Source organism: Tachypleus tridentatus, chromosome 9 (assembly GCF_004210375.1).
Source record: "Tachypleus tridentatus isolate NWPU-2018 chromosome 9, ASM421037v1, whole genome shotgun sequence".
Lineage (NCBI taxonomy): Eukaryota > Metazoa > Arthropoda > Merostomata > Xiphosura > Limulidae > Tachypleus > Tachypleus tridentatus.
Window position 1 is genome coordinate 116610405 of NC_134833.1, and position 72089 is coordinate 116682493.

General features: G+C 34.6%; 2 protein-coding genes and 1 long non-coding RNA gene across 7 annotated transcripts; 2 read left to right on the top strand and 1 right to left on the bottom strand.

Annotated features, from left to right (window-relative positions):
• The first annotated feature begins 1740 nt into the window (after positions 1 to 1740).
• On the top strand, positions 1741 to 9623 carry LOC143227461 (uncharacterized). The gene is made up of 2 exons (XM_076458906.1): positions 1741 to 2095; positions 8643 to 9623. Exons 1-2 carry the CDS (start codon positions 1741 to 1743, stop codon positions 9461 to 9463), a joined length of 1176 nt encoding a protein of 391 aa, XP_076315021.1. The 3' UTR covers positions 9464 to 9623.
• Positions 9624 to 21329: 11706 nt separating this feature from the next.
• On the top strand, positions 21330 to 54742 carry LOC143226144 (bone morphogenetic protein 2-like). 5 transcript variants are annotated; one of them, XM_076456722.1, is made up of 4 exons: positions 21903 to 22795; positions 37194 to 37386; positions 48708 to 49060; positions 50680 to 54742. In XM_076456722.1, exons 3-4 carry the CDS (start codon positions 48718 to 48720, stop codon positions 51519 to 51521), a joined length of 1185 nt encoding a protein of 394 aa, XP_076312837.1. In that variant the 5' UTR covers positions 21903 to 22795; positions 37194 to 37386; positions 48708 to 48717; the 3' UTR covers positions 51522 to 54742. The 5 variants fall into 5 exon arrangements, with proteins under 5 accessions (XP_076312838.1, XP_076312842.1, XP_076312837.1 ...); XM_076456725.1 differs by lacking the exon at positions 37194 to 37386 and adding an exon at positions 48186 to 48453; XM_076456723.1 differs by lacking the exons at positions 21903 to 22795; positions 37194 to 37386 and adding an exon at positions 21330 to 21466.
• A 13658-nt stretch (positions 54743 to 68400) lies between these two features.
• LOC143226143 (uncharacterized) lies at positions 68401 to 71176 on the bottom strand. The gene is made up of 2 exons (XR_013014359.1): positions 70984 to 71176; positions 68401 to 69163 (listed from the first exon to the last, which is right to left on the bottom strand). It is a non-coding gene; the product is annotated as an uncharacterized LOC143226143 (long non-coding RNA).
• Between the last annotated feature and the right edge of the window lie 913 nt (positions 71177 to 72089).

A 72089-nucleotide genomic window follows, 5' to 3' on the forward strand; every position in this document is an offset into this window, starting at 1 on the left:
GGGTTTCATTTGATCAAAAGCTCAAAATTAGGGACGGCTTCGCTTCTTCTTTGTGGGTATTTTGGTATGTTGGATTTTAGGCAGCCAGGAGGGTCAGGTGCAAAAGACTGACGGCTGCAGATAGAATCAGGTTTGGTTTGAATTTCGCGCAAAGTTACACGAGGACTATCTGCGCTAGCCGTCCTTAATCTAGCAGTGTAAGACTACAGAGAAGGCAGCTAGTCATCGCCAACTCTTGGGCTACTCTTTTACCAATGAATAGTGGGATTGACCGTTACATTATAACGTCCCCACGGCTGAAAGGGCAAGCATGGCTGGTGTGATAGGTATTCGAACCCGCGACCCTCAGACTACGAGTCGGGTGCCTTAACCACCTGGCCATGCCAGGCCGATAGAATCAGAAGCTTGGCCATAAATATAAAAATAAAAATACTTCTTTTAATAACAAATTAATTTGAAACATCGTAACAGCCACTGCGGTTCCATAATAATGTGTAGAGTTCAGAAACGTAGTTAACTTCAGACTTATCTTTACTCTGTAAAAAGTTTGAAACTGTGTTCATCATATATAATACATATATAAATGTGTATATCTACACTGCATCGGTTGATGTGAAAGAAACTGTCACACATACGGTTTAGCATGTGGTTATTTAGCAAGTTGATATTAAGTTAAAACCTGAACTTTCTGTTGTTGAAGGCTTAAATAGCTACTTGGCCTAACAAGTAGTTTCATATTGAAGTTAGTTTTAGCATGTGGGCTGAATAGTGAAGAATAATTAAACGTATCTTTGCTTGTTTGTTGTTAATAAGCACAAAGCTATACAATGAACTATTTGTGCTCTGCTCGTCGAGGGTATTGAAACCCTATTTTTAGTGTTATAAGACCTCGGACTTACCGCTGAGCCACCAAGATGAAACTTAAATACGGCATACACCACATTCAGCACTTTTATCGAAGTCTTAATTTACATTTTTGAAATATTTACTTAATAACAACATATTAAGGTTAGAATGAAACGGTCTGAAAAAATAAAACAGAAATAAAATAATGATAATGATGGTTTGAGCTAAAACTGTTACCATTTATATAGAAATATTTTTCTATGTTTCATTTTCACTTAAGTTTTACACTTTACTTTCATTTTTACACTTAGTAGCACGTTTACAGGCATTGATAACGTCGCATTTATGCCTTCCACATTTTCTATAATAGCATGTAATAAATTAAAACTGTTTTTCTTGTAGCATAGTGTACATTATACTACGCCGTAAGATAACTTGTATACAAAACTTAAATTAATTAAGGTATTAACCGTATCTTGAGAATCTCGGTGACGTATACAGATCAATCTTTTTCTTTTGCGATCTTTACGCTTCATTAATAATGCGCGAACAAAATACCTGGAATATTTCTTTGATTGAAATGAATAAAGTGAAACCAAGTTTTTTTTTCGGCATTTAGAATTTAAAACATAAAAATGAAACAAGACTAGAGGTTAATGTTGAAGCAAAATGTGCTGAAGGCAACTTTAGGGTCTGAATAGAAGGAAACGCGATCTGAAACTTTTTGAGTCAAAAGATTTCCGTCGATTCTGACAACGGTATTACCAATATCCTCACTGACCAAACCAGGAATTGGGAGTCATTGAAAGTTCACATGCATGACGTCATTACTGTTAGTATTCCAGTAGTTAGAGGATATAACACGTAACCTGTATCCAATATATAATACCGCACATGGAAACGAATCCACGCATTGTCCATCTTAAGTTTGTAGAGAGAGAGAGAGAGACAGAGGAGATGTTGTCAATGGACATGCTTCTTGTTTCAACTTCGAGTTGTGTGTTTTCCTCTCAAGGAATATCTTTCTTCACACTAGATCTCCTCGTGTTGAACGTAATATTCGCTTCTCTTAGCTTGCCAGCGGTCCAAGGGGGAAATCTAATTTCTGAGGAGCAGATGACAGTTATACGTGCTCAGGATCAACAGATGAGCAAGAACATATCAATACCTCACTTTGTGTACGAGCTGTATGAGGATATGTTGGTGTCTGATTGCAACAAGACAGTTATTAGAACCGTACCTGCTACTGGTAAGATCCTCATCTTCCTTTGTTGTTGTTTTATATTTAGGGGATACACCAGAAAATCCATATACTTAGGCCAACATCTTCATTATAAACCCTTCGAATAAGTTCGATTTGTCTTGACATTCGGGCAAAGCTACACGAGGGATATCCGCGCTAGCCGTCCATAATTTACCAGTGTAAGACTAGAGGGAAGGCAGCTAGTCATCATCACCAACCGCCAACTCTTGGGCTACTCTTTTAGCAACGAACAGTGGGATTGACCGTAACATTTTCACGCTTCCACGGGTGAAAGGGTAAGCATGTTTGGTGGGAGGGGGATTGCGAGTGAAGCACTCTAACCAGCTGGTCATGTCGGGGCCCCTTCGTATAAGAAACTATAAGTTATTACTCATGTAAATGATATTTTGTTTTAAAAATAAAAGGTTATTCGGTTTAAATTGTTTATTTAATGCATCTGCCTGAGGAGTAGAAGAGAGAAATGTCGTCTGAAATTATAACTGAGGAAGACACATCCAAAAAAATCTTAAAACTTCGTTAAAAAACTCTACTAATATACAACATTTTCCTGAAACATTGCTTATTTTGTGAATAATAATTGTCGTTTTTTTCCACGAACCCATTTTTTTTATCTGCCATGTTGGTACTTAAAAAACACGTTTGATGTAAATAGCAAAAGTAAAAGCAATAAAAAAGAGCCTTCTCTGTCAATATTTGCATTCATTATCCACACAATAAATACCTTTTGTTCGTTCCAAGCAAAATATTTTAATGAGATTATATTATGTAAGAAATATTTCTCACATTGATACATATGAATAGGTAATATAATTGGACCTTTTATAGCCTCTTTTGATATTTATATATTAACACGTGAGTTTAAACGCCACCTATGTTTCAGTTGATTTAAGGTACTTTCTTAGAAAAGTAAAAATAGTTTTAAATTGTCACATATATATATTTACTTTTGTACATTTCAAATATTATAGTATTATTTTCCTTTACAGTTGCAATACTCTAAAGTATATTACTTATCATTTATCACCCAAATTGGGACATACATACTGGAAAAGCAGATTCCCCATGAAACTGCTTTAACTGGCTTAGTCTTACAAAAAACGTGGCAAGCTTATTGGTGGAGAAACAGTTTACTCATGGGTCTGCTTCAAACCAGCTCAGTCCTCACTCATGAGAAATATACGTGTGATTTAAACCTCAATACTTTTGTGTCCAGACGTCCATTTGATGATTCTCTGTCCCAAGTCATACAGGTCATCTTATCAACTACATTATATTAAAACTTTTGGGGTCCAGAGGCTCGGCTGGTGCACAATTACAACGCAGCAATCTTTGAGTCCTTTAAAATTCAACAGTTAGCCACCACTCCAATACCCACACACGCCCACTTTATAATAATACACTATTAAAACAATATGGTTTTACTACATTTAATATAAGATTTACAGCTTAATGTTAGTTGTGCAACAATAATAGGTTTAGGCTGTAAAGGGTGGACAAAACAGACCACTATACACAAAAGCACTATAAAGCTTTTAAATGATAAAAAAACATTTAGTTTTTCGTTTTTCTAAATTTATATTTTTTCAGCTATTGATCAAAATGTTCATAAAAAATATATAAATTTGACTGTTTTGAAAAATAGTAATCAATATTATAAACAATTAAAATTAAATACGCCAATAAGAACTTCATGTCCCATAATCTGCTTCAGATCTACCCATCTTTTTTCTCTGTTATTATATGAATTATATAACCTGGTGGTTAAGCACTCGAAATCTGAGGATTGTGGGTTCGAATCCCAGTCACCGAACATGCTTGCCCTATAAGCTGTGGAGGTTTTAAAATGTGATAGTCAATCCAACTATGGTGGTGTCGATTAGCTACCTTCCCTCTAGTCTATCATTGTTAAATTAGGAACGACTAGCGCAGACAAACCTTGTGTAGCTTTGCACGAAATTTAAAAACAAACAAATAAGCTAAACTGTTTGATATATTCATTCTAATATATTTATTATTTCTTGGATTTATTACATGACAAAACAGGAATTGTTCGAAATGATTATCTACAGCCCCAAGGGAAGGTTCTTTCTGGTTTATTAGCCTGCATGTCAGTTTATAAATTTGGCAGGTTCTTGGAACTATTAAACAACAAAATCAGTAACTGCCCGAAATAATTATTTAAAACCCCAATTTAGGGTTCTTGGATGAGTTAACTAGACCTCAGCTAATTTTACAGATGTCATCTTCACGAGTTAAGTCTAGTAACGGAGACAGATTACCAGGAAAAAAAATAATAACCAGGGGGAATGAGTAAGTCTCTTGTGTCGCTGTCTATCTGCATATTTTCTAGTGGTGGTTCTTGGAGAGTTTCGTTGAAATATATTCAGCAAATGTTAACAGTCTGTTTAGATTCAGCACAAGCAGAATAAAACACGATCACGAACAGTTATTTACATTGTCAATAGATGGGGCTGTAGAAGAATTCTTGAATCACGATAATCAACTTGGTCATAAATCATATGCATATATATATAATTTTAGGGAATATTGTAAAGAAATATTTCCTATAAAGATTTTCGAAGTAAAATGGAAATTAAGATAATACAGTTTTAGCAATAAGGCCATCGATTTTTTTATTCTATACTTTGTAGGTAAACGGTTTTAATTAATACCCAATGCAAATTTCTGCTTCACTTACAACTTAGTTCTCTATAGTATTTTGAAGACTTTATTTATAAATAAAGAGTACGAAATAAGAAAACAGTAAACAATTCTGAAAAATTAATTGTCTTATGATATTCCATTAAAAGTTATACCACTTATGATTTCATTTTAATAACTGTGGATTGTGTAATTTAATAGCAGATAGTTAAGTTTGTTTTGTTTTTGAATTTCGCGCAAAGCTACACGAGGGCTATCTGCACTAGCCGTCCCTACTTTAGTAGCGTAAGACAGCTATTCGTCACCACCCACCGCCAACTCTTGGGCTACTCTTTTACCAACGAATAGTGAGATTGACCATACTTTATAATGCCTCCACTGCTGAAAGGGCGAACATGTTTGGTGCGACGGGGATTCGAACCCGCTACGCTCAGATTACGAGTCGAACGCCTTAACCCACCTGGCCATGCCGGGCCACGTATATGTGACCAGAGTCAATTGGAAGAAAGGCTACAGAATGTTCGATCTTACATGTGGCTATACATAATAACGTGTGTTTACAAATTTGATTTCTTGCTTTTATTGAATATGTTACACAGTATGGTCCACCCATGGCTGGTTAGCGCTAATTCTATGGAATTATAACACTAAAATCCGAGATTCGATTCTGCGTGCTGGACAGACCAGAAATACATGGGAAGCTTTCCGCTAAAACAACATCAATCTAGATCGTGTCTCGTAATTAGTATCTTATACATTTAAATCTCTAGATAGTTTATTAAACAGTCGTTTAATAAACAACACTGTATGATATTCACACAACATTTAACATACAGTGGCCCATACTACTTCTGTAATAAAGTGAAACTTTTATAGCACTGGTTCCTAGCTTAGTTCCGTTAAAGTTTAACAACCAGAAAGTCACGTAACTACCACCAGCACTACGGACCTCTTTTTAATCTGTTACATGGTCCTCCCGGCTGTTCCGAGTGTCACTTGCACATACTATCTATCTCTGTCTCTTACACAACCTTATTGTCCTGTGAAGTTAATGATGGAAAATAATTTGTTTCATAAAAGAGTAGTAAAAAATAAAAAAGAATGTTGTGGGCCATGAATCATGGTTTCCGGGTGCCGATCGTGTGGATCAGAATTTATAACTTCAATTATACCACAAGACCTCCTCGTCTTCCTCTGTCGCACCACACACAATATTTGTGTATTTATCATACAACATGGTGCTTTAAAAAGTATTTCATACAGCTCTCCTATAGTACTACCCCCAAAACATGTACTATATAATGAAACTCCATCTATAATACTGTGGTGCTTCCAAAACATATACAATATAATGAAACTACACTGTTCCTATAATATGGTGGGGCTTCCAAAACATGCGCTATATAATGAAACCCCACCGTTTATATTATGTAGTAGTGCTACAACGTGTACTATATAATGAAACACCACAGTGTCCTTCATACAGTGATACCTCCGATTTTGTACCATACAGCCAGACCACACAGTGGCTCCCCCTCGTGCGTTAATCACTTTTATATCCTATTTATATACTGGTAGCATGTTTGTTTCTTCGTAAAGCTACAAGAACCATCTGTACATATTCATTCCTAGTCAAACAAAGGTAGGTAACTAATCAACAGCACCTACCACCAACTCTTGAGTTAAACTCCTTTGGTCGAATAATGGATTTTGACTGTCAGGCCTACAACGCAACCTTACCCCCAAAGTACGGAATGTAGTTTTGTAACAACGGGATGTGTACCACGAACCCTCGGATTCACAATCTTGAAATTGTAACCCTCTCGCTGTGATCAATTTTGTCTGTTTGTGCGTGTGAACGGATTTTAATTATGTGTCAATTTGATAATTTCGGGCTTTTCTCGGGCACAAGTTCTCAAGATAGGAATTAATATGTTACATAAATATGAAAAAGCGCCCATATGTTATACCAGTTTCAGCAGAGAGAATCCAGATACAGCTGTTGACAATAACTCGATACGTAGTAGTCTAAAAATGAAATACAAAGACTCTATTTCATTACTTGGTCTGCTTAAACTTCAGGTTTCAGTACAAAAAAGAAACTCATTCAAGAGAAGTTCCACTTCAATCTCTTTCTATTACCTGAAACCAGATAGCTTTTAAACAGTGATTGTTACAACGTTTATGATACCAGACAAATGAGGTTTAGAACACAGACAGAGAATTCTTAGAAATACGAATTGTTCCAGCTCAAAGAAACAACTGTTCGTTATTTGGAAAGGAAAGAATTATGTCTTTGAACTAACTCTCATTATATATAAACACATAAAATCGAAAACACAATTGTGCAAAGAAGATCTATACGATATCATTTAGATCATAATCTATATAGAAATCCACAGATTGACATGAAGAAAAAGTAGTATGTCTAAAGTTAACAATTTGCGTGATAAGTTTATATTACGTGAAATGTGAAACTGAGTACTTGTAATCTTATGCATTTAACATAAAACTACAAATATTAAGTTCGCTATATAAAATGATTTGGGAATCTCACCACGTTGTTACACTCCAAGTTGCAATGTCCCATCGTACTCTATTTGATGACTGTGAATCTTGACGATAGCAATGCAACGTCGTTTCTGTTGCAAAATGCTATGTTGTAAGACTGTCCTAAACCTAACCTTTCCTCCCTGATGCTTTCTACAATCTACCTAGTGTAGAAGAATGATGACACAAAACCCACAGCCAACTTCACCGAAATGTTATTGTGTGGAATAGCGTGGACGTTCTATTGATTCTTCTTGTGCTTGAAGTATGTAACGGTTGAATGATATATTGTAGAAGCACCTTTTGCATATGTGACTTGTGTCGCTTTTCCAGATGGAAATCCTTCTTAATTATGTTGTGTGTTGTGCCTGGAACATGTGGACATCTTTGACTATTTACCTTTGAATTTATGGATTCTCATCTGTTATAAAACGCCATATTTTAGCTTACCAGGACGTGGGCGGAGGGGTATGGGGTGAGACATTGCAGGTTTTTGTCTGTATGGCCCATATTATCTCAAGTTGTTTCTTTGCTTTTCAGTGTCATTAAATATAAGAGGTAATCCCCGTCTTGGAATTTGAAATCCCTGATGTGAACACACCTTAATGATATTAGTGTACGAGTATATTACTTCGAATAGAGCGGCTACAAAACCTCAACAATTTTAGGTAGCATCATACTACCTGCAAAATACTAAACATTGTCAAAATGTAGTTCTTGTATATCCCGTTTCATTGCGACTTTGTATCAACACTAGCTGTTAAGAGACTTGCACATTTACATATTCAGAATTGTTTTATTGTAAAATATCCAGTTCTCCTTATAAATACACTAAAACGTGTCAACTAGTAGAAACAACATGTTTAATAACATACCTTTAAATATGAAGCATGGCGGTCTGATTTGAATTACATTATTTAATAGTATGAGAAAACATGAAGATAACACAGGATTATAATAAAAAATTGAACACTTTGTTCAATTTCAGTGAAGATCCAAGTTAAAACTACACACACGAATTGTATTAAGTGTGTGGCGCCCTCCTTCGAAATGTTTCTAAATGTGATCACCTTAGAAAACCTTTCATAGACAATATGTTTTAATAGGTCGTCCAAGAAGTAGCCCACCATGTAAGAGAAATGTAATCATTCCACACGGTAAAGTCCGTCAATAGCACTAAAAGACACGTATAACGGAAGTGTACAAAACATATTTTTCGAAAAATTGGCTAAATCTCGATAGTGAGGGTTAAGAACGAAGCTTTAGTTTGAGAAACGCTGGTACAAATTTCCTTTCATTGTATTCAATTTTTATTCTTTAGGTGCTGAGAAAACGGAAGCTGTATTTCACTTCATTATTCCACCTGCTAATCAGGAAGATAAATTTTACAAAGCTGAAATTAGGGTTATTTTTCCTGATGCTTATTGTCAACGACCTCTCACTCTTGATCTTTACTGGACATCTCAAAGGGTCGAAGTTTCAAATAGTGGAGCCAATTCTGAGAAATCCTTTTTTGGGAGGAAACAACTCAACGGATCGCAGTCAATGTGTGAAATATCGGTCGATTGCACACAACTACTGGAAGCGGATAGTTTTAACCTTGATCAGAAATATTCAGTATCTTTTGAACTATTTCTTCAACAAGAAATCACGTCATCCACTATAATGCGTTTTGCCAATGTGTCAGAAATTGAAGTTTTTGCTGTTTTATGTTATAAGAGCTCCCTCTTGTGTTCGGAATCCAGCGCCATCTTCCGCCATAAGCGTCAAGTTCTTAAAGCTGCAAGAAAACAGTCTTTTGTAACCAGGAAAAACATGAAATTGGAAGCCAAGCACTGCTCAAGAAAGCCTCTTTATGTCGATATGCATAATATTGGCTGGGATAACTGGGTTATTTCCCCGAAAGGTTTCTTAGCTAATCAATGTGAGGGGCAATGCCCTTTTCCAATCAGTGAACATTTAAACGGAACCAACCACGCCCTTATTCGAAGCCTACTCCATACATTTAGTCCTGACGTTGAACCAGCTTGCTGCGTACCTATCAGATTGAAGCCCGTGACGCTTCTTTACGTTGACGACCACAACAACGTTGTTCTACGTCAATACGAAAATATGGCAGTGGAAGAATGTGGATGTCGCTGAATTAGAATATCTCACCCTAAACTAAATATAAATTGTGGTGTTAGAATTGAATAATCTTGCATGATGAATTAAAATAGTCTGTAGAGACAAGGTTTTTAGTAATTTGAAGAATGGTTGTAAAGTTTAAGGTTGTTTTCCAAATGCGTCGAGCATTTGATAGTTACTGATTAATCATGTACAATAACCTTTAATTAATAAAGAAACTAATTTAGATAATCTAGGCTCTCATACATCTTCAGCACTCTCAACCACCACCATTGACACGTGATCCCACTACATTATGAGCTCAATTACTATTGAGAACTAAAAAAAACTAACAAAAAACAAACTTAAGGAACTTTGCGAAGAAGAATAGGTTATTTGAAACTTTCAAATAAGATCTGTGTAGGCTAACGACACTTTAACCTTTCTAGTGGAGACTGCTCCATTTTTCACAAATTTAGGAGTGAAATTGATAAGCTCACAAGTCATGTGGAAAATGAAGAAAGTTCAGAAGTACCACACACACTGTATGAGGTGTGGGAGTTGCTTAATATTCCATACTCGTATTAAAACTCTTGAAATGCATTGTAAGTTATAAAAACAACAACACGATAATGCTATATCATATTTCACCTAATGCTGTTACACTACTTTATAAACACTCTCATGCCACTTCTACTTATAATTAGTAAAACTGTAAATATTTATCTTTCAAAGTCAATAAAAAAATTCAGCGACTTTCCCCTGCTGTAGTCTTATGAAGACGTGTTCCTTATTACTCAAGCGACACAGGAAGTATTTCATAAAACCAGATAATTACTCGTTTGCTGAATTTAATGCGGAAAGGGTGTGTTAATGTGGACTGACATTTTGAAATTGTGCAGAACTGAGAGTAACACTTTAGCTCTGGTGCATTAGAAAGGAAAGCATCAACGTAAAATATGCAAGATGTTCAGGTGGTGTATTTACTGCATAAAAATCAATCTGTCTAATTAAAGACAAAAAAATAATCCTACTACTTAAAACTTTGGCTCTGATCTCTGTAACTGTCACTATTTTACTATAGGATTAAGTAATCACTGAAATAAACCTGGAGAATGCAAAGAATAAGGGCAATCAGATTATAACTTAGTACAGTCTGGCCAAACAGTAACTTTACTAGACACTGTTTAATGTCCCTTGTACAACGTCGGACAAACATTTAGACATAACTTACGTATATTATATTGCAGATACATTGAAACATTTCTAAGCAAATACTCTAAAGTTTAAGTACAATACAGTGAACCTTATGGAATTTCATTCGTGATTGAATCTTTTAGCATTGATCATTGGATGACTTTCAGAATATTTACTGTCTATGGTTAAATCTTGTAGTATTTATTTATTGTCATGTTTGAGTATTTGTTGTTATGCTAGCATCTCGGTGTGTTTGAAGTCGTGGTTGAATTTTACATTGTGAATTGATATGATTGAGTTTCATGGTATTACTATGATAATTGAACCTCGGAATATTCACTATCGTGTTTGAACCTTACAGTACTGGTAGGGTATTTACTATCATGGTCTAGCCAGTAAGTATTCATGGTCCTAATCTGTTACTGAAGAAGAAAGGTCCAACTTTCGAGTGCTCTTTATAGGGTTTTGATTTATTTCTATTGTCGCAACTGTCACGGTTGAACTTTACAGCGTCAGCTGATTTGATTGATTAATACGGTATTTGTGTCATGGTTGAACCTCAAAGTAATGACTTATTTGACTGAACTTTAGGGTATTTTCTATCGTGGTTGTGCCTCATAATATTTATTGTCATAAATAAACTGTATATATTTTCTCTCAAAGGAATGTCTTAAAGCGTTTACTGTCACTGTTGAATGCTGGATTATTCACTGTTATGTGATTTGTCATTATATACTTTTAAAATCGTAGGTGTGTGTATATAATGTGCTATCATATTTACATTTTCCGATTTTAAAATTAAACAGAGAAAAGGTAAATCTTTGAATTCCACTACTTCAAATAACTTATTATTTTCACATTTTATCCAAACACATTTATTTATTTAAAAACCATGAAGATTTTAATGTTAATGGTCTCATGTATCAGACATTTGATTGAAAAATGTTTAAAGGAAACATTATTTGTCGAAAGTTGGAGAACGTAGGGCAAGAATGAAATGAAACTGAGAAACTAATGAATTAAAAAAAAATGTGATTAGTTCGTTAATTCATGTTAGACTACTTTAAGTTATTTCCTGTAAATTCTAAACTATGTTATCGGGAAGGTTACTTCACGAGAATGTGATCTTCTTCTTGAATGTGACGTAGGTGGCTCTACTTCGTTGATTTCGCCTGATTGGATGTTTTATTTTGTCTTCATCTTTAATGTCCTCTAGTATAATTACGGGAGTGATGGAATCTCAAGAAAGAACAGTATCAAATTAAATTAAAATGTATTATTGGTGTAAGTTATAGTATTGTTCAATTGTTCTTTGAAGTTTCCTTGGTAATTGGTCCTCTTTCATCCAAGTACTTTTACGTCGTTGATAATAGTTGAGGGTAAGGTATAAACCATCTAGTATAATAAGTATAAAACCAACGTCAGCAACTCAAAGAGATTTTTATTGTTTTAAATCTGGGCATGCGTATGAGTAGTTTTCAAAGAATGTTGTTGCGTGTAATTATAAAGTACAGCATTCTTCGAAAAAGGCACTTTTATCTATCTAGTGAGAAGTTTAAAAGGAATTTGATAAATGCCAGATGTTCTGAGCATGCACAAAATCGGCTTCTGATTTGGATGGTATTGTGTGACGTCATTTTTATTTCTTCTAATGATTCTCTGTCGCCCCCTCCCTTCTAATGTAGGAAAAACACCTTACTGTAGCACAGAGATGTTATCATTATTAAATATGTATCGCAGAAGTATTGATCAAGTCAAGAAATACAATACAGTACACCATACGCAAATAACAAAAACGCACGTGACTAACAGATCATGTAAAATAGAACAAAAAAGTCGCTTTTCTCTGCAGGCTATTTAGAACAGGAATCTGACGTCACCATAAGACTCGTAAAAATAGGAATCGTGACGTCACCGACGTGTGAGTGTTCTTTGATGCAAGAATAGCACATGAAGAGTTATCACATTGATCTGACAGCTGAATTTCACTCATGCATTTGAGTCGATATGTAGTTATAAAAACGTTCGTGACTCACTTTCCTCTGATTGTTATTTTTAAATATACTACGTTTAAATAGCCAACGTAATTAGCTGGACACATTTTTCTAAAATCGTACGATCACGCATAAAGAATGTTAATATTTGGCAAAAAGAGGGTCTATATATACACAAATAACAATATTTTAAATTTCCACGCACGTTGAAATAAAAAGACCTAATAGAACATTTTTATTTATTTCAAATAATGTGAAACTTGCGATATATGTATATATATACGTACACACACATACATACATATGTTAGTTTGAGAAAGCTGACCGTTCTTCCCCGGAGACTCAGTGATAAGTTTGATGGCTTGTAACGCTACAAATAGGGGTTTCATGTATGTTGTTCGTATATTCATTCAGACGTGATATGTGTCGTATTATAACGTTGGTCTATAGCTCGTAAATACTGATCGTAACACATTATGACGTCTATTGGCTTATTAGTTAGAATACAAGAACTATGAATCCGAGAGTTTACAGTTCGCGGACAGTTTCCGTAAAAATGTGCTCATTTTGAGACCATGGTTGCGTTATAGGAGTGACGTTCAAATCTTATTGGTGAGTCAAACAAAAGTAATTAATGCAAAGGTTTATTTAGTTGTCTGTCCTACCGTCATTTAAAACTGGAGACGTCGATGTAGGTAGCTATTTGCACCTGAAACAAACTATAGCAAATCAAAACGTTAGTAGCAAGTTGATAACTTGAACACGTGTGTTAGCCTGCACCAAACTGACACTCTCAACGTGTTACTTTACAATGCATATAGCATGCTGATACTCTAATCGTGTCATATTACAACGTTTACAGCGGTTTAAGTATATCGGCGCTCCTAATGCGCGATATTACAACACTATATGCTGCTTAGTCAAAGAATAAAAAAAAAAAAGAAGCAGGAAACTTATTCGAGATTAACATATATAATAAAATGATAACGCCAAAAATTATGAACGACTGTAAAAAGTAGTAACTAGAGAACTTTAGGAAGGGTAAATGTGAGAGGTTATAGTTACTATGGTTATAAACAATATAACACTTATTTCGGTTTACTGATGACTGTCTACAGAGGACGCCAGAGTATAAGGTATAAATTACAGCTAAATGTACTTACGCAGGGTTCCCGAAAATGTTTTGTTTCAAGAGTAAATTAAAGCAAAATTAAGAGTAACAAACACCCTTATTTCATATGTCATACTGTATTATGGCTCACAGAGCGTGTAATTCTTTTCGTGATTCATGACATGCACACACTCTACTGACGTCACGACAGTACAAATTAGAACGTTAAACATTCTTTATGTGACGTCATTTTAGGGTCTACTCACTAACTGACAGAGAATACACTACTGTACAGTGGTGCGAATGGTTAGAAAGTGTGACCCATCCAGATAATACTAGTAACACGCCGAACAATAAGAAACAGTGGGACGCTTGTCATGCTCACCCAAATATTAACGCCTTTAAAGAATTATCTGCACATATCTGTCACTATCTTTGAACTGATAGGCCATAGTGACAGCTTGTAGTCAATAACACCTACCACCAACTCTTGGGGTTATTCTTGTCTCATTAAATAGGAAGAGTAATTTGGCTATCCTTCTTAGAGTACGCTCACAGTACTGTTCGGTTATCTTTAAGTCACGAAATAGAATTTGGGAACTGTCGAAATCCGCTTTATTTGTAGATTCTAAAATGAATTTTTCTATTTACCATCTTCAGTTATATATGATTTTAAATGTAATTAGTTAACTGTCCATTACGACACATTTATGCATAATTATTTATCAGTAATATCAAATAAGGTTTCCTATTGTTTGTCCTTTTTTTTGTGCAAAACAACACAAAAGTTATCTGCGCTCTGTCCACCACGGGTAATCGAACCACGCCTTTTAGTACTGTAGATCTGTAAACTTATCGCTGACCAATTGGAAAACTCTTGTTTCTTGGGTTTTCTATCCTAACTGGTAAATTTAGATATAATTATTCATCAATATTATCAACTAAGATTTCCTGTTGTTTGGCTTGTTTTAGTGTAAAACTGCATAAAAGCTATCTGCGCTCTGCCCACTAAGGGAAATCCAACCCCGGATTTTAGCCTTGTAAGTCTGTAAACTTACTGCTGACCCACTGTTGAACTACAGTGTTTGAATTTTCTATTATAGTCTGTTCTATTATGGATGTTACAATACCGTGCTTACGTTTCAGTTGTCTAGTTTCATACAAAGGACTAATTTCAAAGAAAGCTTTCGAATTTTTCTCATAAGGAATGCTAATAAAATATTGAATATAGAATATCTTTTAGTTAATAATCCAAATCATTATAATGTTCAATTTAAATAAAACAACTAGTTATCGGAAGTTTGGTATTTTATTGTGGAAATGTCAAATTAAAATAAAAGCGTGTAATGATGCTAAACAAAGAACACATAATTTATTTGTTATTATTTCCTTTATATCCACGTATATTTTGAATGACTCATTATAAATCGTTTGTCCTAAGGCTGCAACTTTCAGGAAATTCCTATATTATGCGATGCTACGGATATTTACATGAGAACACATGCGAATTCTAGATAAGACGTCTGCCAGTCCACAGAAAAATGGCCACTCTCATTAGTTTCAGACAATGCCCAATTCCCCAGGCGCGTCTAATTCCACTATCTTATCACTGGTCATAAACTTTCATTCGAATGGCATGTCCGCAACGAGTAAATGTCAGTCAAAAGTTATTCTCGGGAATCTAAAGTGCAAGTTTCTAGAGAATCAATAATTTCAGGTTATATTATTTGATAATCAAACTCTCAGAAAAAAAGGAACATAGATATCATTGTTTGTACGCTTTGATACATTGGATTATCATTTTCTGAGTGTAGTACTTCTAAACGAAATGAGGAATTGTGTTTGTAGTTATATCGCTAAGGGTGAGATCAGCCGAATACTTCTCTCCTGTTAGAATGAAAAACAAATTTTCTGGTATTTGTATTAGACCTAGTGCTTCGATTATTGTTAAGCGTAAGACTATGTCTGTGCTCTGCCCAATACGGGTATCGAAAAATGTTTTAGCGTTGTTAGCATACTGACATGTCGCTGAGCCATTGAATAACAATGGTTTGTTTGTTTGTTTTTGAATTTCGCGCAAAGCTACACGAGGGCTATCTGCGCTAGCCGTCCCTAATTTAGCAGTTTAAGACCAGAGGGAAGGCAGTTAGTCATTATCACCCACCGCCAACTCTTGGGTTACTCTTTTACCAAGAAATAGTGGAATTGAGTGTCACATTATAACGCCTCTACGGCTGAAAGGGCGAGCATGTTTGGCCCGACGGGGATTCGAAGCCACGACCCGCAGATTTGCGAGCTGAGCTCCCTAACCACATAGTCATGTCGGGTCTGGGAGAGAGGGAGTGCGGAAGATAAATGTTGTGAATCAGAAACTCCAAGTGAGAACGAAAAGCTAGAATCGCGGTAGTTAAATTATTGTTTTCGACCTGAACAGCACTTTATAAGACACAGACTAAAATGTTAAATCAGAAACTCCAAAGTGTAGCCCCTAATTTAGAACTGTTGACCAGAAGCAATGTACCAAGCCTGCAGTACCTGCCACCTGTGCAGCAACTATTAACCAAATAGTGAAATCAGCGATTAAATCGACATCACCAAAGCCGAAAGTACAGCAGTGTTCAGCGTCAATATCGTAGCTCAAACCTTTGACCTTATGTATAATCTGCAGCCCAGCACCATTAAACCACGCTCGAAGTGGTGGTATCTAAACCTAAACCAACAAAAGCTGATTGTTTTTCCACAAAATGTATTTAATGAGACGCGAAACGATAATGTTATTACGTCGCATTATTTGCATAAATTATTACTCTTATGGATGGTTTTCATCTATTTATCTCTTTTTCTACATCCTCTTCCCGTCCGTCTGTCCGTCAGTATATCCAAATTTACAGTTTGATAGTAAAAAACATCTATTGGCAGAAATAAGAATTATATTTCACTTTACCATTAGCTATAACTAAGCCGTATCAATGCAAAATAATAGTTGATGTACACAAATAAAGTGAGATTTATAAACTGAACTAAAATATATTTAATTCTGGACTTCTTGAAGCAATAATTAAGAAACAAACAGTTCGAAAATACCTCTCGAGAGAATGTTTTTTCTTTACGTTCCTTTTTTATAATCAGATATATACCAGTGAATCTCTCAACACTGGCCTAGTAAAGTTGATGTATATATATATATATAAATATACACACAAACTTGGTATATATATATAAATATACACACAAACTTGGTATATATATATATATATACACACAAACTTGGTGCATATATATATATAAATATACACACAAACTTGGTATATATATATATATATAAATATACACACAAACTTTTACATTCCTTCTTAGTTAATTCCTGAACGGCGCCTAAGGTTCTATTTGAGTCCTTCCTTTATGTGATTAAATAACATTCTGAAGAATATAGGATTAAGAATAACACGTGCACTGGAAATAATGGTATAAAGATTTCCAACAAAAGCATAAAATTTAAACACTTGACAGATAAAAGTATTTAATAACGTTTCAGCAGAGATGAGAAAAGCATACTAATATTTTGAAACTAGGAAAATGAACAAAATCTTTTAACCACGTTATATATGCAGGTTTAAGTTATTACGACAGATATATTGTTATTTCTTTGAATTGAAATATTTTATTAAGCTTTCTGCGTTATAAGAATTAACCAGTTGTCAAATAAAATGACCAGATAGAGAGTAATGTAGATAGACAAATACTAAGAGAAAAACAGATTGAAAGAACAGCACTGGACGGACACAGAGATCTGCTTGTATGTTGTCAAGCACAAATAAGCTGCCTATACTGTGGCCACAGGATGGATCGAATCCCTATTTTTCGTGTTATAAAGCCTCAATCTAAGCTTGTAGCTGAGCACAGGGGGGAGTGGGGGATAGATAGATAGATTCAAACATTCAAGAGGACCAAACGTTTCAACAACAGGGAGATCTATTCCATAGCAGTTTCCCATGACACCACGTTACGAAACACGACTTAAGTGGAACACCTGCTTCGTGCAAACGCCCCATCATGAAAACTAAAACCAAAACAACAAATCTCTTTTCTCATCGTGGCTCTTATTGAATCTTTTGGAAGAGCCTGAGAAGAAAGCTGAGTTTTTCTGCGGCACTGCTCAGCTGGGGTCAATTACAAGAGCTTTCTGCTGCTGTTAGCCAATTAACGAACAGTAAACAGCAATTCACTGTGTCCTTGATGGGCAGCTATGGTTTCTTAGAAGTAATACTTGATGTGGTAATACTCAGAAAAATCTGCCTAACCTACTGAAGAGTATTCATATCCATAACATATGCGTGACGATCTTCGACTAAAGCATAAGTAACTCGACAAGTTGAATCTCACAGAATGCTAGGACCTGACTGTAATCATTTATTGATCTACAACAATTGTTAGTTCTTTTTAAGATTTGAAACGTAAGTATATATATATGACCTTCAGTTCCCGTATTAACATAAGTACTGTTGTCATCTGAACATGCTTCTCTGTATTCTCTCTCATCAGAACACATGATACTATTGTTGTTCTTCTTTTTGAATAAAGGTCTTACCCTGGTTTGCTATATATGATCCCAGTTCTGTTTCTGTATTGAATCCTTTTATAGTACAGCCTCGAATCGTGATACTTTGGATAAAAACAAAGAAAGCAAAAAGAACATAATTATGAACAACAAATACACTAGTATGATACTTTTGAGCAGCAAATTGAAGCCATCTTCATTGCTACTTGATTTTCAACGAATATTTTGCAAAATTCATTAAGAAGAAAACTTTCAATCTTCAGATTCAATAGGAACCTTTTACTTATGTAGGTTTGTCATTGGTAAGGTCTTGTTGGTTCTGAATAATTATGCGACAGTCCTTTGCAGGGTTATAATACTTGATAATTCTGCATTAGTTACAAAAAGAACGTTTGTAATTCATTGATTTGGTTTGTGAGTGAAAGAGGAATGAAAACGAGTTGGATTTATTATGAAGTTCAAATGTTTAGAACATCTATACAAGCATGTTTTTTTATATCAAGCATATTGTTTTGTTTTCTTTTGTGAATACTAACTTTGATTTAGCTATGTAGATATAGTCTAAACCGGACTTTAATTTTTACCTGTTGCTCAGTTAAATATTAAAATTGGCTTGCAGCTCCATCTAGAGGCAAGCAACTGTAGTTGAAACGTAATATTATTATGAGTTTCTTGCAGATGTAACTGGGACATAATTTCATCAGAAGTTGTGTATGATAGTAAATAAGTAATATTGGATCGTAATCTCATTGGAAGTTGTATCTAAATGTTCGAAGATATAACTGAAAAACAATTTCATTACAAGTTGTGTCTAAATAATAATATAAATAATAACGTCCATTCAGGATGAGATATGTACTTAGAGAAAAAAACTTAAAATCATCTTGGACATCAGTATAGTTAATTAAGTATACTTTTCTGACATTTCTTTTAATAAAGATCAAATTTCATAGTTTTTCAATTGGACAACCTCGCAGTGACCAATTAAAACTGGAACGTAATCTCGTTAGGAATTGTATCTTGAATACAGCGATGTCAGTTGAAAGCTATAATCTCTTTAGGAGCTAATTGGTTCAAAACGGCCTATAAGATAAATTACTTGGTATAAAAGAAAAAACGTTAGTGGACAAACCGATAGGCAGAAAAAGCCAAAACAATAAAGATCTTTTGCTGAACTTTTCACTATGTATTTTTTTCTCCGTAATGACTTTAATATCAAATATTTTAGGATCAGTCGGTAATCTTATAAGCCAAAAATATTCACACTAGGGAGACAGGCCCAGAAGCTAACCCTGCAGGACGAGCATTACTGACAACGAGGATTCGAACATGCGATTCTCAAAATGTTAGTCAAACGCCATAAACACCAGGCCATATTAGGCCTAGCTTTTCATTGTCTATAGTTAGAAAAAACTTATAGAGAAACTAGCGGAAAATGTAGTGATTTAATCATAGTCATGTATACTAAAAAAACTCAGTCGTTTACTTTATGAATGAGCAAAAGAATCGATGAACAAGCTTGACATTTATAATTAAAAACCTAAATCTATAAATTTATGACTTCCTAACCAATCTCTAATATTGGCAGACTTTTGGCTATATTGGGGTGCTCTTGACTGTTTCTGGCTTCTACTGTTTCTACTGAGGCCTCCTTCAGAGATAGGCAGGATCGATCCATTGTTGACAGAACTTTACAATGCCTACACTGCCTAAAATACAACTAGAAACACAACCTGTAAAATTCATTTCTCTAATTGATTAAATTGACCACGAAATTGTGTATTCTTATCATTATTTCTTAAATAGTTTATTGGAAAGAAACAAGATAGATTAAAAACCGCGAAACTGTAAAAAAAAACAAAAACAAAACAAAACTGAAAATAGACTTCCTGACCACAAAGAAGAGAAAATGAGAAGGTTGTAATCAATTACTCCTTGAATTATCACCATTACTCGATAGATGGGGCTATTGTAGATCTGGAAACTGAATTAGTGAAACTGAATCATGAGTAGGAACCGATCCCTGCTTGAAGTTCCGCAAATGCTATATCAAACATTCAGACATTCGCTTTCCAAAGAACCAATATCGCATGAATAAATAGGCCTAGTTTATGCCATAATCGGATTAATAGTTAAATGCACAGATACCTACCCAAGTAGTTAACAAATACTACATTAAATAATCAGACATTCACTATAGGAACAGCCAATGTGTAAACTGAAAAAAAAAAAGTCTTAATGAGATATACGCATAAAAATAACGATAATATTTTTTATTCAATATACTAGATCGCTTATAGTTATTAAGTAGAAGTCCACCTTACTTATAAACCTAGAACTATTTATCACGAACCAGATGAAGCAATGAAATGGACATTTGAGATGCCAAAAACTGTGTAATTTGTAGTTGGTTTGAAAACAAAACAAAAAAAAAAAAACAACAAAGCGGCGTTATGCCATTTTCTTTCCGCACTTTTAACAGTTTTGTCTACTCATAGCTAAAATACTTAAAGGGTGCCAAGATATTATGTTAACAGGGCGTTCGCATGCTCTTCAGAGAAATTTAAAAACAAATATAAATCGTGTTTTACTGACACAATCCTCAACTTCCCTGTATTCGCTGGAATTTCGCACCAGAGCTGTAAAACAATTTTGGGTAGAATCTCAGTTTCGATTTCTCACGAAATATCTGTAATTTTGTACTGGCTAATGCTACTTAAAATCTCTTTTAACATTTCCATAAACGTAACATTCAAAGAGAAACAAATTGTTTTTATTTTTTTTTTCCTGCTCATGTGGCAAGCAAAGAAAAACGGGGGAAAAAAGAGAAAACGAACACGTGTATCAAAAATCTATATGGAATAGATTACATACATAAGTTAATGTCTCATGAATTGCCCTGCTTCGTCAATTACCACGCCACAGCTTACCACGTGTGAGTTCTCGTGTTTACTTAGTGATATACATTCACACTGACATCACAAGTACCGATGGAAGGAGTGTGAAAGGCACAGCTGCATCAAAAATGGACTTGAAGTACTTGTGTCATCCCATCCTACTGGTCGACCCGTGACGCCAGGCTGTCTCGCTCCGACGACTGAAATCTCTCTGAAAACTGTTCTGGGAGCTCGGGGTTTCTCTTTTGTTCAGCGGTGATTTCTACAAAGGAACACAAACAGGTTAGGTTTTCATGACTTTCTTACTGTTTATTTGTGGGAAGTAACAAATGTTTTGTGTTTTGTTTGTTTCCCCACTAACGCTTTGTTCGTTTAATACCTTCTATTCTTCTAAAAACTATCTTCACATGTTTACTAAGTCTTTCTCTTCCTCACTTCAGACATTTACAATTGGAAAGATTAAAGACTTTAAAAACTAATACTTTCTGAATGATGTAAAAGTTGTACAGAAGTTAGGAAGTCCAAGAACAAGTACATGGAAAACCAGAGTATGGACAGTTATTATGTATTTCTAGTTAACTAACCAATCATGCGCACTACGATATTTCCTAACAACGTAGGTGCATGCGCAGTACGTCAAGAAAGTGATTGGCTAGAATCAACTGAAAAGTAGCTTGCCTGTTCTAGAGAAAAGACGGTGATATACAATACTTCAATCCACGCGTCTGACACACTCCAAAGTTCGTATATTCCGAGAACAGTTCGACGCTGGTTTTCCTGCTGTTACTATTAGTTAATGCTGGTTCGTTGTTGAAACGGTCTTTTGAGTGGCAACTTCCAGGCAAGAAACTAGTGGTGGTCGACATCCCGCTGATCTGTCCCCTGTAAACGAGGACACTCACATTCCGCAAGTTCGGTTTGCCCAGTGTTCGTGATCTCGCAGAGACACCTCACGGGACATACTTGTCATATTCATAAAATAAAGTTTTGGGAATTGTTATAGACCAGAAACGACTTCCACTCATATGCCATAATGGATACATCCTCAAAATATTTCAAATTCTGAGAACAAGCTAGAGTTTTCTGAAAACCAAGTGGAATCGCGTACGCGAGTTTGCTGTAAATCGTTTGCTCGCGACCCTCAAGCAACCTACTAGCTTGAGTACTAAAATACCTGGCTGAAGAAGATGTCTGTTAGCCTCAAGTAACCGTGGAATTCTCTGTTTCGCCTGACCAGGTGTGAAGGGGAGGTATCCGAAGAGAAACAAAAGGTAATTTCAACGCTCTAACTTCGAGTTGCTAGCGCACCTGCGTTTCGGAGTGGCCGTACGCATGTCTTAAATTTAAAGAAACGAGTGTTCTCTGGTTGATGTGCGCACCACAAGTGCGTGGACGGTTCTAATGTTTAGGTTGCTTGTTACAGTGATTTATGAAGTTGAAAAACGTTTGTGTACCTTACTTATGTGCCGGTGACATAAGCTTTTGTGTGATATTAACTGTTAGTCGAAGTTCACTTGGATAGTACACTTACCCCTCATGAGGCCACTTGAGGGCCAAGCTCAATTGTCGTACCACTGACCGAAGCGCCGGACCTGGAAGGACGTTGATCACGTGAGTAACAGGTTATTTTAGGTGTTTTTTTTTTAAAGCAGTTGGCTACTTTTTACTAATAACATTAAAGGCAATACTTTTAAACTACTATAATCCAATATGAAGTCTGCCAATTAACACTTTGTTTTATATCCTTATTAATTTCTTAAACTAGTCAAACAGTTTCTATCCAGAGGGTTATCAGTGTTAAGTTAAACGAATGCTACCTTACCAATTGAAATATACATTTATTCTTTGTAACGTAAGAGTGGTTAAGATTAAGTGAACAATGAAACTAATGTGTCACGTAATTTCATACGTAAATTGAACTATTCGGAAAGGTCTTGTAAGTGTTGTGTATTGAAAGGCCTTGAAAGTGTCTTGTATTGAAAGGTCTTGTAAGTGTCTTGTATTACATTTAAAAGAAATAAATTCGCCTCGTAAACTAATAAGCACAGAATAACAATTGAACTATCAAAAGCAGCAAACGTAGATCGTTTCATTTCTAAATTTGAAAACTACAGGGTGGAGCAGAAGTTAAGGCCATCAAATAAATGAATTTACCAACTTTGTATCTGCTTATTACTTCATATCCCTTGGTGGACTCAGCAGATAGCCTGACGTGGCTTTGTTACAAGAAAAACATACATTACTTCATACTAGAAATCACATATATATATATATTCATGATGTGCTAAAAACACGTAGGTCCAAGAAGTCTTGATAAAACTGAAATAGAAACCCTTATAACTTGAGCGCTTTCGAAAGGTGGACCTTTCTTCTTCATATTGCCCCTGAAGAAAAAAGGTCCACCTTTCGAAAGCGCTCAAGTTATAAGGGTTTCTATTTCAATATATATATATATATATATATATGTGTACCCACAAACTCGCCGCTGCTAGTAATAGGCCCAAATTTTATTAACCAGACGATATGCAGGCAAAACGTGGTGAGTTTTGGTCGATGTACAGTATTTTACCCTTTTGTTTAATGTTGACACAGAAGCAGATGACAAGTTACTCCTTCAGTTTATGTAGTTGTTCGTGAGCACATGTCAGATAAGAGGCCTCCATGGAAGACCGTAGATTTCTTTTTCAACTCACTATGTTGGAATGAAAATCAATAAGAACTGTGAAAAACTGTCACTAGGTAGAATCGAACGAATATTCATTGTGATACGAGCTTGTTTGTTTCATAGAGACAACCAAACTGTGAACTGTTCGCTTTTAAAGGTTAAAGCACTTTTTCATCGACCTACTTTAATAACGGGCCAATGGATAGAAAGGACACACGTGTTTAATGTGTTATAAATGTACTTGCTACAGCAAGCTTGACGATTTTATGATCAGCCCTAAGGGAAGCACGAGTTTTATCGCGATTATAGTGAGGCTTGTTTCGATAGGGCAGTTTTTATGCGGGCGTAACAAAACTGAAGCTAAGCTGACGTTATAATAGCCCAAAAATACGTTTACAATTATATTTGTCGGAGCAGATATTTGTTCGTAATTTGTACTTATTGATTCATATCGAACCTGAAAATTGAAACCAGATACAAAATTCCTCAACATAACAGTTATAACATACAATCAATGACAAACAAATGAAAAACAGTTCGAAACGAAAATTGCAACTACGATATTTAAAGTCTAATTGTATTGTTGCTGAGTAAATGGGAATAACAGAACTTAAACAAATAGTTTAATTCTGAGACAAGTGACTCATAAACAATAACTTGTGGGTTGCTGTGTATAGAACATTATGTCATAATTAAGATACGTCGTACTTAAAACGGGAATTATCTCTAAAGGAAAGTTTAGTGAATTTTCTTGGAAATGCTGAATTATTGACAAGGACTTATGGTTCGAAATGCGCCTACTTTTCACGACACGACAACGAAGACAACGTGTGATTCCTGGAAAAACCATCAGGCCGATATTCCCTTCCTCCAAACGAACGCAAACTACCATATAGGTAATACCCCCACAAAAACAGGAAATTGCGTTTTTTTTATTTTTTCATTTGAATTTGGTGAAGGACGTGTCTAGTGATGAACAACATGACAACATCGAAGTGAATTTAAAACCAAAGGGAATTTTATATGATCGACTACGTAAACATTCTTAGGATGAACGAACAAGTGAACAAGAAATTCAGTATCGATTATGATATTTTAATCTTAACTGACTACGCTTTTGAATTGTAATACATTTTGGCACATAAATTTTTTAGTTTTATAGAACGCAAAGCTTCATCTGTTATATTTTAATGTAACATGTTAGGTCTAGAAGTTTCATTTTGATGTCTTATATTTTACCACCATAAGTTATATTTAAATGTAACATGTTAGGTCTAGAAGTTTCATTTTGATGTCTTTTATTTTACCACCATAAGTTATATTTAAATGCAGAATAACTTTATGTGTTAACCCTACACGTTTCAACTCAACACAGTTGTATCTGTTACTTCTAGAAGTTTTCTGGAAACAATACATTTAAAATGAAAATTGTTTTACTGAGACTTTGAAGCCAAAAATCTGTTAGTTGAGTGTGAGAGAGAGAGATTGTATCAACCTCCTGATTCATTCATAGACAGTTTTTCTTATTATTTTGGTTTACTTTTTTTTTTCGATTAAGTCTTAAACACAGAAGACCTTCAGAACACATATTTCACGCTTCGCGTCTTTTCATTAAAAAAAATGTGTTGTATCGTTTTGCTTACCAAACGACTCAAATGATCTTTATTTATGTAAGTAACATCACCGAATAATTTAGTGAATCTTATTTGTTCGTTTGTTGTCAAGCGCAAAGCTAAAGAAACGAGCTGTTTGCGCTATGTTCTCTACGAGTGTCGAAACACGATTTTTATTGTCATAACTTCAGAGACTTACCACTGAGCCATTAAGTGGGAACTTTAGGGAAACATAAAAGTAACTATTATTGAACAGCAAAAAGTGTGCTGAGTTCTGAGCAGTCAATATTCGACGTTTTACAAAGAACAGTTTTTGTGCTGTTTGAGCAGTTTCTGCAATAATAATAAAAGATATGTTAAACTGACATTATATCCGACTATATATACATGTATTGGGTATATTATGTTCTATTTTTATATATTTTATTCGAAAACTTATGTTGTCAAAAAAAAATTGAATGTGTTACTTCACTCCGGTATAACAAAGCCATTACGATGATGACATGCCCTCTGAAACAGAGTCCAAGCAAAACTTATGCTTCTGTGTGAACAAACTGTATCGTGGACTAGGCTCGTTATTGAACGGATGACCCAAGCTGCATTTACACTTGTTCTAGACGATATGAAGAACATTATAAATTTATAGCTCAGCTTTACATAAAAAACATATAACTGTCTATCGTGTTACGTATTGTGTGACATTTATAAGATTACCTCATCTATTCGTAATATTGTTTTATTAAAACATTTTTATAATATCTTCTATTTAATGTTTAATAATTAAAGTATTAATAATGAAATACAAAATTGTGGTCTTATTAAATTATTTCCGCTAGCGCCACCTGGTGAGTGTCATTCAATTTCAATTGTTCTCTCTTTAAGCGTAACAGAATTCATTACACGTAGGGAACACAGTTAATAACGTTTAACAAGGTCATCGATAACATTTTAGGTTATACAGCTTCCACAGTTTAGTCTGCTTCAAGAGGGCTTAGATTTAAGCGGTATTTTAAATGTTTGAAGCAGGCGCGTGACCGAGATTTGCGTCACATACAGAGCTCGGAAAGCTACTCGAGCTGTTAGCCTTGTTTCTTTTGCCACTTTGCTTTCGTGGTATTATGATGTCTTGAGATGTACATAGGTAGTTTTATGAATAGCCTCCAGGTGGCATTGTGTCTGTTTATTCTATAGTGTTTTTGTTTTGTTTTGGAATTTCGCACAAAGCTACTCGAGGGCTATCTGTGCTAGCCGTCCCTAATTTAGCAGTGTAAGACTAGAGGGAAGGCAGCTAGTCATCACCACCCACCGCCAACTCTTGGGCTACTCTTTTACCAACGAATAGTGGGATTGACCGTTACATTATACGCCCCCACGGCTGGGAGGGCGAGCATGTTTAACGCGACGCGGGCGCGAACCCGCGACCCTCGGATTACGAGTCGCACGCCTTACGCGCTTGGCCATGCCAGGCCGTTTATTCTATAAGCCATACAGTAATTATCTTAAAATTTTAAAACATTATTCTGGGCTATTAATGAGCTCGCTTTTAATTTCAAATCTCAGATTTATTTTATTGTAATTGTATAGTATTTTAGATAGTTAACGAATGTGTGGGTATGTTGAGTTTGTCTGTAACTTCACAATTAAACACAGTTGTACGAACAAATGCTCGTATCTGTAATGATCTCTGACAGCTCAAATCCAAGGCAAGCGACTGTGATATTTGGAAAGGACACTGGCACGTCTCACCTGATATACATGCATATTTATTTATTCCGTTTATCTGCAGTAAAAGCAGACCTACCCTATTAAGCGACTTCCTGAAACCGGCTATAGAAAAACAACATTATATATACGTTCTTGTAACCATGTTTTCTACCAATGAGAGACTCTAGTAAAATTATGATAAAAGGACATTTCGATTGGCAAGTGAGAAAAACTTCATATTGTCAAAATAGTTATGTCGTAGTTAAAAGAAAACTTCACGCGTTCTAAGTTACACCCACTAAAACATGAATTTCTATACTTATTATGGTATATGAATATATATATAGGCAATATTATTTCACGGTCTAGGTTCTTTACAGTTGTAGAACTTACAAGAACCAAACAGTTGAGCCATTTTGATAAAAAACAAAAACAAAACATAACACCAGTAGACGCGTTTTATTAGGCATCCACTTTAATTTTTTTATTATAGTAGGCGCTGCTTTCTTTCTTTCTTTTCTTACTATTTCCATCTCACGATAAAAGTAACAAAAACAGATAGTTGAAAGATCTTTCCTTAACAGTCCAAGATATAAATTAAGCTTCCTTTGAAAGAACGCAGCACCTGGTGTGATATAAATATTAAAATGGATATTCGATTAAACGTGTATTAATTAATATGTGTTGCAAAGTATCCAAACTTTTGAACATGTTGAAACTATTTGAGGGGTAAATAAAACCGAAAAGAGAATAACACATAACGCTTGTATAAAGAATATGCTGAAAGGACTGTCTGTACTTATGTGTTTTTCTTCATAAAAAACCGCAGCGCACTACATCCTGTATCTACCGAGGAAAATCGAGCTCCTGATTTTAGCGTTGTTAATTACGTAAACTTATCACTGTCCTACCGAGGTACTGCTGAAATGAGAGTGAAATACAATAGACATGTGAAAAGTGTACCCAAGGAAGAGCTAAAACATAACATTCGCGCGGCAATTACAATAAAACAGCAGAAATTCAGTCACAGTGACTTTGCAAACCAGATGTTAGTGAAAAGTAAAAAGCAAAACGCCAGCTTTCGTTGTGGTGGAAAAAAATTCTGGATAATTAATAAAGAAATATTTTAATGGTTTACTGCCTTTATAGGTTTGTACAACTTCAATTACTTGTTAATGATTCTTCACAACGCAAAGTGATCAAGTTTATGAAACTTGCTGTACTACTGTTTGTACCATACGGAATGCCTGATATTATTCTCTTTAAAGGAAAATTCGGTTTACTGCAGACGTCTAGAAACGGTCTATCTAACACGTGTAGCGTGTTTTGCTTACCAGTCACATGACGAGAAGTTCTGAATGTAGTAATGCGTAGATGTTGCTATTGTTTGTTTTTCCACAGCTAATTTAATCCATCAAGAAATATAAACGACTGAGAAGAGACATGTTTATCTGCGATATGTTAGATTCAAACTAGAAGAATAGTTTGAACTCAATGAAAGACAAGGAAAAGGCTTTCAACGAGTTTCGTTTCTCTTCGTAGAAGACAGCCGGCCACGTGACCAGATAGTGGGGCTTGCCTCTCCGTGATGGTATGTAAAGACCGAGTCTGGGCTCATGGTACCTTGCCGTGCCTCATTAAGCAACAGCATCTCCATGGTCACTGTAGCTGGCCTTACTCATTTTTGCAGGTTTGGTGATTTGCAGTTTGAAAAGGCTGTCACGAAAACGCCGGTAACTGAGGGGAATGCAAGTTAAAAGACACAGAGGAGGAACGTGAGACAGGGGCTCGTGTGACGTTCAATTTAGGAAAGCTAAGGCCTAGCACACGAAACGCTCGTTTGATGAGAGTGCAAGTCTTTCTGCTTCAATGTGAGCCAGATTAAGGCGGTTAATTCACGCGTCTCTTTAGTTTAATTTTAACACTCGAATAAATCGAGTGACGGTCTTGTTTAAGTTTGATGATAATTCATAAATGGATGAATAAACTACAATTTAGTTGTATCTCTTGTAATTTACAACTGCTAAAAAAATACGGGACGATCTCGTTACCATAACAACTGAAGTTATCTTACCTTCTATGAGAATATTTATTTAGCAGAAGAGAAACACTCTCCAGGATCTAAAAAGACGAATCCTTTGGGTGATTCAATAAAGCTACAACTTTTTGGGTTTTTTCCATCGCTTGAAATTCGTAGTTTTTGTTGCGTAGCAACATCTAAATAAGACAGAATAGAGAAGAAAATTGATGTTTCATTCCGGTGAACAAATAACTTTTACTCTGAACAAAAATTGTATTTTGATCTGAACTTAAATCTGACGACCAAGAAAATTTGTCTAGAATAATGCAAATTTAAAGGCCATTTATTAAATATTTTATAACCCTCAAACTGCGAACTCGTTTTTATTCCATTTTCTGTCCGTGGGGACCATATATTTTTTTCCGTTATTTCATAATTTGATCTTTCTCGACTTGTTAAAGCACATATTTTAAAGAATTGATAAAAAAGGGGTGAAGTAACTGATATTCTATTAAAAATACATAGACAACTACATAACTAATTTGTTGGATTAATTACAAAATTAGGCCCGGATATGGCCACGCGGTTGGAGCACTTGACTCGTAATCTGAGGGGCGCGGATTCGGATCCTCGTCGCACCAAACATACTTGCCCCTTTCAACCATCGGGGCGTTATAACGTTATGGTCAATCCCACTATTCGTTGGTTAAAGAGTAGCCTAAGAGTTAGCTGTAGGTAGATAACTAACTGCCTTCCCTCTAGTCTTACACTAATAAATTAAAGACTGCTAGAGCAGATAACCCTCATGTTACTTTATTCGAAATTCAAAAACAAATTAAAATATTGATGGAATATTTTTGTTGTCGTTTTTGTATGAGACTCGCATTAGTACGGATACCGCAACCAACAATGTTGTGGATGCACAAACATTTTCGTGTACAAATAGTTTAGAAATCTGTGTTTAAAACGTTGATGAGCCACCTCATGACTCAGCGGTTAAAATCTGGTTCCAAGACTTAGGGTAGATAGTCTACTGAGTGGCTCTGCGCTTAACAACAAGACAAACAAGCAAATCGATGGACTCCTGTCGATAATGCTAGCGTTAGTACCACTTGGCAACTCAACATACTAATGAAAGTTATATACCTCTCTCTAACTATGCCTCCATTGTTTGCTCTTTTGCTTCTTTTCTTCTCGAAGTTAGATGTCGTCTGTTTATATTCATAATTCTAAGTAAGAAGACAATAATTAACATTTCTCATACTAGCTACTATAAATTTTCAATGAATAGTTGTTTCATTTTACTCTTTACTCGTTTTACGCCTTAAATGTGCGTATGTCGAAAAGTTAAATACAAAACGTCTTTTTCTCTTTTGTTTGATTTATGTTTTCGTTTGAGGTTTAAGAAATTTGAAATGTCTAAAGTCAGTATACATAAAAAGTCTATAAAACACGACTTGAGTGAATTTTGAGCATTATTCCAGAGCTTACATGTGTATTCAGTGTTTCAGAAACATTATTTCACGTATATTCAGTGTTTTTTAGGATTTGCTACGTACACATATTGTTGTTTGTTGAATTTCGCGCTGAGCTACATGAAGGCTATCTGCGTTAGCCGTCCGTTTTTTTAAAGAGGGAAGGTAAGTAGTCAATACCATCTACCGTCAACTCGCGGGCTTTTCAAGTGAATAGTGAAACTTAACCGTCACTTTTATAACGCACTTATGATCCAAAAGTACGGAGCATGATTTCTTTTAAGGTGGTACAAGCGCGAAATATGGAACCTGGATTCAAAGTCTGGCACTCTGACCAATAGGCTACACCCAGCTCCCTTCTTGCTTCTCTTTAAAGTAATATTTAAATTATGATAGCTGTAAAAATACTGAGTAAAAATATTGAACTAAATGACATTTATAAACGTCAAAAAATCAGTTACTGGAAATTCCACGATAGTAATCCTCACTAAATATAATTCTATGAAAATAAAACACACACACAATAGTTAGTTCATTATTTACGTATTGAACATAATTGTATCGCATGTTTACTTAGAAAGCTTATTAATGACATTGACTTAAGTTTTTATCATATTAGGTGTCTCTTAGTGTCAACTCTTCTCTGCAACAGCTCTCTCTATTTACTGTACTCTCACAGCAGAGAAAAAGAGCATTGCATTTTGAGGTGTAGGATTGCATCTGCCTTTGTAGTACACCCAACAAGAGAACATTATGTTCCTAGATTGACACTTTTGTAACATAAATTAAAATGTTTCGCATGAGTTTTTTTCAGCGCAGTTTATCAAGTGAGTTTAAGTGCCAATATATCGGGGATTTTAAGAGTTTATGAATATACGCAACTAGGCTGTAAAACGAATTCACATCATAATTGTATTATTTATTAAACGTACTGTGTCAAGAAAAACTTGCTTAAATAACTCGATTTTCATAATGGCTGAACATTACATCTGAAAAGGAAACCTATACCTGATGTACATCTGTGTTGTGAGATTTTATCTCCGATAAATGTTAAAAGAGAAATACGAATTACTTCTTCATATGAGTCAATTATTATGACCACCAAGTGATCTACCCGATGGTGGTTGCAAAATTCTGTATAGGTCAATGACAGGTGGCATGCTACACAATAACGAAGTGGTAATGACCAGTAATATTTTTAACAATGTGGTGTAATCACGTTCTTAAGAAAAAAGGGCGAAAACGGTTAAAAGTGTGCACATAACGATTACCTAGCTACAGGTCCGCAGAAAAGTAGTGTGCATGGACAACACTTCCAGATAACTGATGTTCTTAAAGCAGCTGTGTACAGTTGGAGCCATAACACCACACGAGAGTTTTGCTAAACTAAGTTATTAACTCACAGAGGATATACACTAGTTTTAAAACGGGGAGTGTGCGCTGATAAATGATGTTCGATTGTTTAGATTTTATTGCCATTTTATCACACTTTTGTTGTTTTCATCTCATATATTTGTCCCACAGAATATAAAATTCCACTTCTTTCTTACACATCTCGTATCTGTGTTATAAATCTTATGCATTTGTGGTAGTAAAATTTGTTTTTAATTTTCGCGCAAAGCTACACCAGGGCTATCTGCGTTAAACGTCCTTAATTTTGCAAAGAAAGACTAGAGGGAAGGCAGCTAGTCATTACAACTGACCACCAAATTCTGGGTTACTCTTTTAGCAACAGAGAGTGGGAGTGACCGTCATTTATAATACCCTAACAGCTGAAAGGGCGATTACGTTTGGTGGAAGGAGGATTCAAACTTGCGACCTTCCGATTGCGAATCAAGTGCCTTAACCATATCATGTCGATCCCGGTAGTAAAAATACTTTTTTTTTGTCGTATAACTAATTATAATTAAACTTAATTCGAAAGCTAAACTCTTAGAAGAGAAATCTGTTCTAGCGGTTATGATATGCTCCTGGTCCGTCTGTGCTGTATATCGTAGCTCTTCAAATGACCCGCATTTTCACATACTTAGTAGTATTTCATTCAATCACATACCATGTATTATTGCTTTTATACACAAGTTTGGTCACTTCTTTTTAAGCTCAAGTCAAATGACTAGAATGAAGATAAGAAACACTACTTGTTTCTGTATGTTGTTTAGTTAAACTAGTATGAAACATTACAGGATTGTTTGTTTTTGTACGTTATTTGATATAAAACATATTAGTCTCAGTGTGTAGTTCTGGGTTTTAGCTTTGTAAGACTTCAAGCTTATCGGTCAGCCACTGGAAGGCTTTCCACAGCTACACAAAATGTATGAAACAAATGATAATGGTATCGATATACATCTATCAGTTTGATTACATAAAAAAGTATTGTCGCTCTACTACTAATACCATCATGTCTAAAACATATTTATTTGACGTAATATGCGTGAATGTGATGTGATGCAGATAGAGGGATACGTTGATGTACTAGAATTCTTATGAAGTGTTTGATATTTTCTTCTATTACTTTTGGTAAACTGACCAGGCTTATAAATTAAGTAATTGCTACCGTGGGGCACATGTCATGTTTATAAAATTTTGACCCAATTGCTTTTGTTTTCACTGTGTTTTTTAAAGCATTTTTCTTTATCGGGTTTGTAATACTTAAGATAAGTTTGAAATTATAAAACCTTTTGGGGATCTTTCTTATTTTGGTGTTGCTGTGAAGAACCCGGATATGAAGCTACAGAAAGTTGCCTATTTCTATGTGCAAAATCAGTATGACACTATAATACACTGTACGTTTCTTAGAAGAAAAAAAAGAGTTTGAAAAATAAAATATTATAACTGTTTGTTAGTATGAAAATAATGAGTTTGTAACTACAAAGCGTTTTTTGTTATATGGCAGGTAATATGAAACTAACTATAAAGCTCAATTTGTTTCAGTACAAAGGATACTAATGACTAGTGTGAATATATAAAGCACTAATAATTTCTATATGTTATTTATTTAAACTAGTATGAAACAATAAATAAGTGTTTGTTTCTGTATGTTATTTAAACTGTTATTAAACAATAAAGCAGTGTTTGTTTCTGTATGTTATTTAAACTGTTATTAAACAATAAAGCAGTGTTTGTTTCTGTATGTTATTTAAACTATTATTAAACAATAAAGCAGTGTTTATTTCTGTGTGTTAATTAAACTATCATTAAACAATAAAGTAGTGTTTGTTTTGTGTGTTATTTAAACTATAATTAAACAATAAAGTAGTGTTTGTTTCTCTGTGTTATTTAAACTAGTATGAAATAATGAAGTTTTTTATTTCTATATGTTATATAAACACGTATGAAATTAAATAGTCCTACCTCTTTCTGTATAGTAAACCAGAATAAAATTGTAGAACTCTGTCTATTATTGAATTGTAAACCAATAGGCAACTGTAAAGCCCGACACGGCCAGGTGGTTAGGACGCTTGACTCGTAAGCTGAGGACCACAGGTTCGAATCTGCGTCACACCAAACGTGCTCGTCGTTTCAGCCGTGGGGGTGCTAAATATTACGATTAATCCCACTTTTCATTGGAAAAAATAGTAGCCCAAGAGTTGACCGTGGGTAGAGACGACTAGCTGTTTTCTCTATAGTCTTACACTGCTAAGTTAGAGACGGCTAGAGCAGACAGCCCTCTTGTAGCTTTGCGTGAAATTCAAAACAAACAAATGAAACTGTGAAGCCTTGCCTATTTCTGAATAGCAAACCAGGATGAATTTATAATGCCCTGCTTATTTTTGTATAGTAAGCTAAAATGAAAGTGTAAAGCCCTGCTTATGTCTGTATAGTAAACCGGGACAAAACTATAGAACCCTGCTTGTTTCTCTGTGACAAACCAGGATGAAAACATTATGTGTTGATTTTTTTTTTGTTATGAATAACTACTTCTAAGCTACAAGGTTATTGATCAATTTATTTTGGAGAATTGATTTGGAATAGCAAGAAACTTCCCAGCTTTTCCAAACCTTTTATGATATTATAGAAACTTGACTTTTTCTCGTTACAATATAAAACATATTAGTTGTAGTGTTAGGAGATGAAACTTAAAAAAATGAATTTATGTGTTAAAATATCTATTATAAATTAAAATAAATACTGAAGTTATATATTTTCCTGCAGATCTACAAACGTAAAATAAAGATTTGAAGCTATATCTTTGGATTGAGAGCAACATGAATTGAAAAACATAGAGTAGACTCTAAACCTATTTATGGCTAATGTTTTAAATACCGTACTAAATAACTTCTAATGAGGAACTAGTCTAAACATAGTGCTTTTTGGGTGGCAAAAACATATTGAGAGCTCTGGTTATGTGCATTGTTTTATCAGGAAGCATGAGAAACATGGTTTTTTCTATTTCCATAAAACGTTTCTTAAAGAATCTCAGACGTATATCACATGGGGATATACTTTGATCACATTTCTATTTTCGAATGATCTTTTGTTTAAGATAATAGATTATATTAGAACAAACGATCTAAGCCTTACCAACTAACAGTTCACGTTGTTTTTATTCTTTTCTTTTTTTCTTAAATACACGTTCGTAATAATTTGTGGAGTAAAATATACAAAAAATATAATTAAGGGTAACCAGTTCTTTCGCCAAACAAATAACGGCATCATAAAATGTAAACAACCCCACCCGAGGTTATGTCTGCGGATGTGGAACCTCTGCTTTGTAATTGCGTCGTTTAACGAAATGATTCCGCGAGAGGAAATGACGTTGATTCCAGGGAAAGTTTTTTCTCCAACGCCATCTACACGAAAAGCGGAAAATAATGTCAATTACCACTGAAAACGTTTCTTTCTAAGATTAATGTGATTTAAAAACGTGTCCGCATAATCTTTTCTTCGAAACTGGTATATATTTTTTTATTTATGTATGAGAATCATTTCATCGAATGTAGATCATTGCTGTCTAAATATTGTCGTGATTTCGTTTTCTCTTCAAGACAATCGAACGTAAATGCATTTTGGAAAGGTGTTTGATTTGTAGTTTTAATGTCAGGTATTACTGAGCATTGTTGTTATGACTTCAAAGGTCTGTTCTTCAGCTCTGGTGATTAAAATGAAACACATTTTGTGTGTTATGTAGACTAATATATCAAAAAACTTGAAAAGATGTGAAAGATTTACATACAAATAATTGCCGCAATTGTTAATAAAGATGATCTCAACTGTTATTCTAGTTTTATTACTATCTACATTAACACTGGAGAAGACGATGAATTTACATGAAGAAGTTTCCTGTATTCTCTTTGAATGTCATTTTTTTATTTTTTGAAAATCGATTATTGATTATGATTTATTAATATTTTGAATCTACTGTCACAAGCAATAAAAAAAATACATTAACCGTTCGTCCTAAATTTTACATATGCCACTGGTTGATAATTATGTTTTGCCAAAAACCACCAAAACATAATCAGAAAAAAACACCTTGAGGGGGAAGATGATGGTGGCACGAGCAATTTTGCTTGACAACTGAGACAAAATGCTATTTCGGGATGGAAAAACAATTTTAACAATAGGCTGTTAAATTAGGGGCTGCTATTGCAAATAGCCCTAGTACAGTTCTGCGCGAAATTGATAAGAAACGAAACCAAAGTAATAATAAATAGCTTGTCATATTTTCATCCATTGAGTACAAGCAAAAATTCTGTTCTTAAACTGTTCTCAAACCAATTGTAATAAAAGAAATGCGCTGTAGGTTAGAAATCAGATTTAGGCGGGTTATTGTAGCCCACAGGCTGCCCATTGGAGACTAAGGCTGTACACCAATTAGTTTCTCTTGAAAACTTCTTTTATACAAATATTGAAGTGTTGGCAATGACACATTATAGAGTTGATAAAATGATATTTTAAATTTAAAAAAGTAGAATGTCAATTTTCAAATAATATGTTACTTAACATTTCCTTCTGCTGGTGTACCATAGTTCAAAGAAACCCATCTTTCACTAAAAGGTATCGGATAAAGAAAGACTGAGTTTTTTTCGCTGCTTTAGGTTTTTCTTACTATAAATACATGGCCCGGCATGACCAAGTGGATAAAGCACTCGACTCGTAATCCGAGGGTTGCGGGTTCAAATCCCCGTTACACCAAACATACTCGCTCTTTCAGCTGTGGGGGCGTTATAAATTGACGGTCAATCCCACTATTCGTTGGTAAAAGAGTAGCCTAAGAGTTGGCGGTGGGTGGTGATGACTAGTTGCCTTTCCTCTTGTCTTACACTGCTAAATTAGGAACGACTGGCGCAGATAGCCCTTGTGTAGCTTTGCGCAAAATTCAAAACAAACCAAATACTATAAATATATTTCTTATATTAGTGTTAGTATATTTTACAATTAATATAGTTAAAGTTTGCTCTTAATAAGAAAGATAAAAACACACGTATTTGTTTAAATAAACGTTAATAGTGTTTACATTAAGTCTCTTCTGTCTTAAGCCTAAATAGAATATTACAGACATTATTGGTGGTAGAAGAAATCTCTCTTACAGTGTTCTGTGGGTGGTCGTAACCAAATGAATGGTCTTTGGGTTATCAACCCACACAGCAACATACGACGATGGGTGTTAATGAAAGACATCGCTATGATGACAATGCTACCCTTGTAAACGTTTGGATCATGTTAGATCAGTGTTTATAAACAGACGAGGCAACCTGTGATAGCGGCAACATTTTATACAAAAGGTCAGTCGTATTGATTAACTGTTTACAAGAAAAATGTAGACTTAATAAGTAACATCATTCGAGAGATGGTTTGTAAGTTTTTCGACATATCAATTACATGCAACCGAGTGGATAAATTAAATTCATAACTGATATTACGAATACAGAGGCTTTATATAAGTGCAGTACGTAACTTCATTGCTGTTTTGTTATTTCCACTTTCAAAGCTGTCTTAAAACGGTCATTTGGTAAGTTTGATACAGAATGTTATGGATATTCAGAGTAAATTCGTGAAGGATTATGAACACAGAACGCACATAGATGTTGTTTGGAATTATTGCTTAAGACCATGTTTTGAATTCTCGCAGCTTTTACTTGGTTTTTAGTTGAACGCCCGAAGATTTGAGCGCTATTCGAACAGTTAGTCAACATCGATTTGTGAATCAAATACAGCAGTTTTTTTAACACTGAAATATCAAAGTCTTAATCAACAGCAGCTATTACATGTGCAGTTTCAATCACAGGTGTTTTTTATTTGAGCACTTTGACTTACATTTTTAGGTCCGGCATGACCTTGTGGTTAAGGCACTCGATTGGTAATTCGAGGACCGCGGGTTAGAATCCCTATCACACTAAACATGCCCGCCTTTTCAGCCGTGGGGGGAGTTATAACGTGACAGTCAGTCCAGCTATTTTTCTTAGGTAAAAGAGTAGTCCAAGAGTTGGCATTGAGTGATGATGACTAGTTGTCTTCCCTCTAGTCTTACACTCCTAAATTAGGAACGACTAGCGCAGATAACCCTCGTGTAGCTTTGTGTGAAATTCAAAACAAACTTATATTTTTTGAGTCTATGACTTACGGCTGCCAGAAACAGTTTGAAAGCCGATTCGCAAGTTTTGTTAACCTGAAGTAACCTTTTATTAAGATCATCTGAACGAATAATCTATTTAAAAAAATAAATCGTAAATATAAAGAAGTTAGTAGAGAAACGACTTTCTCAGTTACTGTTTTGTTGACGTGAAATAAAAAGAGTGAAGTGTTTAAACGTCGAATGAATTTTTGAGAATGTTTTCTGATTTGTTTATTTAGCTTGTGTGTTCTAAGCTTTTAATGTTCACAATGTTTTACCCTTAACGAGTATTTAGAAACATCTCTGAAGGATTTGAGACAGTATAGAAGTATATATCGAAACTTGGCACGTTAGAAAAATTCACCATATGCAGGGTGTTCAGAAATTATATTATTAACTTTATTAACATTCATTAATTAACATTAATTAATTAATGCATAAAAGATTTTAGTCTTATTATACTCACTACATCCCATGTTTGATGCGCAGTACCTCCAATTAAATTTTAGTTGCTGTGTAGTAGAAGTTAAAGACAATAATAAACACTTCTGTTAACATAATTTTCGGACACCCTGTAGAACCTTATGATGGTTTTACATATTTTCATAAATTATACTCAACAGCTGATGTAAAAGGCATTATAATAGTGCTCGTCTTGCATCAGCTGTGGTGGTTTATTTGTTCTGAAAATACCTTATTATGTGTAAAAACTGAAGCTGAGATTTTTAAGTTTGTTTAGATACAGCTTGGTATATGTACTCATATGTATGTGATACAGCTTCACAAAAAATAATAACAAAACGAATTGATTATGATTTGAAATATTTCACGCTGTACTGGTTTATTTCGGTGTATAACAAATAATATTTCAATTGCACTTTGTATGTTGTGAGCTTTTAACTGCAACCACTTGTGCTCAATAATAGATCTCACCAGTCAGGCTGGATTAGACCATAAAGAGGCTGTTTACACGAGTCATTTAAGAGACATATTTGGGTGTAAAACACCTGAGCTTCTCGTACACACTTCTCGTACTGAAAATCCGTAATGAGCCAGTCAAGGATGAGATGATTGCTATTAGTCTTATTGTGATGTACCATAAACATTAAATGGCGTTTTCCCACTAACTAAGGCATTATAATAGTCGATACATTGTTGAGTTGAGATTAGGTTCGACTCCTAACTAAAATGTAGCCCAATGCCAGTTAAGGCATTCTACACTTTAAGATATATGTATTTGATACATTGTTAATATGATATCAACTTCCAATCTTTATTAACCTTAATTTAAGTGACTTTTAGAGAATACTCAATGGACAGAAACGGCATTATCACGTTTAGATACGTTCATTTAACCACTGGCTAGAGTGGAAAAGTTGTAGCATTTATTTAGATTTATTAGTTGGTAATGTAACAAGTAGGTACAAAATCCTAAAGCAGAACCAACAGTTTCTCCTCTGATATAGTTGGCGTATCTTAACTCGTAACTAAAAACATACAATATAAGTGTGCTAGAAATGTCGAAGTGTGTAGAAGGCCCATAAAATATGTTAATTAAAATTTGCAAGGATATTATAAGTCTCTAAATCTGCCCTTCCCCCCAGTGGCTCAGCGGTATGTCTGCAGTCTTACAACGCTAAAAACCGGGTTTCGATACTCATGGTGGGCAGAGTACAGATAGCCCATTGTGTAGCTTTCTGCTTAATCAAAAACAACAACAACAACTCTAAATCTGCTAAAAAACGATACGAGAAGTAAGTAGTATTAACGTTTAATATATCGTGATCTGTCGAACATAACACTATTCATTTGGAGATATCAAGAAAGTGACAGCAATACATTCAGGTGAAACAAGAGTGCTTTTAGTGTGACAAACACTCACGTGATAAGGTTTGGAAAAAAAAAAAAGAGTTGAAAATCATCTTTGCAATAAATTCTCTGGCTTTAGTGTATTAAAGTAACCATGTTTTAACGGGTAAAACATGAGGTTTTGTTGCGTACTTTCTATAATAGTTTCTCTAAGTGGGATTCGCGACCCCCTTGATGGCCTTGAAGCTTTTTCTGGGGGAGGATGGCTCCAAAAAATGGACCGTAAACAAAAATGCTGAATTATGTTTAATAAATTGATAACAGTTATGTTGAATTAATTAAATGATACACTATGTTCAAAGGAGATGTTACTGTTTTTACTACGGCACTATTTTTCAGTCACCATGATAAAATTATAGATTGAAGGCCTCAAGCGTTTTTATTGACTACAAGGAAGGCTCAGACTAATAAGTTTGGAAAGCACTGCTCTAGAAAACCGGAATTCTGCAAATATCAACTTTAGGCATGTTTGCCACCTTTACTGCAATCCTGACGAATTATATTAAGTAATGAGAACCACTTAAAATGCAACCGATGTAGAGCAGATGAATAATCAGATTTTGATTAATTTGTGCCATTATACTGTGATTGTAATGTTTTGATGTGGGTTGTAATCTTGTCACTGGGTAATAGACCTATCTGTGAAGTGTCTTCTTGTCTAAATTCTAAAGGATGTCAAGAGATCTTAAATATAATACATGGATAATTGTAGAGTATTTTTGTTTTGTTTTTATCAGGAGACCAGTGCTTGTGTCAGAAGGATAATGATTCTTTCCATCAAAACAAAATAATCACACATCATTTTAAACTGCTATACCTTTATGTCTTAGAATGACTCATCCTTAATCTAAAACTTAACCTCTTTGAGGCGATCTGGAGAAGAGTCAATAACACTTAATCATCAGTTCCCTATCTCCCATGACAACATGACCAAATCCTTTACGCGGGAGAGCATAAATGTCGCACTTTTTAAAGTTTGTATACCAACACAACAAACCCACATTGTTTCTACATGTTATATAATGTATTTAAAAATATTGGACAAAAGTTTCCTACGCTTGAGGATCTTTTTGCCATGTTATTATCATAAACTGTTTTCTAATAGATTGAAAACATAAATATTAGATAGAAAAATTATTGATAAATGCTTGATTCTCGTGTACAGCTTATCTCAATTAGGTATTCATGTGCAACTTTTGATTTTTTTTCTTGTTTTTATTTTGTGTGTGAAACAACAATGGGTTGTTTCTTGGGTTTCTAGTTTGATGAAACATACTTTGGGCAGAGAACAAAAACATTTTCATCATTCAATTTTTGGGAAGAAAATCCTAGTCTTCAGATAAGATGCTTATCCTCATTGTGAATTCAACAAAATCAATTGTTTTGTATTTGTATCAAATCAAAAACTTTATACTTTATCCCTTTGTTTGGTCAGACTCGAGCTTACAGAAGTCTAAATGTTTGTACCTTACAGTAATAATTGAACTAGTCGTGTATAAACTACAAGCTAATTAACATGACAGTCACTACTGGCTCGCTTTTATAAATTATCTGGGGGGAGTTCCCGAAAAACTTATGTTTTAACTAAACCATTATATGATAGCTTTTATTCTAAGATTTCGTGCCACTGAACTTAAAGGAGCTCCCCGCTAAGATGAAGCGAATAAAGAACAGCATCGATTAACGATCATTTGTATGCCTACACTCTTAGTGAATTTTTATTATTATTTTTAAACAGAGTACTCCCCAATTAGAACATATTTTTTGTACTGTAAAACATGAAACAAGTTGTTGCTAAAGATATAAGTTTATATATATCATCAGAAATTAATTGCTTCATTGTTAAGTTTTGAAAGCTTCTTCAAAAGAATCATTGTAACCGAAATTATCTAAAGTTTAGTTTGGAGTTATTTGTGTAAGCATTTTTAATACTAGGTTTTTTGGTTTTGTATGATTTGTTTGTTGTTCCGCCTCACAATCGGCTATTTCTTGGGTATCAAGACACTAGTTTTAATATTATAAGCCCTCAGTCTCAACATTGAACCAATGGGGGTTTCACTGTATAAATAATACCACTGTAAAGTCAGTAAGAAAACTTCATTGCACATACGTAAAGTAACCACGATATGTTGTACACTGTTTATTCGAAAATATATTATTTTAAATTTGATTTTTCTAACATTTTCTTACGAAGATGTTAACTATAAGTATTCTATGAAAGCTGCTTAAAGTAACTACAAACAGCTTACAGAGGATGTAAATAAAAATTCTGCTATATATATATATATATACATATATTTAAAGATGTATAACATCTGTCCCACGATGGTTTAGCTGTATATTTACGGACTTATTACTTAACGCACTTTTTTGTTTACGTTGTTAAGGTATTTATTAATATTAATAATAAAATATAAAAAAAAATTGAACTGGTTTCGAGTACTGAAAAAGGCTTATGATTACTTAGCGTGTTATTTGATTGATGTTTGATGCAAATGATTTAATTATTAGCAATTTTCACTAAATTGAAAAGAAGCACATGGTATTGGTTGTATATAATTGTAAACTGTTGTTTTTACTGTTTTGGTTTTGGCTGATAGATTGACAAACTTATTTCTAATTAACAAGGTGGACAGGTTTGAACTTCTAATGTCTTAAAAACTTGCACCAACTTGACCAAGCAGCCAGTAGAGGGCACTTTGTAAAGAATATATTTCAGGCTTGATATGTGTGTGTGTTTTTTTTTTTTATAGCAAAGCCACATCGGGCTATATGCTGAGCCCACCGAGGGGAATCGAACCTCTGATCTTAGCGTTGTAAATCCGTAGACTTACCGCTGTACTAGCAGGGGCAGCTTGATATGATCACCATCTGAATAACCCCCCAGTGACACAGCGGGCATGTCTGCAAACTTAGAACCTTAGAAACCAGGTTTCGATATCCATGGTGAGCAGAGCACATATAGCCTATCATGTAGTTTTGGCTTAACTTCAAATAAACCGTATGAGCAAAATTATTGAGACGTTACTCCCAAGTTTACATTTCTTGAACTTTTGCACTACTCGATGAAGAATGAATTTCGTAGGATTTAATGAGAAACATATTTATTACAATTCATATTGTCTTTATTTGTGAGGTACAACGTTAATATTTGTCCCTTTTTACAGGTAATGACATCTGATACTCTAGTACCTATGACAAGAACAATAAACATTTAGTGCTAAATAAAGTTAATTCTGTCCACTTTGAATCTGAAAAATCAATAAAGATTTTGAGAAATTTTAATATATTTTATTTGTTATTAAGAACAAAACGCTACCTGTGCCCTGTTCACCATGGGTATCGAAACTCGATTTCTAGTAGTATAAATGCGTGGACATTCCACTGTGCCGGGGGATAGGTAGTTTTACACTTAAAGTTCTTTGTTTTAATAGTTATTTTCTGTTTATTTGTTTCACATTATCTAATGATATCTAAAAACCGATTAAAAAAAAAAAAGACGAAATGTTTCTATTTAAATATGAAAGCAAACAAATTCTGTTGAGATTATGATCGGTCCCTCGAGGCGCATTTGAACCTTGCAGCAAAATATATAAGCATGCTTCGAGATAGTATCGTTGAATTTGGCAAAACGCCAAGTTGTTCTCAATTTCAACATCGAAATGATTCTTATCTTCATTTAGGGCTACGTGTAAGTATACACAATCAGGTCTGATCAGTAATGATGAATTGTAATTATTCCTAGGTAGGTGACAGCACTGTTGAAAAGTAGTGAAGAATGTGAACTCGTTTTACTGCGTCAAGTAATATAAAAAGTGGTAAATTTCAAATGCATGCCAAAAGACAGGCAACATTTTTTTAAAAAGATATTTGCATGCAGTCATATCAAAGCCTTACTTTAAACCGTTCTTTTAAAATTTTTTTCGCTTGAGAGAACGCAGCTTGAGACGCGGCAAAAATGACAAAATGCTTATCCTTCTTCCTGAATATTTTAAAGTTTTAATCTACATTAAAATACATAAATTATATTTTATTATCACAGTATATCAATTATTGAGGAAAAAATGAAGAACTATTGAAGGAAAATAAACATTTTTCTTTATTTGAATAGGACAAAGTCAAAACATTAGATCTTTATTTAATTAAGAGTCACCTACATTATCTACGTTACATTATGTTTATGAACACACTTATAAATACATTTAATGCATTTTGGGTTTTAAATTTTCCTACGTCTTTACTATATACCTATAGAGGTCATAATATTGCACTATATCAATCGATTAATCGACACATACACACACATACTATATATATATATATCATTTGTCTTTACATGTACCATACAATCTATCACCATGCTTTGTTTCGAAATGATTTACAAGTAACACAGTATCATTTGCCATGGCCTAGATTTTACACGTCATGTAACGAAATATATATTTAGGTCTCCATTTTCACTGTTGCTGTCGTTAAGAAAGAGTTACTTTGGAGAGCAAGGATGGTTTGAAGACTAGTTGTTAAGCAGGTCGGTATTTGTACTTAAATACGTTTAACTTACATGAAACACATAGACGTTTTTAGGCAAAGGAACGTCTCTATAGTGTTATAAGAAACTCAATTTACAAATAATATATATATTATTATGATATATTTAAACATCTCTAAGTGTGATAGATTTGAGAGAAACCTATCAATAATTTTATGAAAACTACATTTAAATTTAATGTATTTAGGTAAATAATTAAATGAAAATATCAAAACATTATGATTTTATATAGATTGAAGTAATTCGAAAAGGAACATTTCAAAGATACGAATGCTTTTGAATTAGAATTAAGTTCAGTCCTAATAAAATGTTTAATTGACAATTTTAAATACATTTTTTACATCGGGGTAAAAAACAAAAGGTGATTGATATTACTACTTTTCAGATCAATCACACGTGGAATTATACTTTTATGCGCTTATGTTAAGCACTAAATAACTCAATGAGTTCATTTGTTTGGTAAACTAATGGTTGGAAAAAGTTAATCTGGTTACGGAGATGAAAGTCCGATTCTTTTTTTTTTTTCTTGTAGGTGTCACTTAACTAGGTGTTTTCAAATGATTTACATGTTTATTTTAAAGATTTTGCGCAAAAATAACTCGAAAGGCTATCTGCGCATGCCTGTCCTTAATTTAGTTGATAGCCTAGAGGGAAGGCAGCTAGACAGCAGCACTCATAACCAATTATTGGATTGGCCATTGTTCTCTAACTAAATAGGCTGATTTGACTGTCACTCTTACAGCACGCCAAACGCAGTTGTTGTTGGTTTTACAGAAACAGGATTTAAAACAGAAATCATCAGACTCCCAGTCTTGGTATGATAACTATTAGGTCAGCTACAGCCTACAAACGTTTAACAACTCAGCCCTCATAAGACGAAACAAATTAATATAGTTTCAATGCAATTGTCCATTGTTATTCACGATTTAGTATGTATGAGTTATCCTACAGTTTTACTCTAAATGTCAGATTCTAAAGTATGATTTTAAATGTCAGTTAACGCAGAGCTTCAACTGTACTATTGCTAAGAAAGCTAGTTAATGGTTCTTCGATGTTATCTAAAACACTTTGCTCTGTCTTTCTCGCACAATTACAGTTTTTATTGTTCAGTATCGAATATAGTTTGGTTTTATAATGAAATTCGCGCAAAGCTATACGAGGGCTGTCTGCTAAATTAGGGACGACTAGCACAGATAGCCCTCGAGTAGCTTTGTGCGAAATTCAAAAAACAAACAAACAAAACTTCTTATTTACTGTCAAATATTTTGATAGCTTAATAAATATACTAATAGTTACTGCCTTCAGGTACGTCAAATAATTTAGCAGTGTAAGACTAGAGGGAAGGTAGCTAGTCATCACCACCAGCTTTCTGGGTACTCTTTTATCAACGAATAGTGAGATTGACTGTCACATTATAACGTTTCTACGGCCAAAATGGCGAGCATGTTTGGTGGAATGGGGATTGGAACTCACGACACTAATCATCTGGCCATGTTGGAACGTCGACAGTAGAACCTACTAAAAAGAAAAAAAAATGGCACTTCTAAAATAGTTCTCTAGTGTACAGAATACGTTTGCAATATAAATTTGAGGTGTAAGAATCATTTATTGTTATATGACTGACTGTCCATAATGTCACAAAGTAGTTCTTCAAAACATGAAACCAAATAATATGAAAGAAGTTTAATTTTTATTCTTCAGTGAATTGTTTGTTTATTTGTTTTGGAATTTCGCACAAAGCTACTCGAGGGCTATCTGTGCTAGCCGTCCCTAATTTAGCAGTGTAAGACTAGAGGGAAGGCAGTTGGTCATCACTACCCACCGCCAACTCTAGGGCTACTCTTTTACCAACGAATAGTAGGATTGACCGTCACATTATAACGCCCCCACGGCTGGGAGGGCGAGCATGTTTGGCACGACCGAGATGCAAACCCGTGACCCTCAGATTACGAGTCGCACGCCTTAACACGCTTGGCCATGCCGGGCCTGTTCAGTGAATAAAATATTAGTTTTATGGTAATATTTTTATTTTTGTGAATAATTTGTAAATAAAGTGATACATTTCTCAAGTTGTTTTTTAATTGTGCAGTGTAAGCGAAATTCCATTTTGTGGTACAGTATTTTATCAATCTGTCTTTGTTGACAAGAATGCACATAAATATAATTACAAAATAGCTTTATATTTTCATGATGTATCGAGATTTATAAACATTGTACACCATAACTAGAAGTTCGTAAATGCCATCGAAAAAGAGCTGTTATGTAGGTTGAGATTTTGGGGCTTCCGAAATCGAATGCGATATTCTTTGTACTTCTACCCAGGACCTGGCATGGCCAGGTGGTTAAGGCACTCGACTCATAATATGAGGGTCGCTGGTTCGAATCCTCGTTACACCAAACATACTCGCCCTTTTCAGCCGTGGGGGCGTTATAGGATGACGGTCAATCCCACTATTCGTTGGTAAAAGAGTAGCCCAAGAGTTGGCGGTGGGTGATGATGACTAGCTGCCTTCCCTCTAGTCTTACACTGCTAAATTAGGGACGGCTAGCGCAGATAGCCCCTGTGTAGCTTTGCTTGAAATTTGAAACGAACCAAACTTCTACCAAGAATTCTACCTAGCGAAATAAACGATTTAATCCTGAAACTTAGAGCTAATAAGATGCTTTAATTAGCTTGCTGTATTTGTGCTAGTTTCATTTTAGTATAACGCTTATGAAAAATTATTGTAACAACCTGATATTACCGACCTTAACATTTAGCAAGTTTTGCTTTTGCTAACTCGTTACAGTCACCATTATAAACGTTTACAGAAGTGCTGCCACCTATTAGTTGTGATCTCACACATATCTTATACAGTTGTAATCATTCAGCTCTCTAGGGTTCACTAATTACCAATATATGTCGTTATGTTAATCTTTCTTGCACATTACTCACATCATAGTGTTTTGCACTGCATGATTTCGTCATTTTCTCTCTAACAACCGCATCTTTACCTCTGGAAAGTTATTCTTCAACAGTCACACTCACATATTTGAGTTTCATGGGTGTACAAGAGTATTGTTTGTTTTTTGTTTTGAATTTCGCGCAAAGCTACCCGAGGGCTATCTGCACTAGCCGTCCCTAATTTAGCAGCTAGCCATCACCACCCACCGCCAACTCTTGGGCTACTTTTTACCAACGAATAGTGGGATTTACCGCCACATTATAACGCCCCCACGGCTGAAAGGGCGAGCATGTTTGATGCGACCGGGATTCAAACCCGCGACCCTCGGATTACGAGTCGAACGCCTTAACACGCTTGGTCATGCCGGGCCCGTACAAGAGTAATAAAAATGTAGAACTTTGTTTATGAATTCATATCATAAAGTTACTTTTCTCGTAAGAACCTTGCAAGAAAATTGGTGTCTTTTCCTGGAGAAAAGTTCCAAAGTCACTTATACGATAATACGGACGACTTGTAATTTCTTCTTTATTATCTTGCTGTATTATTTATTCTTATACAACCTACTATTTAATTTTATTTATTTTTTGCATTCTTCTTGAAACTTAGTAAACATGAAAGATATTTGCTGGTATGCAACCCACTAGTAATTACTGTGGTTTGCCTATAAAGACACCTCAACTTCATCTCGGGAACGGGCAGTCATGATGTAATTGGATCTGCAGCACGTGCTGCTTGTGCGTGCATGCAGTTGCTCACCTGCATGACCAAGAGGCAGGTGCAGCACGTGCAGACAAAAGGCTGTAGTGCCAGTCCTGCAGGTGATTCTAGAGGCCTATTGTGTCACGTGTTAGCAATCTCCTTAGAACAAAATACTGTAAGTTGGCTTTCAGCTATTTAGTGAAATTTAATGGTCAAGAAGCAACTTTATAACCTATTCATTAAGATGCCATCATATTTACCGCCATTCTTTAGACCACAATTAACACAAACATTCTTAGTTCACCTGCGCTGTATTCTTATCTCTTGGCCTCAGCCACAACAGTCATGTATTGGGTATCTGAAAATGAAACTTCAACATGTGATCCTATCATGGCAGTCTTGATGATGAGTATTTTTCCTTTTTTCTAGGACCCTGACCATGCTCCGGCATTGCGGGGCTTTGCAGGTGTTATTCATCTCCTTGGTCCTGGTCGAGCTGTGCAAGGGGATGATCACCGTTGGAGATCGAACACCACTTGATTCCGGTTCTGCGGTTGACAAGCAGCGTTTGGTGGACGCCTTCGAATCCCGTTTGCTCAACATGTTAGGATTAAAATCAAAACCGAAACCCAAAACGAACGTTAAGGTTCCAAACTACATGTTAGATCTTTATAAACAACAAACAACAGATATGGTTGATGAAGACGATTATTTAGAGAACAAGCCGAAAATGACCAAAAGACGTAACCCATATACTACAATACGTAGCCACGTTCACCAAGGTAAGCCATTTGTATTTTTCAATCAGTTTAGACATATTACATCGTGCGTGACTTTTACATTTTCACTTAGGGGTGTGTATCTGTGCGAGATTGTTGTAAATCGAAAACTTAGATTGACAATCTGAAAACTGTATTTTTAATGGGCAAGTGTTCATGCTAACACGTTAGATTACTAATGACTCGAGAATATTGTCTTTGTTATAGACTTTCAGAGCATGCATATTTTGAGAATGGAAAAGATTATTTGTTGTTTGAAGTGATTTTTTCCTTGAGGGTACGTACAAATGATTTATATCCTGTGTATGTCTGTTGTTTATTTATGACTAAATGATCTTAATAATGTAACTTTTAAATGCGGTTCTGTTTTATACTTTTCTTTCAAGTTTCCTTCTTTGTTATGATGACGAACCTAAACTTTGCGATCCATAATGTTAAACGTCGTTTCGAATACACTAATGTATTCGACATGTTCAATACTCCTAACATTGAGAATGCATAATTTTTATCAAGTATTAAACTGGTAAAATGGCCATCTGTAACCTAGGGTGAGTAAAACTGTTTGAAACTTGATCACTTGACCTAGAAACATAATACATGTAACCCTTGCACTGTCCATTACTTTAGTGTAATGGACTATAATATATGGCTGTGAAACGTAATTCTTAAAGAAAGACATCCCGTAAGTAATAAGAGAATGTATGTTCTAGTTTGGGGATAATTGACTAGCTTGTTGCCTGCTGAAACCAGACACTATTTTATGTAACACACCATGAAGACCCAAGAAATTCAATCATGTTTTAACGTCAAACAAGGTTTGCTTTCTGCCTTCATTTAGTTTTGTGGCTGTTCCCGCACGCGTCGAGAAGGCGGCACTTGCAATCTTCCTTTTCACGGGTTGTGAGAAACAATCATGCTCTATGTAATGTTCCTCTTCTGAACAGCGTACTCATTATTCTAAAGAAAGTGTTTTATGAAGACCCCGGGATACAAATTATTAGAAACCTTAATATCAATTAAAAATGAACTTGAATGAAAAGAACGTTTCAGCAGATTATATTCGAAACCAGAGCTTATAGATAAAGATAACCAGCTATGAAACTTTTAGACAGGTTGATAAAGCTCAGTTAATTAACAAAAACATTGAAAGGCACATGCGTGACAGCTTCAAAAAAATAAACAAAAATACTCGTTAGTTTAATGTCTCAGAAAATGGCTCACGTTGCAAATTTCAACAAAAGCAATCTTGAGAAAAAATGTTCTACACTTAGGAAGGTATTTTACTGTATTTAACTAAAATAGTAATTTTTTGTTGTATATTTATTTAGGCAAGAAATACTATACATGTTTTTCAATAACGTTGCTAGCTATAGATCTCACCAATTAAGAGTGGTTAATACTGGCTTAGGTTTTAGCATCATGTCACTCTAGAATTTCCTCCAAAATATTTTAACTATGCTTTTCGCCAAAATTTCCACAAGAAGTTATAAGAACATTAAACATTTTGAGGTATGTATTTAGACTGTATACACCATGAGGTTTTAATTGTGGATTTTAACCCCCATTGATTGTAAATATATATATATATATATATATGTATGTATTTCTTTTCTCTCTGTCAGAGACCGAAAAAGAGAATATGTATGATCAGAAGCTCATCAATCTGAAGTTCAACATCGTATCGATACCATTTACGGAGCAGCTAAAAGAAGCAGAGCTCCGTGTGTATAGACGTAGTCTCGATGTGCAAACACAACATTGTAAGAACTGCCACAAGCAGATAATTCGAGTGTTTGACATTGTTCGCCCCGCCACCACTCGCAAAGAAGCCATTTTGAGGCTGATTGACACAAGGACTTTGGATGTGCGACATTCTGGGTGGGAAGAATTTGATGTGCTTCCTGCCGTGGAGAGGTGGCGGGGAAACCCCACAAAAAACTACGGGTTGTATCTCGAAGTGATTGCTTTGAATGGTAGTGACAGTAGTTATGAACACGTGCGTTTAAAGCGCTCACCTCACGAGCGTATGGACAGTGAACAGTGGACAGAAGAGCAACCGTTCCTTGTCACCTACTCAGAAGACGAGGAAGCCACACGATCCGCGCGCGTTCGGCGGGGTAGTCGCAAACACAGAAGGAAAGGCCACAAAATTAACTGCCACCGAAAGCCTATGTATGTGGACTTTGCTGATGTAGGGTGGGACTCATGGATTCTTGCCCCTGTTGGTTACGAAGCTTACTACTGCGAGGGAGAGTGCCCCTATCCCTTGGCAGACCATTTGAACACAACAAATCACGCAATTATACAAAATCTTGTGAATTCCGTTAAGAAAGAAATGGTACCACCAGCTTGCTGTGTGCCCACAGAGCTGTCTTCCATCTCTCTCCTGTATAAGGATGAATACGATCAAGTTGTATTGAAAAACTACAAAGAAATGGTAGTGCAGGGATGCGGGTGTCGTTGACTTTGCTATGTTACATGGGCTATAATATCTCTCTGAGTTTTGCAATACAAGTATGCAAATTAATCGGTCAACGTTACGAGACCGTTCGCTCTAATGGGCTATATATGAGACAGTCCATTTTGATGCCTATTTATACCTTTCGGGCTCGCACAGCTGTTATTTGCTTGCCATAAAAAATACTTATTGATTGTCATGAACAATGGTGAAAAAAATCACTCGCACCCAAACGATTACTCGAGTGTCCATTTGAGTTGACCAGCGGTTATGGCTAGTTTTTATTACAGAATAGAAGCCCGAAAGTGTGCACCTTGAAACCGAGCACCTTGCACGGGAAAATAATCAATGTTGTTATAAAAATGATGCTTGGTTGTTTATGATTCTTCAAGAAATAAGTTGTAGCCAAAGTTTCTCTTGAAATGAACAGAAAGTTTCATTGTAACAAGTACATGGAGTGACATGAGCACTGTTTTGTCTTATGTCAATGGGAGTGATTATAATTTTAGCTTGAATAATGTGTAATTATTTTTGTACAAAAGAAGTTAACAGATACGAAACTAGAAGTATACAAAAATCATTTCATAACTTTTCTGCTAATCGAAATTATTGGAAAGACCATTTATAAATTAAGAAAGGTATTGTTTGTGAGAGTATTTCTACTGGTATCTTAGATTTTCGTAAATTCACTGAAATTTCAATGTATTAATATTAATAGTATTTTTAATTTGTTTAGAAATTCAAACAAAACTTATCTAATAGTTTTCCACATCCCTATAGTATATATATGTATATATTTATACATTTATATGTATAAATAGAGAGAGATAATTTTTAACAATATTAGATGCTAAAAGCTTTTCTAGTTTGTTTTTCCTATTACCTTATACGGAAGATTAACGTTCACATTCCAAACTCAATACCAAATTTAAATTTACACATCTAGTTCAAACTCGCCCATGTTTATAACTCGTAGATTGGTCTTTAGATTTGTCTCTTATCATTTTCACCAGCACATAATTCAAAGATGGTTGTCGATAAAACACAACTTTTATTACTATGTGTTCGTAACTTACGGTGTCAGTAGGTTCAAGCTAAACAATGAAAAGAACGAATAAGTAAATGTTTTTATATAAGTATTTTATCTTTTACTTACGGTTTCTGCGGTGGCATTATTTAACATCCGGTATTAACAAAATATGTATACCTAAATTATAAATCAGTCATACAGTATGGAAGATTGTAGAATCCTAGAAGCTTATTAAATGTAGAAACCCATTATCTTTGGTAAAATTTCAAGACCAGCTCAAACACCCAACAAAAAATATGAACAAAAGAAAACAGAACAACCCCACATAATCAATGGCGTAAAAATAACACCAACGGAGATTAATGGATGATCCCTTTGTTTGTGTTTGTTAGAATGACTTTCTGTTGGCTATTCACTATAATAGTCAATTATATATGTTTTATGATGTAATACGTACAGTTTGAGAGAAATTTTAGAAAGGAAGAAATTCACAGACGGGATAAATATTGCTGGTTAATTTTTTCAGAAATGTAATTCGAATATTGCTTTTAAAAATATAATGAAATTCCCGTTTTTTTTTTTAGAAAATATTTATGTAATATTAAATGTACAAAGGAGAAATGGAAAACTTGTAAGAATCGTATTAAAAGCTTCCTTATTCCCAAATAAAATTAAAAACATTTGCACATGAGAATCATATTAGGTATTTTAGAGTTTTATCAGAAAAGAAATCTAATATTTTTAGCTGTATAACTCAAGTATTATCTTTTAAGAATACATCCACTAAAACACGCAAACATTTTATTTAAGGGCATTAGTCAGTTATGATACACAGTTTAAAATATTATTTAGCAATTTTTGTTTACCGCCAGTAGTCTCACAGTCGTAAATTCGAAGTGGTGTATTCAATTTACAAGAGGAACAACAAAAACAGCGATTTGAAATTGAAAAAAGAATCTAGTATTAGAATGTTTTCTTGAAGTTTCTCTTCACATGTTTAAATTATTGATTTTAATGTATAGTTTTTTGTTAACGTTTGTTTTATCTAAGCATGATTATACCAAGGGTTTGTAATATTGTTAGAATGTATAAAGATAGTTAAATAAATTATACTAAAGGCTAAAATACTTGTTGAAATACACTAAATTTCAATAACGTTTTAGTAAATCAATAACAAAATCAAGTGTTTTTGTAACAGTCTTTATAAGATTTTAAACTTTGTATTCTTTCCCTTAAATTTTTCACTTGCTACCATGGTTTTCTCATAACTGTTTAGTTTATCAACTGTTGCTGTGGTTGTTTAACAGTGTAGCTTCATGTATTTCAGTGATTTTTTTTTACAGTTTTCAGAAGAACGTGTATAATATTTTTAATATAATATGTAATATTTTAGAAAAATATTCAAAAGCAAATTTTACAAACTGTTATTCATAGTCTTTTATAATTCGTACTTTTTGCGAGAGTCACAGAATCTCTTTCTTTTCGGGTGGCTTCTCACTCATTTTCAATGTATAACCATATTAACGAAAGAAAAAAAAAACAATAAAAAAGCCCTGCTGCCTGATGTTTATAACCTATATTTCAAAAATATATCACAGGTTACTTTGCTATAGTTTGATTAATACTGTAGCCTAACTGCTGTGGTGAGTAGCTAACTATTAGAGTGAGAAACTCAAGCGTGATATACGTAAGAACTCATATGAATCAATGTTCCATAATCTTAGCAAGTTTTTCATACAGTTAATTGAGATGGTATTATTCTTATCTTTACATGATTAATAATTATATTTAATATTTTATGATTAAAACTTATTTGGTTTGTGGTTGAACACGACCTGCTTTAATTTTTTTCAAGAGTGGGCGTTACATATTTATTAACTCCTTTAGTTTCATCGTTATCATGAAAGCACAAGTTATACGAGTTTTAACGCTTGAAAGTTTTATTTATTGCTTAACCTGTGAATGCTTTGTAAATGGGTGTTTAAATATCGTGGCATATGTAATTACAGAGAAAAATATTTAAGTCCTACTTGTATATAGGAAATATGCTTTGTACATAAAACGCTCTGCTCAGTACCCGTCCATGTTGTAATGTGCTCAGAACATCAGTTCAGTCCCAGAAATTTTAGAAACTGTTTTAGTTATGAAAATGGAAAATCAATAAAGCATGTCTTTAGGACTAGTCACTGGACTCCAATGTGTGTGTCTATCATCAAATCATTTTTTGGCGAGTAACTTTCAATTATAGTAACTTAGGTAGGCAAAAAATTTATTGTAAACTAACATGCTCGCTTATTCGTCGTTCTAAAACACTGAATTTGACTATTTGATTAAATATGTTAATACAACGCTGGAAACTTAATAAATAAGTGTCATACATAACAAACAGTTGAAAAAAAGTGTCAAAAGTGTACGGCGAGCAATCCCTCATACACGGCCAAAACTTAATCATTCACTCCTACAAATATTAAACCTTTCCAAGACACGTGCTGCGGGTCTCAGTCATACTGAAGATGTTCCTTAGTCTACAAAGTACACCAACTTATAACTACGGTGATTACTTTCAAGGTTTTATTTGACCTTCTCATTTAGCAAATCTTCTTTGTTCTAAGGTTCTTATTAATATCCTTCTGGAACTTTTCACTGCAGAAGTCCTAATGAGTAATATATAATTGAAAAAAAAGAACATAAAACTATGCTCTCTTACATTACTGGAAAATGGAACAAATCGCTTTATCAGAATCTATCACGCTTGCTTGTTTTTGAAATAGGCTTTGAAGACGCGATTAAATATCTTAGTATAATGCTAGAAACTCGTCAGATAAAGCGTAACATGAATAACTTGCCATTTTTGTTTGTTTGTTATCAAGCACAAGGCTATCTGTGCTGTGGCCACCGTGGGTATCGAAACCTAATTTCTAGCAAGAGAGGTCCTCAGGCTTACTGCTGAGCCACGGAGGGCGTGGAAGACTGAACTTCTGAATGCCTGTATAAATAAACGTACATTATAATATGTTACAGCCTTTTTTATTTCAACCGAGCATCTGGTGCTTTTTTACCTAGTCGTAAATACAGTAGTTGTGTCTGTCAAGGTTGACAGGTACGATTTCGTACGTGTTTGCACAGCCTGAAAACAGGCAGAGGAACGCCCTTAGTAGTAGCGAGAGGTGGGGGATATTGGGTAAGCTTATTTTTTTCTTTACTCCATTTTATGTTTACCAAGAAAGTAATATAGCACGCACATGTTACAAAATTAACAAAACGTTAAAACAAAACAGACGAAAATAGTATGTATTATCTCCTTCGGGTGCTAAATAACAACTGTGTATTTTAATAACGTCTCCACGGTAACCGAAAAACAATTACTTTTCTTCAACATGAGTCTCTTCTTCTACTTTCTGTGTAGATTATGATTGTTTTTATCATTTGTTCCTCCGGGTATAGAACAAGAAACACAGCAAACAATTTACGCTCGGACTTGAGCCCGAAAAACAAGGAAGTAAAAATGTTAAGTACGGTGAAGTTTGATGTTGGTCTTTGGTAACGTTCAAGATTTCGGAGCTGATGCGACAATATAAAACAGTGTCCACACTTTAATCCCTTGGGTATGCTGAAAGAGTGACAGTTAATTCATTAACGTGGAAGCTGATTGCCTCCTTTCCCTGTGATTAGTAGTTTCAAATGAGAGACAGTAGCTCTGCTACAAATACAATTTTAACTCAACAGTACGTCACTCGACCTACTTTTAAAATTTTAGGTGTGGTTGAACATACAAAGTTATTCTGAACAGTATCATAAGTCTCTGTATGAACGTGGCACTCAAGTCTGATTTATTTACATATTTCAGAAATATACATTGTAGAATGTATAAATTTAGTTGGATTTAAAGAAGTGGTACGAATAAGCATCGTGATCTCTGTATCATTTTGAAAAACAAAGTATTTTAGCTCATGTTAACTATCCTCACCAACACTATTTGGTTTTAGTAAAACAATTACAATTTTGCGTTACTGTATGAGTAACATGGTTATCAGGAAGGAAAACTGGCAAAAATGATTTGATTCCGAGGCCATAAAAAAATTTAGGAAAATGAGCCTTATCAACGTTACACAACTTTATAAAATTTCTGAAAAAATAGCTGATTTGAAAAAAATGGATTCGACAATTCGATCAATATTTTGCCTAGATTTCATTTTAAGCATAACAACGTGGGAAAAGGGAAAAGGTAAAGCAAACATTAAACGTACAATTAGCACTCAATAGAGAACCTGAATAAGGCAACAACAACACTCTACCTCCCCAAAATAAACAGAGATGATACCTGAAAGCTTGTTTTTCGCGCCCAATCAGATATCAATACCCAAGGTTTTTCATAACTAAAAACAGTCGAGTTATCAGCATTGACTGAGTACACAAACAATTTTCAAAAAGTACTTCAGTTTTCTCCCATGTTGACAAAGTTCTTGATACTAAAAAGTGCTCGAAAACTAAGCTATTTTCAGATGAAGATGATTAGTTTCTAGCTTTTTTTTCGGTGTTTTGCTTTTTCAACTCCCTCATTCCTGTAACTACTTAAAATTACTTGTTGCAAAAGATATTGTAAAAAGGTTAAAACAAGTGTCTGTAATAAAATATTTCCTATATTAGATACGTTTAGGGACTATGGCCTTCCTCAGGCTTAACTGTTAAAGTCATAGGATGTTTCGACTTTTCGAAAATATATGTATACTGGTTTGTTTGTTTTTTGAATTTCGCACAAAGCTACACGAGGGCTATCTGCGCTAGCCGTCCCTAATTTAGTAGTGTAAGACTAGAGGGAAGGCAGCTAGTCATCACCACCCACTACTAACTCTTGGGCTACTCTTTTACCAACGAATAGTAGGATTTACCGTCACATTATAACGCACCCACGGTTGAAAGGGCGAGCATGTTTGGTGTGACGGGGATTCGAACCCCTTAACCCACCTGGCCATGCCAGGCCGTGTATACTGGTAGATAGGGCTCGTAAAAGTTCTGTACATTCTGTAATTTTAACAACTAAGCCTAACAAAGGGCATTTGCCGACAAACTAAGTCTTAAGAGTTGTTTTTTATAATTACAGATTTTAAATAACATTTCAGCAATATATATGGAAAAAAAGTTTCAACGTCTTGAAGTATTTTTTTTACACTTTAGCAGAAACACAATGTGTGCCAGTAATAACTTCATTGGATGGTGAATTCTGTAATGCATTATCGATGCCAATTCTATTCTTTTATTCTAAATACTGGTGTTTTCACATAGTCATTTGGTTTATTTTAATTTTCTCAAATTCTCAAATATGAGAAATTTTGCTTCGTTACGTTCAGAAACATAACATCTACAGTTAAACATATCTTACTTAAAATACATTAAAATTTAAAATTATTTAGTTTCAGCTACCAAAGGAAATGAACCACAATTTCAGCGTTTTGAGCTCATAAGTTTGCCACTGAGCAATCGAGGAGCCGAAATTAAGATAAACTATACAGGATCGCTCCTGTGTGTACTAATAGCAACCAAATATAGATAATCAGAATGCTAATCTGGAACAGGAGAACTACATTAAGTTTGAGCATATGAAAAACAACAACAACACGCACCAAAAAAAATGTGAGTTACAAAATTCCGCTGTTCGATCTCAGTAACGTATGAATTTACGGCACGTTCTGTTGATTAGTTGCCTTCCCGGCTATTATATCCAATCAAAACTAGGGATGGATGGCGCAGATAGCCCTTGTGTTATAGTTAAACATGAATATTTGAAACAAATAACAGAACACTGATTTTTTGTTGGCGATACCTAGATAATTTTTAAACATTTATTTATAAACGTTTAGTGACTTTAGTAGTTTAGCAACGTTATCTTGTAGGGAAAAAATACTCCAAAGTTTCAAACGGCACTTGACAAATATTTCAGGAAACAATAAAAAAATTTAATACCTAAGGAATCATTTGATTCACGAAAGAACTTTCCTCAGCTTTCCAAACAAACAAACTCTACCTCCATGTGTTTTCATGAGTCTGTTTTTCAAACTATGTGTATATATATCTTCTCCCCTCTGGAACCAACATGAAGCTTTAAAATAATTGAGGTAACTAGCTGTTTATAAATGCGCTTGTCCTTTGTCCGCGAAAGGCTACCTACGTTCGCCCTACCTTCAGGTGACCCTCGCTATAAATCAGCATGTTTGTAATTTTACTGTGTTCGTTTTATTTAATATGCAACTTTCTCATCTTATACAAACAGCTTATGAATCTTTTCATACGTGTAAACTGAAAGTGTTTCTCTGACTTTAGATTCTGACATTCTTTTCCGGTTTCACCTGACAAAATCTATGTATTAAGACGTTACACTTTTCAGACCAAGCCCACGCAAATTATTATAATTTTCATAAATTTGTTTTTAAGTTGACAAAGTCGAAAAGGTTTCTTCTTTCCCAACTTCTAAAATCTCGACTGTCATCATGACAACAGGCTTTGGCCAGATATATTTTTTCTTAGTTATTTAATACGTTAATAAATCTTTCGTGTACCTATATGTCAGGCTACAAGTTTCCGATTCAAACTCAGCCCTCCCTGTATTTTGCTTGATTTTTGCGCGAATTTCGAAACAAAAACCATCAAACATTTTGTGCTCGTTGATTAGATTCTGTAAACCTACTGAAGTTTCAAATGGTTCTGATCTGTCATACTGTACGAGTTGACCTCAGATCTTTCGTTCCAGTGAAGGCAAACTTTATATGTGTCTCATGTTAACCCTTTCCATTAACAAGAAACTAAAAGATTTGTTTGTTTTTTTGAATTTCGCACAAAGCTACTCGAAGGCTATCTGTGCTAGCCGTCTCTAATTTAGCAAGGTAAGACTAGAGGGAAGGCAGCTAGTCATCACCACCCACCGCCAACTCTTGAGCTACTCTTTTACCAACGAATAGTGGGATTGACCGTCACATTATAACGCTCCCACGTCTGAAAGGGCAAGCATGTTTGGCGCGACGGGGATACAAACCCGCAATCCTCAGATTACGAGTCGCACGCCTTAACACGCGTGGCAATGCCGGGCCGAAATTAAAAGAACAAAAAAAAAACACTAAAAAGTAATACACTTAGCGAATTACACCTATGAGTGACGCGTTTATTAATTTTTATTTTCATCATAAGGCAGATAGAATATCCCAACTTATAATAAGTCAATTATCTTGATGGAAAGATTAAAACATGGGTAAAACTTCAAGATTTCAATTTGTTTGACCCTTACATCCAAATATGAAGCCGCCCTATTATAATTAATTCTACACATATACATATGCATGTTTAAGATTGCCTTCATTAATGACGGCCAAAACATATGGCATCAGAAAATTACTCCTTACTGAATCACAGAATCAGCACGATTGAAAACATCGTCTCATATTAAATGTGAAGAAAATCTATTTTGGACAGTAGAAATTAAAAATATATCAGTTTTTGTCGGTTTATCTTTTCCATTCTTTTTTATTCAACATTAATGTATTACATTCTGAAAGTAATCGCTACTCCAAGTAAATAACAAACAAATTTATCTGTTAGGAGCAGTCTTAGGCAGGTGCAAGCAATGATGCAGCTGCATCGGACCAGATGGTTCAAGAAGGAATTTTTAACTTAAATCTTATATTTTGATTTTCGGCTCCTGACTTTTTTTATTCTATACTGTTGTTTATAGTTACCATTGCTACCATTGTATATAAAGAAGTAAGGTTAATAATATACACAGACTTGACTATGTTATATTTAAACACGTTTGAAATGCAAGTGAGCAAACCGCGTGACAACCACAGCTGATATAAGTTGTAATGTTGTTCGTGTTTCCAAAATTACATTTTGATATTTGTTACGTGGGTTGTGTGATGCTATTGAAAATTGCCCGTTTTTTGGGAAGGATATGTAACAGCCCTTTCCGACAAAAAACATTCATAAATTCAGATCATAAAGATGTGTTTCAATCGGGGATTTATAATTTCCAAGACTGTGATATCTCTAGTTCTTAACGGCATTGTAAAACAAATTAATATGAATGAACTTCTGGAACGAGAATTGTCCATACAGCGATCTACAGTAAATTACACCCCAGCCGTAGTAAGCAAAGTGTGACGTCTTGTATAGGCGAGAAGCCACGAACATACACACAGTTCAGTGCTAAGAGCCGTTCACGTGGCTCAAGCAATAAAGCGCAACACAGTTAACACGTATCTCTGTCTAGAAAAGCGACACGAGTCACATATAAACAAGTTATTTCTTAGACGTATCCAGTCAGCCATATCTCAGATAGGTGGAGGTTGAAACGAGTATTCATGCTATTCGTATAAATAGATGTCCGTCAAGTCGCTGGACAACACCTAAGTATTTCTGTATAGTAAGAATGTTTAAACAGTCGCTGGTAAAAAAGTCCTACTTGTACGTTAGATGACGTATGGAAACCATGCAGAGAGCAGTGGTGTGCTTTTGACATGATATTACATACGATGGAGTCTTTTTAAGATAGCATCTGTGCTGTAGACATGACCGTCAGATGAGTGTGATTAAATGTAGTGACAGAGTACGTAATGGTGTGGCGAGTCTTCCAAACGTTTGTGATATAACGTGCTCAACTTCTACACAAGCCACACTCAAGACATTATCAACATTTGTACATTGACAGAGAAGTGATGCAAGTTTAGTTGTCATATCTGAGACATTTTTAATTTCAGTGGATTTTTACACGCATTTGACTTTCATCGCACATCTAAGTGATGATTTAGGTGAAAATTTCTGATTTCATGTTCTCTTTTGTTTAATTGTTTTAAATATTTTTGTACTGACGTTATTTCAAATAGATTTAATATATTTTAACACCAGAAGATTATGTTTTGTCTCATACCAGCAAAATCAATTCAGGTGAAATAAATGCTCATATTTTTTACATCTTCATGTGACTCAAAAAACTGACAGTTTCAAAATTTGGCCAGACCGTTCACCAAACGTACAAGAGTAAGAATAAAAAAAATCGCTCTTTCATTAATAACTTCCGACTTTTTCTTTCTTCGGGAACTATTTACATTAGATTAGGTTGGCCTTTCTTCTTAATAAGGAATTTTTTATGATGAAACCGCAAAGCTTTCAGAAATGTAGTATTGTTCGTTATGAAGTAAACAGACGGCCAGCGAAGAACAATCATCAAACGGGGACGTGGCATTCCATAACCCTACGGCTATCATTTTGAAAGCCCTTAAGGACTAACAGGTTTATTATTCACATACAAGCCTTAGTACCAGCTGGCAGGTCTCGATAACTTTGGATAAGGATAATTAGCAAGCGCCAACATGCACGTGCTTCTACATTGTGGAATGCGGGAGAAAGTCAAGAGTCACGTGATTTCAGGAAGAAAAAACAGACGTGGGGATAAGGATGAGGGGTACAAAGAAATAGAAACAACGCCGTTTCTTGAGTTGGTTATTGTTCATTTAGATGGTGGAAGTAGTTCATGATAAGAACGGGTTTAATATCGCCCCAAAAGCAGGAACGTTGGCCGTGCAGACTAGTTTTAATGATAAGCTAAGAAATATTCTGTTGAGCAATAAATCAACTGGTGAACAACAATTTGTTCGTTCATGTAAGCCAATGTGATTTTAACTTATGCTTTCACTTCTTCTCATATGCAATTGATGTAGTTGTGATTGATTATTTGGAATGTTTGTATCGCTAAAGGTACGGTGATCACAGTATCAAAGTGTGTGCGTGTGTTTGTTCAGTTACTAAATTGTTGTTTCACATCGCCTAAGCAGCATGCTTGATGGCTTGTCTGCACGTTCCCATACCATACCTCTAGACGACATGCACGTGCACACGAAGAGGGTGCAGGTGTTCGCTCTTGAAAGATGTTGTTTCCGATTTGGACCCTTCAGGCAACAAGCTCGAGTGACGCGCAAGTGAATCTATAAACTCAGTTAAAAAAAAAGAAAAAAGTTGAATACCAGAACAAGGCTGGCCTGACCGATGTGTTCACTCCCACGTTTGGACACGTGAAAGCCACAAATATATTTTATTCTTATGCATAAAACAATTACACACAAGCAGATTTATCGCTGTGTTGACTTATGCCATTAAAATTCACAGAGTTAGTTGCAATACAAACGTATTTCAAGTGTAATAATAAACAAGAAAGAAACTTACATTAGACTTATTGTCTGCATAAAAATAAACACATACACACACAGACATATATATATATACGCTACGGTGATAAGAAAATGAATTCTCTTTATACATTTTTTGTAAATTATTCGATTTACACTTGTATATAAAGTGGAGGTATTACTGTTGTTGTTTCTTAAATATTTACCAATAGCCAAAAAATAGTCTTCACTGACATTTGATGTTTGAACTCTGAACAACTTATTATAAGTCGCGGGGGTTAACAACCCCTTGGCTCAAACCATAACTGTCCCTAATTTAGAGGTTTGAACAAAAGTGTGGGAAACGAGTGGGTAACATAGCCATATACACGTGTACTCTTAACTGAATAGCAGAGGACTGACTGTCACTATGGTAACGTTCTCACAGCTAAAAGAGCGAAGCGTGTTCAGTAGAATACTGTGGTCTGAAATCTTGGACCTCATGATCCACAGTCTGTCACTACGCAACCATTAGACCACTACCATTATATGATAGATACCACTATCATATAAAACGAGAAAAACACACGAACTTTTACAGTAAAGGTATTACATTTTCGTCAGTTACTTTTTCGAGTAAAGTTCACATAACTGTTTGTCTCTCTGGTTTTGGTAGGCATTCTGTGCTTGGAAAATTATTAATAGGCGAATTTGCGAACGACTGGGAATCAGCAAATTAATATAAAGCAAGTACATTTTAAACAATTCTAAGATCGTATGGGTGAAAGGAGAGAAAAATGAATCAACTACACCACATCTGCCATATTCAGAGCCGACGATGTCTTTCGCCTAATACCAGGATTTATAAGACTGGTTGGAAACAACGGTCATACTAGTAGTACACAGGCGCTATTTAAGTCATTAACAACGTCTGTTATGGTGTGAACCAAATTAAGTGAAAGATAATTATTATAAATTTTCCTTAAGTTGTTTATCAATCAGAAGCCACCCAGTTGCACAGCGGCATGTCTGCGCACTTACAACGCTAGTAACCGGGTTTCGATACGCGTGATAAGCAGAACACAGATAGCTCTTTGTGTAGTTTTGTGCTTAATTACATAACAAACCCATCATAATTAACGTAATAATTAATAAAACATTATTATTTACTTTTATAAAAAATCTCCGATTATTTTATTTTTTAACCTGTGTTAACTTTAACATCAGTCAGAAGAAGGCGAACCACTAAGCCAGTCTTTTTATTTCCGGAGTAAGTCCAGTGACCAAAGCACCAACATAAGAAAACTACATTTAATAATTCTAAGAACTTACATGAGTGAAAGCAGACAAGTATATGTAAAGATATATTAACTAGATTATCTTTATGAAATCCAGTGCTGACAAAGCTTTACGCCAAAAGGAAGACTCGTCAGGTCAGTTAGGATAAGACATACCAAGTTATCATTATGTTCTTGGGTAATCGGTATTTAAGAACTAAGGTGCTTGGAAGTTTGTAGTTCATATCTTTAATTACATGAACAACAACTGTGACTGACTGAACTAGATTAAGCAAGTGTAATTATAGATTTAAGTCATTTATTATTCAAAACTAGGGTAAGGATAATCAACGCACATTTTGTTGTTGTTCAGCAGAAAACTCCACAAGGGGATGTATGCGGCCACTCTACAGCGAATAATCGATCCTCAAATTTAATCATTGTAAATTCATATACTTACTGCTGACCTACCAAGGGATAACATATACAGGAGAGGCAACTGCATAATAACACCCACTGCCAACTCTTCGGTTACTCTCGCTAGACTGAATAGTGAAATTTAATTGCATATTGCACATTAGTGCACCTCGACCCCATTGCTTAGAAAAAATAAATCGTACAGTTCGACAATATTAGAACAAAAAGAATAATACTAAAATGGAACAATGACACTGGTTATGTTTGGAATAAAGAAATAACCTAAATAAAGTTCTTTAAATATTCTAGTCCCAAAAAGGAAATGAAAATTTCAACAGAAACACATTTCTTGTTATGTGATAACGTTTGTGTGTTTGTTTCAGGTATTCGCAGAAAACTGCGCAAAGGCCACCTGCGCACAGCTGTTCCTAATTTTCAACTGATAGACAAGAGGGAAGGCATCTAGTGAACTGCACCCACCATCAACTCTTGGGCTATTCTTATCTGATTGAAGGATGGGATTTGACTGTCACTGTTAAAGTGCACCCACGACCCCAAAGTGCGGAGCGCGTTTCGAGGAGCCAGATAGTAAATCAAGAATACTCCAACTCACAACTCGGGCTCGATAACAGTTAAGTCACGCCCGCCTAATAACGACCTTAGTATCGGTTTGATTTCAAGATAAAACGTACAAAGGTATGTTTTAAAAACCAACTAATTGAGGGTATCCATTAGAGGCAAAAGCTGTATAAAGGACAATGTTAGATAATGCTCCTCATTATCCTTTTTTTCTTAAATTCCTAATAACCTCATCAGATGTTAATTACACACTTTACTTTGTGAAGGGTATTAATTGACTCATCTAATTTATTAAGTACTTGCGTCTTAAATTTCAAATTCAAAGCCAAAAGTTTACAAAAAATGTATTAATGTGTTTTGATTTAGTGTCTTATTTTTGCTCCCACAACAAAAAACTTAGAACACAATAGTCCTATACAACATCTAATAATTTCAAGTTACCATACAAAAAGTGGCGGAAATCGAGGCAGTCAACTGTGATTGACTGAAACCAAAATGTATAAGAAAAGTGGAAAAGTGCCCTATTTCTAGGGCTTTTTTATCGCTATTCTCAGGTAAAACTCCTGAACCAAAACAACCTATAAACACCGACGAACAATATAAAGTTACCATAGAAAAAATGACGGTAATTTAAGCAGTTAGCTGTGATTGATTGAAGCCAAATGTGTATTAATAAAATGGAAATGTGCTGTATTTCTTGGGCTTTTTTATCCCTCTTCTCACGCAAAAATGGTGAAACAGCCATTTTAAACCGTCTGACAGTTTCCAGTAACCACGGAAAAATTAAAATAAAAGAGGCAGCCAACTGAGGGCGATGGAAGTCAAAGCTTGATAAAAAAGTGAGAAGTTACCATACAAAAAATTAAGGAAATCGAGCCAGCTAACTTTGTGTAATGCAAGGCAACATTCTATAAAAAGAAAAGTATAAATTTACCCTGTTTCAAGGCCATTTTTTTTCTTCTCGGACAATAATTCTAAAAGAAAATAGCTCAAGTACACCATTGGACAGTTTTCATTTACAATAAAATATTATGATAATCGAGTGAGCCACTCATACATATGCATACGTATACATAATGGAAAATCTTTATAGCAACAGATGGATTTAATGTTGGCGCCCTCTGTTGGTTTTGAAGTAAATACAAATAAAATTTCGACGCTGATTTTCATAAATTATAAATAAATAAAATATTTCAAGTAGATAAATAAATACGTTTTCAGCTAATAATCTTTGATATTGAAGTACTTGTATTTTGATTGCAAAACAAATATTAAGACTCAAGTTGATATTAGAGTAACTTATTGCAATGATCGCTGCCGGTGATATGAAAGTCTAAGAGCGTAAAGTTGTGGAATTTTTATCTACGTCAATTGTTGCTCAGTAGACCTGAAGTGGTATGTATTATATTTGGTCATTTTCTTGTTCTTTTATCAGTAATGGAAGTTGAAGTAACTACTCTTCGTGTTGAATGGAATAACATAAGAATTATGAAACATTACCCTCTACCGTGTAATAGTAACTTAGTCACTAAAATTTCTGTATTAATCCAGCCATTTTGAAGAGTTCTGTTTCTGGGCAAAAGGCCTTATTGGCATCGGACAAAGCAAGTATAATGTTGTTGATAATTATTATAGATTCTCTTTTTCTTTTACTCAGTGGTTCTTGTTGCTAATTATTTATTTGAATTACCTTTATTTTTAATTTTAGATCTTATTTTCGAATAGAATATATTATAAAAAACTTCCATCAAACTACAACAAAAAAACTGAAGTTTCGATAATTATCTATTGAACTTAAATTTCTATACAATAATCTCTGAGATGAAGCTTCGGAATCTAAGGGTCCCGGGTTTGAATCCCCGTCACATTAAACATGCTCGTCCTTTCAGGCGTAGGGGCGTTCTAATGTGACAGTCAATCCCATTATTCGTTGGTAAAAGAGTAGCCCAAGAGTTGGCGGGTAGGTGGTAATGAATAGCTGTTTTCCCTATAATCTTACACTGTTAAATTAGAGACGGCTAGCCCAGATAGCCCTCATGTAGCTTTGTGCGAAATTGAAAAACAGACAAAAGAAGCTTCGATACACTTCTTCTCTCCTGCTGTGTCAGTCCTTGTTTAGCTGATTGAAGTTCTAGCCTGAGTTGAATATCACATCCATAGAAAACCTTTATTTCAGTTGTTGCTCCTGAGGAGGTGAGTGAGTGGGATGATTAAACTCCATTATATGACAGAAGTAAGGTTGTGGCAAAGTCCAAAACTTACTGAAAGTTAGGTCAGTATGTTTATATCCATGTTTAACAGCTTTGTTTGAAACTCCAAAACTCATTATATATGTGATAGAGCTAAAACTTCAAACAAACATAGATATTTTAAAAAATTTTGTAAAATATTAAAATAATTTAAATTAACTTGAAAATTTACACAAGAGTTTTGGTGAGTATGTTATTTTTAAAGAAGTTATATTTGTATATAAAGCTCATAAACTATAGGTAATACTAGAATAATTATCGAAACTACTAAAACCCAGAGTTAATCTCTTAAAGAAAAGTTTAAACGTGGCTTGAATTTCGTGTAAAATTACACGAGGGCTATCTCGTCCCTAATTTAACAGTGAAAGACTAGAGAGAAGGCAATTAGTCATCATTACCCACCTCCAGCTCTTGGGCTATTCTTTTACCAAAGAATAGTTGGATCGACTTCAACATTATAATGCACCCATGGCTGAAAGGACGAGACTGTTCGTTGCAACAGAGATTCAAACCCGGGAGCCTTAGATTGGGAGTCCAGTGCCCTAACTACCTTACTATACTGGGCCTTTAAGTGGTTAAATAACACCTAAACGATCTCTATATTAAAAACAAAAGTCATTAATTAATTAAAATTAAAGATGATAACCAAGCAAAGTTGCTAAATTCTATATAATGCGAAAACCCCCAGGCATAAATCTCGTTGGTAATTTATCTTTACAGTGGCTTTTACCTTTGAACATAATCTCTATGAGACGGAACAGTGTTTCCTTTAAGATGCGCAGCCGCACAACAACCAATCATGTGTCGCGCACTTTATTATTCCTGCCGCGCACATCATCAGTAATGGCGAGGAGTCTTAACGCGCTAACGGCCTTAATGACCCAGGCAGTCGATAGGCCTAAAGCCCAAGTTATCAACTGGTAGCATTTCAAAGTAAGCTAATGATTCTATATGATCGAAGGGTCTAAATATCCACCCCTAAAAAACACACACATCTGGTTGCGCACATTCACACATTGCCTTAATATTGGCACATATGAGAAAAATTCATGACGCACATTGATTGAAAAATTTAGAAGGAACATTGTTTATGAACTTCTTTCATCTCACTGAAGATATTCAAATGACAAATTTAATTAATGTTAACATTGATCTATTAAGTTCTATGAGTTTTTAAAAAAGGACTTTCTGTTTTAACAAAAACACTTTATTACTGCATATATCTGACCCTCGACCTTCATCTATCAGTCTGTAAAAACAACCTTTTTACTTCAGTTAAAATTTTCTTTAAAATTTGCTTTTAACATTCGGTTTTAACTTAAAAACCCTAAGGACTTTCAAAATGCCAACATTCTGTTTTAGAAAGAACATTTAATCTCTCATGCTCTAAGGATGTTCAAATATTAAATTTTGCTTCAACAAAAAAACTTCATTGTTTCTTATCTCAAATATTCGATCTCTGTTTATATTAAGTTTTAAAGACTTTAAACAGTTGATCCTTCTACTTCTAGGGAAGGATCTTTAAAAATGTAAGCTAATGTGCTTCAATGCACTTCTAAAGGCATTTCGTCCACAACTAGTAGAAGAAAAGAAATGTAACAGTTTCTTCAAATATGAGTAGATAAATAGTATATAACTTTGAAAATATAGACAGACAGAAATGTAAGAAATTCTACCACACACTTGAAACACGATTATAAGTTTAAATTAATCAAATAATTTGTAACATGTTATGAACTTCTATATAAGACTTGTTTGAGGGTACAGAAACTTAAGAAATAACATCTTATATAAAAGTTCTACAAATGAATATCGAACCACCAGGATACGATATTTTCCAGTAAATTTATTGTAATTTATTTGTTCGTCATATTTATAGGATTGGATCTTGTTCATCTTCTCTCTCCTTCCCACTTTCTTTTCTCAAACTGTCTTGTGATGAGACAACCTGGACAGAAGGAATAGAAGATAGGTGTTCTTGCATATTATATTTAACCTACTTGACTATAGGATCACTTTTCTTTAAGAGTCGTACGTAATAATTAAAAGCTACAAATACACCTTTCCTTCACATAGATCTTCTACAGTTGTTCTGTTGTTAACTGATCGAAAATACTTAAAGATATTACCTCTGATTAATCAGTCAGACTAACAACAAATTCAACTCAACATATGTTCAATGACACTAAATTACATCTTCATTTGATAACACTCAACATTTGTACAATTATATCAGAACACGTCTGTAGTTGGAACCTTTAAATAGCGTTATCCTCAACATTTGTACAATAGCGTCGTATAATATTTATAACTGATAAACTAGCGTAACAACATGCCCAACTTTTGTATCAAGATATATCATCTCTAACTGATAAACTAGCGTAACAACATGCCCAACTTTTGTATCAAGATATATCATCTCTAACGGATAAACTAACGTAACAACATGCTCAACTTTTGTATCAAGATATATCATCTGTAGTTGATAAACTAACGTAAGAACATGCCCAACTTTTGTATCAAGATATATTATCTCTAACTGATAAACTAGCGTAACAACATGCCCAACTTTTGTATCAAGATATATCATCTCTAACGGATAAACTAACGTAACAACATGCCCAACTTTTGTATCATAATATAACATCTTCAATTAATTAGTAATATGTAACAGCATACTCAACTTTTCTATTATGATATAACGTCTGTGGCTGATTATAATATATAATCATAAAAAATTTGACTATGTTATTACTTTTACTAATCGTCTACAAGTGCTATATCATAATGCAAACAGTTGAGTTTGATGCTGGATTTATTTATAATTATAAATCCAGCGACATACTCAATTTTTGCATCATGATATAACACTTGTAGACGATTAGTAAAAGTAATAATATATTCAAATTTTTTATTATGATATAATATCCACAGCTGATTAGTAAATATAAAAAAATACTTAAAATTCTATTATAACGAAACATCTAGAACTCATCAATTAACACAACAATAAAAATGTACAACAAATTTACAGTTGGCCTGATACCATCCACGACAGAATGAACACCGTTTTCATTTTCAAACAAGGTATAGTTGCTATAAGGTTAAAAATAACGAGATTTATCTTCTTTGTGGCAAACAAACGTAAAACATCTGTACAGCAAATCTACTTATCGGTTGTGCCAGATCAAACAAGTACAGTTACAATGGTTTATAAACCTCTTAAAAATTAAAACAGATAAATTCGAAACATAAACAAACGAGTCTGAACAAGTCATGGAACAGCAGAATCAACACTGGCTGTTTGTTATTGTACAAAGAGTCTGGACAAAGTCTTCAAGTATGCGAACGTCATACTGGAAAGTTTGAATAATTATACAATTTCAGTTCACGATTAGAATATTGTCTGTAAATATAAAAGAAAATTCGCATTTACTGACACCATCCGATAACTGAAAACTCCCATAAGGAATTATCATTCATACAAACATTCTATCGAGTTAAGATGTATTTATTAAAAATTCAGAAGTTCCCTTGATACACATTTTGCGAGTTGTTCTTATTTATCAGTACTTTGATTTCCGTAATGTATTTTTAAAGACAAAAAAATGTCTTAAAAATACAATTCGCATGTTTTTCTTGCTTCGCTTAAACCGGAAGTCAGTTTAGTACCTATACAGCAGTAATCGCTGCCGTTCATCCCAGCTCAGTTAAAATGACCTTTAACCTATTTTGTATTAGTGATATTCTAACGAGAAAGAGACTTACCGGAGGTCTTGTTTTATTCAGAGGTTCATTTTTCTCGAGACGCCCTCTGCCTAAGTTAATACACTGCACAATTTTGGCCTATCAAAGTTCGCACCTCAGGCTGATTTTCCAATTAACGTGGATCATTTCATCCGGCAAGAAAGCCGTGTTAAATTTCCCTGAGATGCATTTGATTATCAGTCACAAGAATAATGATCCATATTTTACCCTAAGAAGTTACAGTTACATCTACAACTCTGAGAATAGCACGTGCACATGGAACTACACCACTGACATTGGAATAATTATGCCGAAACACGTGGGCGAGAGTTCCCAAGCAGTCTGCTGTATTTATATACACGTACATATGTATATGTAGATATGAATACGTATAATTTACTATTTCAAAAGCAATGAATACATATATAAATTATGGTGGTACATATTAGTATAGAACACAATATAAATTAAAGAGCGGAGAAGTAGATCTACAAAAGTTCAACTGTGCAAGCTACGTTATTCCCAGTTAAAGGTCACACTTGTCTAACGTCTGTCACAGCCTGTGAAAAAAAGGAACAAAAATAAATTTGTTTAACCACTTTCCCGTGTATAACAATAGTATATAAGCGAGAGAGGTGGCAATAGAATAGCTGTTGGTAGTGTAAATAATTAAAGTCCATTACTGAACTTTGATTTAAGAAACATAATGTTTACGGTAAATACGTGTGGAGTAAAATATATTTTCTCCAAAAAAAAAGTCTTTACTTATAGAAGTTCGAGAGATGTTATTAAAATACTGTAATGTAAAAATAAATACAGCGGTATGTCTACGAATTTACAACGCTAAAATAAGGAGTTCGATTTCTCTCATTGGGCTCAACAGATAGCCCGATGTGGCTTTGCTATAAGAAAAAAACACACGTGCAGAAAAGCCCTTAAAAGAAGAATTATCTTGAGAATTCCGCACGAACAGTTTACAAGAATGTATATGTATGTAGAAGAACAAACTTTTATTCAACGCGAGATAATTTTTTTTCATCAGCGCCTTGAGTGTATTTGCTAAAAGGTTTCTTTATCTCTTTTTCAATAACTTGTAAATTGAGATTCTGTTTTCGACCGAGGTAAGA

Bases quoted from the DNA above. Each gene is read 5' to 3' on its own strand.
- LOC143227461 (XM_076458906.1), top strand. From the start codon at position 1,741: ATGGAAACGAATCCACGCATTGTCCATCTTAAGTTTGTAGAGAGAGAG. The intron at 2,096-8,642 runs GTAAGATCCTCA...TTTATTCTTTAG, and splicing joins TAGAACCGTACCTGCTACTG to GTGCTGAGAAAACGGAAGCT.
- LOC143226144 (XM_076456723.1), top strand. From the start codon at position 48,718: ATGCTCCGGCATTGCGGGGCTTTGCAGGTGTTATTCATCTCCTTGGTC. The intron at 49,061-50,679 runs GTAAGCCATTTG...TCTCTCTGTCAG, and splicing joins ACGTAGCCACGTTCACCAAG to AGACCGAAAAAGAGAATATG.